The following is a 72,089-nucleotide window of genomic DNA, read 5'->3' as shown; positions in this document are numbered from 1 at the left end:
AGCTTAGAAACAATACTTTCATGTTTTAAAAAATTTAATATTGTATGAAAAGGGGAAATTTTAAACATAGAAATTATTTCTTGACATAATAAAATAGTACACTGAGGCACACTGATCAAAGACATAAAATTTGTGCCATCCCCTTTATAACTTCTGTTTGGCAAGCAACTTGTATATTTAGCTTTGTGCTGTATTCTTAGAATCCAAAATAATGCTGGGAGGATGACTAGTGCTTAACAAATATCGCGTCCTTTGGCAAATGAATGGGAGAACTTAATGTTGTAAATAAGGATAGAATAACCTCTGCAACTGATAGACCATCACTGATGCTTATTTTTCACTTGAGTACAAATACTGGGAGGAATAAAGCTTGCTCTGCACAGACAATGAGGTCCAGGCACCTGGAGGCTCTGGCACCTTTCCCTAATGCTTTGGATTAGTCCCCAGGGATTATCTCCATTTTAGGCAGCCAAAGGAGGAAACAGGATGAGAACACCTCACAGTTAACTGGGTCAAGCTTGAAATCAGTTTGTATCACTTGCGCTCACACTCCACTGGCCAGAATTCAATTTCATAGCCACACTTACTGTAAAGAAAACTAGGACATGGAGTCTAGCACTCTGCCCAGAAAGATGAGAAGAAAGTGATGTACAACAAATAGTTTGTAGTCTGTGTTACATGTGATATCCTGACTCTTTGAGAAGGCTGGGAGTGGATCCTCGCTTACCTTCTCAAACCAAAATATTTTGTAAACATTGTAAAACTCAGACTTTTTGGGTGAAAAGGGAGTCTGGTGTGGTGGCATACAATTTAATCCTCTACCTGCGAGAATTGGCATTGCATTTGTGCACTGGCTTGTATCCCGGATGCACCACTTCTGTTGCATTTGTCTACTTATATCCTGGGAAAGCAGTGGAAGATGGCCCAAAGTATTGGGCCTCCGTACCCACATTCGAGGCTGAGAAGAAGCTCCTGACTGCCAGTTTCAGACCCACTCAGCTCTGGCTTTTGCAGCCCTTGGGAGATTGAATCAACAGATGGAAGATCTCTGTCTCTCCTCTTCTCTGTAAAAATCTGCCCTTCAAATAAAAATAAATATATCTTTAAAAAGTTAGATTTAACTCTAATCTGCTTGTGTAGGCAGAAATATATAAAGGGAACTCTTCTTTTTTTTTTTTTTTAAAGATTTATTTTATTTTTATTACAAAGTCAGATATACTGAGAGGAGGAGAGATAGAGAGGAAGTGGAGCTGCCGGGATTAGAACCAGCGGCCATATGGGATCAAGGCGAGGACCTTAGCCACTAGGCCACACTGCCAAGCCCGGGAACTCTTCTATAGCAAAATATAAGGTTAGTTTTTGTGTGTTTTCCTGGTACTGCCTTCTAATTGACCTTCAAAACTAAAATCTTAGGTGCTATCATCAAATCCTCTCCCATCTCATCCCAAATCCTTTTTATCTGTTCAGTATCCAATACACCTCATCTCACAGAAGTAACACTAATTAAATTAAATATAGCTACTTCTTTCTAACCCATTGTTTTTCCTGTTCTTTGGTACCAGGAAGTTCACATTAAGATATGCCATTATTCTTGGACTGCTCTTCTGACTGTTCTTCTCCAATACCACTGCTTAAACACCATTTTTTCCTATCAGTTACATTACTAGAAACAAAACTATCAGTCCCATCCAAGGTTGATTTAAACAAAATATAATATAAGCAAAAGCCCTTCTTAGTCTTCCCAGAATTTACAGGTAATCCCCAGCTCTCCAGTTTGGCATTAAAACAGGCATCCAGCTATCTCTCTAGGAACATCCCCTGCCATCATTCCATTTTGCATCTTAAGGTCCTGCTACTGTGATCTTCTTGATAAATTTTGGTCATTTTACATAAAAAACAACAAATTAAAAAAATAAATTAACTTTGAATAATCTACTCCTCTTTGCTTCTTAAATAAGTTTTATGTAATCACCTAATTGTTCCCGCCTCTGTGAAGATTTCTCATCACTGCCACAGATAGCCTTTGCTGAGCCATTTTCTTTGACATCCTCTCCCTGTTCTGACATGGCATCCACAACACTGGTACCATCATCTATCTACACCCTTGTGACTCTTTGTAAGTCTGTAGACTCAGTCCAGGAGAACACCTTGTAAAATACCCTAGGGACCCACTTATCAAGTCAAAAAGTAAAAATTCAAAGTGGATTTTCTGTCCAGAAATTTTTTTTTTTCTTTAGAGAGAAAAAGACTTAAACTTGGAAGCAAGAGGATGGTTGCAATTTTCTAGAACCTGAATTTATTCTTTCACCTTGCAATTCTTTATATAATAACTATTACCACTACTATCACATCATCACCCAAACAGTTTTAAGCCATTCCTTCTAATATATACTGGTAGTTACCAATATGGAAAATGCATATTTTGAAGAAACTGTGGATTTCAAGGTTGTTTTTGTGTGTGTGTGTATTTTTTTTGCACCAAAACAGACTTATTTTTAATTGTATGCTTCTGAGAAATTTTTGATGCGTCATCCTACATGTCTCAGTTCTCTTTTTGTTTACTATACCCTGAAAATTGAGCATCCAGAGAGCCAAATTTTACAAAATTATCTTGTTTCTCAAAATGTTCACTGTGTGTCCTAAACTTCTTGCCAGAGCAACATACACTCCATTTCCAGGCCTGTTAGCCAACATGGTCACTGCTAAAAGTCATAACTGAGTGTTGTTGAAACTCCTCATGCCCAGACAAGGTCAAGATGCCACGGCACTCAAGAATCATTTGACGCATCATATCCCCATTGAACAACAGCACTTTTAAATGCTGAGATTCAGTGCTGACTCAGAAGCCAGAACTCTGATGCTCAGGAGGGTATGAATGAGACAATGGGGCTTGTTTGTCCTAAACATTCCCTACTCTTCATCTGTTTTGTGAGTTGCTCAGTACACAATCAGACTGTGTGGATGTGTGATTGCTGCTTTTCCTTCCAGTCCGTGTGACTTTTATCCTGAGACCCAAGACCCCCCCGCCCAATGTATAAAATCCAATTATAAACCTTCTTTAGAAACACTTACTTTAAAAGCTTATTTTTCTATTTTAGGAAGTTCTTCAGAGTTCAGCTACCTTAAATTTTACTTCCTTTCTGTACCCAGTGAATCATACTCAGGGTCTTCATATATTTCATTTTTAAATGTAACATTTTCAGTAACATTTTCAGTGTCTACACTACAGTTGGAGAGCTAAGGAGTGGGAGGCTAAAAACTTTCTCAGCCACAGAAGTAGACGGAAAGTAAGCAAATGATTGTGGAATCAAAACCCAGTTGCCAGTTGTATAGAGATGCAGCCTTGGCATTTTTCTATGGGCTTGTACTATTTCAATATTGTGTCAATGGGATGCACAGGCCAACAAGGCACAGTTTATATGCAGAATAGAGGGTATGTCAGGGAAAAAATTTCCTTTGTGAACCTTATTAAGTAATAAAAAGCAGCATTTTGATAATTTGATATGCCATTTTAATATGGCTCCATCAAAATGCATTGCTTTGTTCTGCTAATCCGCCACCATTCAAGTCATGGGGGCACATACAATACGGGAGCTGGAAGGATCCTCTGGGAAATGATTTATTTCATTCCCTTCCTGCTACTGCTGAGAAGAGCAGGAAAGAGAGCTGCCAGAGTTCACAAAGGCAGTGCTGAAAGAACTGAAGCTACAGTCTGGCTTTCTGACAGCACTCTTAGCGCTCACACATCCCTTAGTCACACACACAGCTCTGCCCAACTCAGCCCACACAGGGCTCTGCCTTCTGAGCTGGCTCACCATAACCATCTCCCATATGACTTCTGGACTCATCTACCCAAGTTCTTTTTTCCTTATTTATATGAAAGCTGATACTAAAAGTCTTACAAAGATACAAATTTTTAACCCCATTTAGTCAATTGCCTAAATTGCCTATATTAAAACAGTCAAAATCATTAAAATAGGCGACAAGGTTGAAAAAAGTGAATATCAACTCATCTCCAAAAAAAGAGAATTAAAATAGGTAAAAGAATCTAAAATGGTCAATTTGAGATGGAGGGACTTTTAATAATAAATATATTAAGGAGATGTCATAAAATGTTTAAAGGGGATGTCTTAATATGTTTAAAACACCAAAAACATTAAAGAACATAAAATCATTTTGGAAGACTACCAACTTAAAACAAATACACTAAAATTATGGGGCCAGAAGCTAAGTGGATTTTTTAAAAACATAGGAAAAATGGTAGTGGCATAATTTTTGAGCTGAAGATTCTGGAAGTTTCTGAAATCTAGTTGATGTCCAGTGTCACTGTAGCAGGCAGTTTCCTGCAGTTTGAGACTTGGTGATACTTCCGTACTATGCTGTTCCACAACTGCATCAGGAGTTGCTCGTCTGTTCCACCAAATTCAATCTGTACACTGCAGATTTCTTTAAACAAAAAAGAGGTGGAGAAGGCACAGTGCACAGCATTGCTAAAGTTGAACTTCACAAAATAGAAATTTCAGAAATGTGGAAAGAAGTGAAAGGCAAGCAACCATCGTGAGCAACAAAGCTAGAAAACAATGAAGGAGAGTTTACAAATCTATTCTTCCAAAGAAAATGATAGTGCCTCATTTATAGATATAAAAATAATGTAACAAATATTAGACAATACTACAGGATAGATAAGTTGATAGAATTTTCTAGTCTGTATCTTCCTATCAAGAGATTAAAGACTTGACTGGTTACAAAAGGTTAAAATGCTAAAGGTTAAGAATAATATTGGGGCCCGGCGGCGTGGCCTAGTGGCTAAAGTCCTCGCCTTGGAAGCCCCGGGATCCCATATGGGCGCCGGTTCTAATCCCGGCAGCTCCACTTCCCATCCAGCTCCCTGCTTGTGGCCTGGGAAAGCAGTTGAGGACGGCCCAATGCATTGGGACACTGCACCCCCGTAGGAGACCCGGAAGAGGTTCCAGGTTCCCGGCTTTGGATCGGTGCAGCATCGGCCCGTTGCGGCTCACTTGGGGAGTGAACCATTGGATGGAAGATCTTCCTCTCTGTCTCTCCTCCTCTCTGTATATCTGTCTGTAATAAAATGAATAAATCTTAAAAAAAAAAAAAAGAAAAAAAAAGAATAATATTGAATGTGCCCGGCGGCATGGCCTAGCAGCTAAAGTCCTCGCCTTGAAAGCCCCGGGATCCCATATGGACACCGGTTCTAATCCCAGCAGCTCCACTTCCCATCCAGCTCCCTGCTTGTGGCCTGGGAAAGCAGTCGAGGACGGCCCAAAGCTTTGGGACACTGCATCTGCGTGGGAGACCTGGAAGAGGTTCCTGGTTCCTGGCATTGGATCGGCGCACACCGGCCCGTTGTGGCTCAGTTGGGGAGTGAATCATCGGACGGAAGATCTTCCTCTCTGTCTCTCCTCCTCTCTGTATATCTGGCTTTCCAATAATAATAAAATCTTTAAAAAACAAGAATATTGAAGGAAAGTAAATTGTACAACTCCCAAATACGTAAAAGAAAAATAGAAACTGGGGGGGGTGGACTCTGAAATCAGTCACAACAAAGTTATAAGAGAAGAAAATCTTTGAAAAAACAAAAAGCCTGCTGAATATATGTGTAGATTAAGGTAGTAGAGATAAATTAATATTTGTCAATATTATCAATAAACACAATCAATGTAAACAACATAAACTTTTACTGATAAACATCAATCAAAAATGTCAGGAAAGAAAATAAGCTGCATGTGCTTACAACATATATGCTGTAAACATGAGGATATAAATCAACTGAAAATAAGGCAACTGGATAAATTATACCAACGAGCCATGCGTCTAGAGAAAACTCCATAGCTATTTTAGCAATAGAAAGAATAGATGTTAAGGAAGTAATAATTACAAGGGATGAAGATGAAAATGGCCCAACAAAAAGCAGTGTTAAGAGGAAGATGCAGCAATTATAAACTTGTATGCCCCTAGCAATACAGACTCATAAAGAATAAAATGAAGATCAGTAATAAAGTCTGCTGGCTTTAGAATATGAATTAATGTACATGTACCATTCACTTGAGTCTTTTTTATCTTTTATCCTTGACAGAAACTACTGGTGCAATAGCAGTTAGAATTAAGTACATGACACCCTCACTAAATAGATCTTAAAATATAGAATAAATTCATAAGTTACTCACACTGTAGGTTCAAATAATTGGCCTCACGAAGCCAGAAAAAGAACCACTAGAAAGGGAAAAAAACAAGCTCTTATTTGAGACAGCCTAGTTTTCAGCCAGTCCCTTCCTCATTTCTTGTCCCATGTGGAGCAATCACAGACCCATCGCTAACAGTACTTCCGACTTGAACAACAGTGCTAATGTGGTCAAATGACTGAGGGAGAAAGGGAAAAAAGTCAAAGAGCAGATTTATTTATTTGTGTAAGTCTGACTATGTAAGTTTAATATTTTTGTTGTACATGATTTTTAATTTTTAAAATTGATATAAAGGTAGCACATTTTAGTATTTAATACATGCAATACTTAATTTTCAAAATTTTTCATGCTTTTAAGCACAGGGATTTCCCCTTCCTTTCCCTTCTCCCCCACCCTGCCACTATTTTCCCCCAATTTATAACAATACTACAGTCCTTCAGCAATAGACACAAGTCCAACATTCTACTATTTAGTGTATCGTGGCATTGTAGGTATAGACAATAGTAGAAACTCCAGTGTCCTATTGTCGATACATATTTAACTTTTTCATTGGGAATCTTCCTTTTATTCAGGAGTAGAGAGGCACGGTGCAACGTATCTCCACTACCTGGTATGCTAGTCTTCATTATACAGCTCATCCATGAGAATATACATATATACATATTTACCCATATGTCTGTTTATCTTGTATTTTGCATGAAGGTTGCCTTATGTCAGAGAGAACATATTTAACTACTGTTCTATATTCATAGGGTGTATAAGTGAAGAAAAATTGTCTTCCTTCTGTTAGAATACCTGAGATTGGATAATCTCTAATGAACAGAATGTTGTATCTCACAATTCAGAGGCTAGAAAATACCAATACCATAGAACCAACACTGAGTGCCTCGTGAGGGCCTGGTGTCCACTCCCAAGGTGATATTTTGAATGCTAAATCTTCCAGAGACAAGAATTCTAATCACTGCATAAAAGTAAACCAGAAGAGCCAATAAAAAGGATTTACTGCCAAGAGAAGATTTCACATATTTCATAGGTACAATTGTAAAATGAGAAGCATTCTTTCTTCCCTCCCCCTATCCTGAAGGCTTTTAAAGTATTACACCTATCCATGAGCATAGAGCCCTCATGGCTTAGATATCATGTAAAGAACCTGCCTTCTAATACTTTTGAAGTATCAAGTACATTTCACCACAAATTTTGGAAGGAACGATCATTCAGTCACTGCAGCCAGTGAAAGAGTTGGTGAACAAACAGGAGGCAACATCAAAGGGTACTATTAGAAGGCACTATGAACACTAAGAGAATAGATGATGGCAAGGGCAATGGGGTCAGTTATGGCAAATGCTAACATGGAAAAGGCCAAAGGATGAATGGCACCTTCCGGGGGTTCCTGCTGTCTCCACCGCAGTGCTGGAGGCAGAAAGTGAGTTGCAATGGTCAGGGGAGAATGAATGCAAAAAGTGCATAAGTGGGGACTCAAAACTTAATGATAGAAAGAGAGCGAGCAAAAAAGAGAGGCAGAGAAGAGGGAGGGAAGGTGTAAGGAAAAGGTAGGAGGAAGAAAAGAAGAAAAAAAGAAAGAAAGGAAGGAATCAGGCCAATACCTTGAGAATAAAACACAAAAGAGGTTTTACAATTAAAAGGAACTTTTTTAAGTTTTGAGATAAAGCCAGGAAGAGATGAGGAGAGGGTAAGAATCACGTTTAGCAAAGAGAGACCAAGGACAGTGCTCAAGGGGTGAGCCAGGTCAAGAGGGGGCCTGGAATGCAGAGGGAGAGGCTGGGTGGAGAAGGACTGGAATTGAGAGAGCTGGAGTTTTCTAGCTTTGATCTCAGTAGGTTGAGGATGAAGCCATCTACTTAGAGTAAGGAGGGTCTGGGTTTTAAGAAAAATAGAGGCAATTTGAAGCAACTGCTGTGAGTTATCTGTTACAATAACAACTGCCTCAATGATGAAATATACTCCTAATTCCTCTTAATTCCTGGAACGCCCCTGGTTCTTTTTTTTTTTCTTTTTACTGGAATCATTGATTTGCTCATCAACGTGACAGTTGATAAGCAGAGGTTTGACAAACTATTCCTTCCATTACTGTAATAATATTATCAGCCCTAACTATTCAAATTTAACAATAACTATGTAATGGAATCAATCAATTCATTCTGGTCAGGATATCATTAGACAGCAACTTTCCCATTTTGTTCTCAACACCAGAGTGTGGGTGTCACTGCATGAGTCTATGCCCATGTCATCGAACAAACACAACACAGCAGATAGCAGACCAGGGTCTTCAAGACTTAGTCATTTGGTCATTTCGTAACATGTCATCAAACATCTCTGTTACCACAATATTTTTGACCTCTGTACTAGCTTCTATTGTTTTAACTCTTAGTCATTATTTAATCTGTGAAGAATTATCATATTGAAATATAGAAAATGGAAAGAAAACATAAATGATAATTCTGCATATTTGCCTAAAAATGCTCCTACTTAGATCCACAGATGGCATTCACAGCTTTCATATCACATATCAGTATACCTCTGATGCTTCAGCAATGTTTAATATGTAAAATTGTAGTAGTGGTCGTACGCAATTTGGCTTTGCCTCTATCGAGAATGAGGTCTATAAAGAGATACAGTGTATTACGTATGCAAATCAAAGCCTGGAAATCCACCTTCCAATTGTTAAAAAAACTGAAAACTATGTACATATGTATGTGAAGATCAATTGATTTTGCTGAGTTCAAAGGAGAAATTTCAAACAATATTTTATGAAAACCATCACAGATTTTGGAACTTGCAGTTAGACTCCATTGAAATCTTTAGTTCCATAGTAATATATCTTTAGTTCCATAGTAACAATATGTTATTTTAAAATCAACTTGCCCATAAGTCTATGTTATTATTTTTATTTAGAATGAGTATATAAATTGAATATATATCACTTGATAAATGAAAATATTGTTGACATTTTATTAAATAATTATTTAATGAATATGAGGGTACTTTGGGAAGTTTTCAGACAATGAATATTTTTAAAATTCTTTGCCTGGGGTTAAAATTATTTTATTTATTATATCTTTGTTAATTTGAAAAATAGAGAAATATAGAGATCTGCCATTAGCTGGTTCATTTCCCAAATGCCCACAATAGCCATGATTTGGTTAGCTGAGAGCCAGAAGCTAGAACTCAACCCAGACAGCTGAAGTATGAAGTTAAATACTTGCTCTGGATTTCTAAAAAAATTATTGCAGCAAAAAGCTCTTATCTTTTAATTCTATATTCCCACTACTTTCTTGAAGTAATCTCATATTGACATATTTTCCTTCTTATAAGAAAATATTTCAGGAATACAAAACGTACAAATGATAATATAATGAGCAGCCATATTCTTATCACCCAGCTTGAGTTCACAACACAGAAATAGAATTTCGATTTTTTACTTAAAGTTTTAATACATGCCATATAAAAATGATAAAATAAGTTTTAAAATTCCTGTGGGAGCTCACACAATTCTGCTATAAAAGCTATTATCAAGTGGGAAAACTTTGATAACTGTTGCCCTACAGTGTTCTCTGAAATTCTAAGGGACTTTTAACTAATGCTGGAATAACAGACCAAAAGTCTTTCCAGATCTGCTTACTCGTTTTTTTTTTCGCCAGGGAATTCCAGAAAAAAAGAGAGAAAAAAGGTGGCAAAGTGCACAAAAAATTCATCTCTACACAGTGAGCCAGTTGATGTGGTGGGTAAGAGAATCAGGATTTGGGAGAGATAAAGGATGAAAAGTCTTATTCAAGTACTAAACCCTAAGGCAGACACATTATATCACAGTTTAATTTTTGGAACCGTGCCTTGAAGTTGGAATTGTTTTGCATTTTGTATTTAAGGAAACCAAGGTCTAATAGGGTCATAGTGCCTGCATCAGGTCACTAGTGCTAGAACCAACACAAAATCTCCATAGGTCTAACTCTAAAACCATACAGAGCATATATTCTGTGTCCATATGCCAAGGGTTTTCAGAACTCAGAACAAACAGCAGCAATGTGATAAACCATCGCAATGAAGATAAAAATGTATTCACCTCATCATAATAAGCAAGAGTCATCTCTTTTACTTGTCCAGGGGCAGGAGTTCTTAGAGCTTTCCAAGATCTCAATCTCACTGTTTCCCTGTTATATCTGCAGGGACATTACCAGGTAGAACAAAACCTACACGTAAGCAACATGCCAAGTCCTGACTGTGACACTGATAAGGTCCTATCACTAACTGATGACTCAATCTCCAGAATGCGTTTCTGGTAATGTGTTCCCTGGTAATCTCTGTGTGTCTGAATGCACTTCCAAGTGCATTTGCCTACACTGTGCCCCAAAGTACAATTTCCAGTCTTATTCCACATTCATCCAAACACTACACAAAATTCAAGATGTGTAGGGATTTTCATTTGAAATGTGCAAAGAGGGAAGAGAAACAGTTAAAGGAAGAGGCAAAGGAGCAGAAAGAAGAAAGGAAATAAAAAGACAAGCTCTCAGGTTCCATTTTGCTGACCTGTTGAATGAGGGTATGGGACCAAGTGTGATCCTTAGATTTACTGAATATTAGACCTCTGAGATTCTGAGGAAAGCTGAAAGCCCTTTGCAATACACATAGCATACTTCGGACACTGTTTCAAGGAGTTCATGCACTTCAGACTAAACTAGATTTCCATCGTTTCTTTCAACTCCAACGGAGAAAACACCTTGCAAATTGAAATGGAGGCTCTTATTTCTATCAGATTTTGATTCTAATTAAATTGGAATACTGATGATTGGTTATTTTCTTACCAATCTGTAGGATGAAAATGCAAATGAATATCAGATAATGTTAAGGCCATCATCACAATTATATCCACAAGCAGGCTCAAGTCCTTTAGTATGAACACTCGCATGGCGGGGAAGCCTGGTAGATTGGTAAGCTGCTGCCAGTTTATGGCTCCTCCTCCTCCCTCTTCCATTCTCCCTGCACCCCCAAACCAGACTTCCAAAGAAATTCTGGGGAGGTGTTTTTTGTTCTAAAGGAAAATGCTGACTAGTGAGATGAAATGGAGTGAGGAAGTTCCCTTGGCAGTGTGGCGTTGCCATAGTGACAGAAGAGGTCAGGGTTAACAAACTGGGGTGCTGGGAACCTTGTCTTTCAGGGGAGCAGGGGATACAAGGAAGGGCTACTAAAGTGTCACCAGGAACCCACTTTCACAGCTTCCTCAGTTGAGTGAACCACAGAGCCTGACTTGTGCCTTTCTGAATGGACAAACCCAAGATATCTTGAATATAATAAGAGTTTCATCACTTCCCCCTATGCAGAACAGAGCTGTGCACTTCCTCTCAGAGGCCAGGAACTGGGGCCTCTCCCAAACAACAAGCCACACATTGTAGGAGTATGTATGTGCTCTTTGTTTTGGCACCAAAAGCTCAGGGATGCCAAGATTTAGAAACCAAATGTACTTTACAAAGCAATTTGATCTTTGGGAACAGGAGATCCTAAATAAGTTCTGACCGTGTCAAGGCAGCCAAAAAAAATGAACTAATTAAAAGTGGAGTAGGAAGCATACAACTTAAATACCAGATGACTTGAGTAATTCCTCTTAATAGCTAACAGTCATTTTGTCTGAAAGTAAATGTCCTTATTTTTTTTTCTTTTTTGGATTCTCCTCTTGTCCACTTACGAGTGTATATAATATTATGCAACTTGCATAGGTTTTTCAGACCAAACCTGAAGAGGAAGAAATTGATATAAACTCTAACCAACTAATAATGTTAAAATGAATCAATTAAAAATCTATGATTGCATTAAAAAGGGACAAAAGCCAAAGAGAATTTTCATTTTAAGCGGTAGTAACAGACGTTCAGGAGTTCTGTTAGTAAGATGTAAGCATTCTGTGCTCGCTTCGGCAGCACATATACTGAAATTGGAACGATACAGAGAAGATTAGCATGGCGCCTGCGCAAGGATGACACGCAAATTCATGAAGTGTTCCATATTTTTAAGATGCTGGACTCTATGTTTGGTATATGCTTGCAAAGAGGGAATCTCAACTGAACTTGAACTGTGGTTATGCAACAAGGTGGAGGAATCCTCCATGGGGGTAGGGTTTGGAGAGGGGATGGGGGTGTCCCAGTACCTATGAAACTGTGTCACATAATACAATGTAACTAATGAATAAATTAAAAAAAAATTAAAAAAAGATGCAAGCATTGTATACATGCTTTGTCTTCGGTGATCATCTGCTAAATACATTCAATCCCAACCCGAAGTTCCAGATCCACTTATCTAATTATCTAACAAATTCTCTGTTTCAGTGCTGAGTGACACACTAAACTCAACAGGAAGAAAATTAAAGTCATCTTCAGCTCCTCTTGGCCTCACTGCCCTACTTCAGAAAAAATAGCATCACATCACTAGCCCCACCAGAACCTAGGGGATCATTCTTATCCCCCCCATCAAAAATATCAATCACAAAATATTGCTCATATTCTCTTGCTAATCTCACTCAAACCCATTCCCCATTTCTGGCTCCATTTCCATTCCCCATTTCTGGCTCCATTTCCATTCCCCTTTTTAGGCTCTCAATACCTCCCCTGCTGATTCCTGCATCCTTCTGTGCCGAGTGTTTGGTCTCTAACTTGCCCATATTTACCAATCCATTCTCCTATGTATCATCTGAAAGACCTGTATGGGACTCAAGCATGATCAGGGCTATTCTGCTCAAACTAGCCAAGTGTTTTCTGTTGCCCTCAGGACAAATCCTGGTTATGACTTTTACAAAGACTTGACAGGCTCTGCTCTTTACATACCTCTTATTCTTTATCTGAGGTCATTCCACTAATCCACTAGCTCCATCCCATGATATCTGCCCTCTGCACGACAGCATTTACAGAAATTGCAGCTGAGGCCAACGAATGAAATCTTAATCCAGGCTCTGGGTCTGTGCCTAGAGCTCTGCTTTTCTCTCACCCTCTACCTTGGACTCTCAATTTGCCAGGCTTACTTGTAATTTCTTCAAGGATATGCTCCCAACCCTCCAAATTTAGCCTATATCACCCACAACATTCCATAATCCTTCTAACAGACTATTTTCATGTTACAATTATTGCTAGGCCATACTATTACCATTACTTATATTTTTGTATCTATCAAGTCAGATGCTAAGTTGCAAGATGGCTAGTGTTTTGCATTGCTCTCCAGTATATCAATAGTATACCTCACAGTGCTTAAATGTTAATGGAATGCCAATAAAGAGCCATCACTAATAATTATACACCTTATGTAATTTTTAGCATAGATTAACTAAGCTTTCAAGTTCTCCTGTTTTTTCATGAGATATGATTCTTTTTAACAGAAACTACAATAGTCTCAGATATTTTATAGTACATTTCTTGGAAAACAAAGATATTTGTGGGCCCCACAATAGCCCATAAGGTGAGGTTAAAGTCCTCACCTTACACTTTCCGGGATCTGATATTGGCAACATTTTGTGTACCAGCTGCTCCATTTCTCAACCAGCTCCATGCTTGTGGCCTGGGAAAGCAGTGGAGGACAGCCCCAAAGCCTTGAGAGCCTGGACATATGAGAGAGACCTAAAAGAGGTTCCTGGCTCCTGGCTTCGGATCAGCTCAGCTCCAGCCATTGTGGCCACTTGGGGAGTGAATCAGTGGAACAGAAGAGCTTTCTCTCTGCTCCCCTTCTCAGTAAATCTGACTTCCCAAAATATATATTTTTAAAAAATTAAAAATTAAATTAAAAACACATCGGTTTTATTTTTATGTGAAAGGCAGAATCATGAAGAGGAAAGACAAAGCAAAATCTACCATTCATCACTTCATTCCCTAAAGAGCAGGAACAGCCAGAGCTGAGCTGATCCAAAGCCAGGAACCAGGAGCTTCTTCCAGGTCTCCCACATGGTTGCTTTCCTAGGCAATAAGCAGGAAGCTAGACCAGAATTGGAGCAGCTGGAACACAAACCACTGCCCACATAAGATTACAGTGCTACAGGCAGAAACTTAGCCTAATATACCATGGTGTTAGCCCAATCATAACACATTTTTACTGTGGCTAATATTCTCCTTTCTTACATTCCATAACTGGAGCTTACATTCACCTTCCATAGATTCCCATCAGAATCACACTGAAAGAACATTTTGACAATACCCCTTAAGAAAATTCTCATAAATTAAAATTTGGCTCACACAGGAACTAAGAAACTAGTCCTTCCAAAAGAACCCGGTGGAGCACATTTATGGCATTTTTTCCAAGATAGGATATAATCTGGACAGAAGAGCATTGAAAATTATCTCCTTTGGAATAGCATATAGAGAAAGAGTTTGCCAGTTGTCTAAATATTTTCATCACGACACCTTGGACTACTTGGTAATCTCCATAATTTCTAACAAATGCAAGATGGTTTTGTAGAGTAACAGTATCAGAGAAGGTCTTTAGTAGTTATCTTGTCATGTCTGAAAGTTCTAGCCAGGACACCAATCTGCTGCCAGAATGCTTATGAAAAATCCAGCATCGACTGTAACACTGAAACCTTTGTTGGTGATTCCAACGACTTCAGAAATAAAATCCAACATTACTTGCTTTTACTTGAAACACTCTGTATGCAAGTATAGCTCTCCCTAGTCTTGTCGGCTATGCGACATCCTGTATGCTATGTATACCACCAACCTCCAAAATCACTTTGCTTTTATGTTTTTGTTTATTTATACTTTGCATAAGGATTTCATTTCCTTAGCCATCCTTGCATAACAATTTAACTAATCTTTCAATGCTGATTCTTCCAGAATCTTTTATACTACACAAACTAATGGGGATTTCAAGTTAATATAAGACTCTAAGTCTCAGCCTACAGCAACTAATCTTTATTTCAAAGAAATGAAACTGAAAGATTCGGTGTAGATGGTTGGGATGCAAAAAGTGGCAACTGCTGAACATGTTCAAATTAACAGTCCCAGTGGTCATTAGGTGTATATATTCATATAGCATAAAACCAACTGGAAAGAAATCAACAGTTTCCTAGAGGCAAATTCAAATATTCCCATTCTTTCCTTGTATGCTGATATCTACTACCTGGAGCACTGCACACGCACTGCTGGCCAGCTACACATGCCAATTCAGGCAAATAAACAGAAGTATCTCTTACATTGTCATGCTCTTCTTGTGTCAGCCTTGATTTCTTTTTTTTTTTTTAATTTATTTTATTGTATAGTTGTTGACAATCTTTACATAGTTAATTATGGTTAACAAAAAAAAAGGTTCAGGGGGTATAGGGAAGGGGTTAGCCTTGATTTCTTGAGTTGCTATATTCTTGGCATCTGCCAAGATTTCCCAATCAGCCATCTGAAAACTAACTCCATAATAAAAGTTAAAATCCAAAAGAACGCATGTTTACTCGATGTTTCATGATTTAAGAAAATAATAATAAAGTAATATTTCTAGTACCTTTATGCCTTCCTTACAGTTTTAGTGAATGGTAAAACAGGAGAGTTGAAAAATAAAAATGAAACCAATTGAAAGGGTTCAATTTAAAAACAATAAAATTATTTATAACAAATCAATTAAAGATCATTATGCTTAGTGAAATAAACCAGATCTCAAAACAGAAATATATGCTCTCTTTCATGGCAGCTAGTACAGAGAAAAAAAATAACTTACTATGTATTGAACTAAACTGACAACTTGTGATTTGATATAACCCTTGTCTATATTAATAGAAAACAGTGATCTATCTACAACTTACTTGTGGAGCTCTTTGTTTTTATGAACATTGATCCTGTGATAATAAATTAAATTGAAAGTATATTGTCACAAAAAATTAAAGAACAAAGGAAGGAAAAAGGGAGGGGAGAGGAAAGTGTCATCATATTTTTAGAATCATGTCTATGAAAGTCATAAAATCTGTATATGCCAATAAATTTAAAAATTAAAAAAATAAACTTGATCATCATTTGTTATTGCTGTGGTTGGCATTAGATTGTAATAGATTCCACTAACTTCCACTTGACAAGATAAGCAAAAGCTATTTAATGACAAGAACATTAAGTAGGTACATGTATAATGAATAGTTGCGCAAAGACTTGATGCCCTGTAAAAAAAAAAAAAAAAAAAACTTTTCAATTAAAATAACTACTTTCAAGAAATTCAAATCATTTCAGAGTTCAAACAATTGTCTTTTCAAAAGAGAACTTTTCCTTGAATGTATGTATTTCACTAACAACATAATGGTTTGTTATTATTCCAGAATTTCTTGTGTTCTCCTGGCTTGTCCCCATCCTCCACATACCGGTTATCTTCTATAACTTAATATAGAAGACAAGCAATCCCTTGTTTCCCATACAAAGATCTGGGAACTTTCTTCTTGTCTCTTTGCTTCAATTACCAGTGCCTACTGAAGAGATGATTTTTACTTCTTTCTAAAATTTATATGGTTGTTGGGCCCGGCGCCATGGTCTAGCAGCTAAAGTCCTCACCTTGAATGTGCTGGGATCCCATATGGGCACCGGTTCTAACCCCAGCAGATCCACTTCCCATCCAACTCCCTGCTTGTGGCTTGGGAAAGCAATCAAGGATGGCCCAATCCTTTGGGATCCTGCACCCACATGGGAGACCTGCAGGAAGTTCCTGGCTCCTGGCTCTGAATCGGCACAGCACTGGCCATTGCACTCACTTGGGGAGTGAATCATCGGACGGAAGATCTTCCTCTCTGTCTCTCCTCCTCTCTGTATACTGACTTTGTACTGAAAATAAAATAAATCTTATAAAAAATAAAATAAAGATTCATATGGCTGTTGAATGCATCATACACAACAATTCAGAAAAAGACCCAGTGCATAATCTAAATGCATCATAAGCAACAATTCAGAAAAAGACCCAGTGCTTAATCTAACAGCTCTATAATTTCTCAAATCCCACCCTTACCTTTCCTATCCAAATAAGGAATTGTTCAACTGAATCCAGTTAAGGCATCCTATAAACTTGTTTGTGCATGTGGATCCTTACAGAGAGACAAGCTGGGATTGTGATTATGAAAAATGGTTTGCAGTATAAATAAGTCTGTTGAGTAGACGTCTGCACTTTCATCACAGTATTCACAGTGGCCAAGACATACACCCAGTCTAGGTGTTCATTATCTATATGATAGAACACTATTCAACCCTAAAAAAGAATCAAATCCTATCACTTGTGGTGATATGGATGGAAATGGAGAATATTTCATTAAGTGAAATAACTCAGACTCAAAAAGACAAATATCACACATTCTCAGGCATACAGAGAAGCCAAAAATATTGACTTCATCATAGAGGTAAAAAGGAGAATATATGACTTCCAGAGGCTTTGAAGGATGGCTGTATGGGAAGCTGAAGGATGATTAATGGGTGCAGGAGCACAGCTGGATAGAAATAGCAACTTAAAATTTTTATTTATTTTTATTGGAAAGTCAGATTTACAGAGAGGAGAGACAGAAAGTCTTCCATCTGCTCCCAGTACATGCAAGGCAAGGATGTTAGCCACTAGGCCACAATGCTGGGCCTGGGAATAATAACTTGTTTTAATTTTACACAGCATACACAGTAAGGTAACTAGCATTTGCATCTATGATCATATATTTCAAAACAGATCATACAGTTTTGGATGTTTCCAGAAATGACAAGTGTTTCAAGTGAATGATACATCAACTGCCTTAACATGATCAATGTACACTTCATACCTATTGAAACATCACATTGTAGTTCATATATGTATATTACTTTGTAGATGAAAACAAATATTTTTAAATAATTCCCAATATATTAGTGCTTTACCACTCTGCTCTACTTCCCATACAGATTATTAGAGTGGTCATATGTCTATTTTTATTTGTGAAGAATTTCAGTTTTTTTTATTCTAAAATATAATTTAGTATGAGCTTTATTATTGGAAGCCTCTCCAACCATCTGTCGAAATAAGAAGGTTATGTATTATCAGAAAGTCATAGGGGCACATTGGGATCAGCAGCATCTCATTCAACACTGGGCAAGGAAATTTCCAAATGGAGCCTGTAGCTCTCTCTAGGGAAGTTTAGGTGACATCTTGAAGCATTACAGGTGGATGCCACAAGACTTTCTGCTTCTACTTGCTGGAAACCTTCCTTGGTTAAAAACCAACTTCCTGTAAGCACTCAAGGGAGCTTTCAATAGGGTGATACCACTGATGGAAGAAAGAAGAGGAGAGAGGAAGAGGTCAGGACAGAGGGAAGGCTCGTCTTTGAGAACTTGGTTTAACAGTTGGCAAGGAGCTCCCTCCTGCAGAGGGTCACAACCTGAAGCTCTGTTTCATCTTAGGGAGTCACGGCCAAGGTTTGTCAAAACAAAACCACACACAACACCCTCTTGCCAAATGGGCAGGAGTATTGGCCTGTTGCAAATGAAATCATCAGGAATTCCTTTGGAGTAGAAATTCTAGCTCTGTTGCTAAGCAAATGCAGATGTCTAATTGTGCATGTCCTTATCTCCTTCAGGCACAGCATGGAGCATGTCACTTCTCTTTTCAAAATCTTTTAAGGATGCCACCCTCCTTGAACAAAGTCCAAAACCTTCAGTATGTCTTTCAAGGCTTTCCCAATTTTGCTCTATGTGCTTTTCCTATCTTAGAACACAATATTCCGTTTGCACCAGACATCTTAGACATTAAGGACCTTTGGTCATCAATCACTTTTGCCTGGAATACATCCCCCTACTGCTCCAATATGTAATCTCCAGCCAAAAACCTACTCAGTGACAAGGGTATCTTCTCACAATTACTATTTTCTCTCACTGTAAGAGACACTCATTCTGTTATGAAACTTCTAACATTGTTTCCATGAAAGATTAGAAGTTCAAACTTTGACGTCAAACCCACCTGGATTTTCTTTCATCTCTGCAGCTTACCAAGCATGATTTTTAGCAAGACATTAACTTTCTCCAAATCTCTGTTTCCTCCTCTGACACATGAGAATGTTTTAGGGCTCGGCAGTGTGGCCTGGTGGCTAAGGTCCTCGCCTTGATCCCATATGGCCGCTGGTTCTAATCCCGGCAGCTCCACTTCCTCTCTGTCTCTCCTCCTCTCAGTATATCTGACTTTGTAATAAAAATAAAAAATAAATTTAAAAAAAGAGAATGTTTTAAAAACAGGATAGTTATTGTGATAAAATCAGGAAGTTTTAGGAAGAACAAATTTGGGTGATGCCTGAGACCAAAAGCTTGTGATTACATGTTACTAGACGAGCCAGACTAGATGGGTCATATTTTACTTGCTAAACCTTCTCAAAAGCACTAGGACTCCCATCTACTAGGTACTGAATCACTTTTAATTGAATTAATATATTGGTGGAACAGCCAAGCAATGGGAATGAATCAGGTCCCTCTTCAGTAACCCTTCCTAGAGCCACTCCAGCTCAATCACTGTGCAGGCCTTTAGAAAGGCCTATCAGATAATCCTCCCCAAGGGCTGCTTCCTCTCCCACAGCGTAGACTGATCAGCCTGCTCACTGGATTTCCTAACCATTCTCCTGGTATAAGAAAAAAAAAAAAAGAAATTACCAAAAGTCCCATTAAAATAGTATGTTTTTTGGGAGGGAGAGGAAAGTTACATAAAACTGAATATGAAAAAGTTAGAAGAGATGATCAAAGTTTGAGATTCACTGCTCAAACTTTTGGTTTCATGATCCTTTTACATTCTTAAAACACATATAACATATCTAGCTCTGTGATCCTTTCAGAAATTAAAATGGATAATTTGCTTTTTTTTTTTTTTTTTTTTTTTGCTGCAACAAAGCATTGAAAACAAGCTACATATGATACAAAGAAGTGCATGCTGGCTCATGGTCATGGGTGGTCACCACCCAAGTCCCACTGACTAGGCTGTCTGATAAAGCTGAAGGACCGTGGTGAACTATGAAGTGGACAGTGCAGCAAGGTCCAATTCTCAGACTTTTAATACCAGTTATCCCAGGGGAATTTCCTTTCGGGGACATACAGAATGACATAAGGACCTCGCATGAGATCCACTTGTGGAAAATCACCATCAGATCGGGCTTTCACTCTCTTAGCACTATATATTCATGACCCTGGGGTTGAATATCGATGTAGGCTTCTCAGCCAATTATGATTCAAACAGCAGAAAAACTTAAAGATACTTAAAATTTATTTTTAACATAAAAATGACCATATTACAATGCTATCTTACTAAATATTTTTGGAAAAATAATGCAATTTTTAAAATATTTTTATTCATTTATTTATTTAAAAGGCAGTTACGGAGAGATGCAAAGAATGAGAGAGATTTCACCTGTTAATTCAATCCCCAAATGGCCACAATGAAACCAAGAGCTAGGAGTTTCATTTGGGATTCCCAATGGTTGATAGGGACCCATGATTTTTGGTCATATATGTGGCCTTCCCAGGCATATCAGCAGGGTGCTGGATTGGAGAAGTCAAGGATACTGGCTTTTCAGACAGCCACATAACCAGATAACATCAACATCAAACTAGCTTCTAAAGCAAATTAAAGTGTTAACCAGAAGAATCACTGATTTTATAGAAGACATCTGGATTTCTATATCTAATTTTGCATTCAATGTCTGTGACATTATATGTTGCTTTGAGTAAAGTACATGAAGAAAATTGACCTCACATATACGTAATTGGAAAAGGGAGCCTTCAACAAGGTGCTAACTCCCTAAAGATTAGTAGGAATGTAAAATCTGAACCATATCAATGCAATTTGTTTTATGCCTTTGTCAAATCAATAGTTACAAATACTATACTAGTAGAGTTGTAATAACCTGTGATTACATTAAAATTATTGTGTATGGATGGAGTGCTCATTTATCTATTCAATCAATACGGATAGCCCCTCTCTAAAATCCCACTAAATTCTTATCTTTTGCCGTTAACTGTATTATTTGGTGGAGCACCAAGCCTTTTTACCACAATCTAAATTAATACATGGTATTTCAAAACCTGAACACACACACACACACACACACACACACGCAAAGAAAGAGGCAAGCAGGAGGAAGGAAAGAACACACAGAGAGGGGAGGGGAGGAAGGGAACATCATTGCACGTTTAGAACTGCCTCTATGAACTACACTGAATATGCTACAAACTTACATTTCTTAAAAATCTAAAAAAAGCTATCTACAAACAACTTTGAATCTGTTAAGTATGAACTCTTAAACATTAAAAAGTGTGTGTATGTGTGTTTTAATTGTTAACCTTCTAATCAGAAAAGTCTTTAAATATTGGGATGTTTTCAAGTCCATAATAAAAATATGTGCTTTTATTTTTGCTTCAAATCTCAAAACCTAATCATTGGCAACCAATGCTATTGTTTTTCTTGATAAAACACTTACTTCATTCATTCTGAGAAAACACCCAAATCTGAGTGACTGTAGTCATGATATTTCATGAAATAAAGAGGACATTTCTGAACAGCACGCATAAGTAGCCCTAACAGTGCTTCATCCTGAGGCACTTATTGCTCTCCAGGGTGCAGCACAAGAACATAGTTCTCGTTAACCACAGAGAATAATGAAAACACATGTAAGCAAGTGCTGAGGCTTAAAAAATTAATAAATCTGTCTCATTAAGGACATTCATAAGTCAAATTGGCATTTTCTTTTTTCACTTAAGTGCATAGCAGTGAAGAATACAATGACTCTAGCACCCTGTTCAGGGTGTTTAGTATATGTGAGAATCAGAAGCCAAGAGAAGTTGCCCTAACTGAAAGACGTGGTGGGTTACAAGGACAAATGAGGAAAAACTTGCTCGTACAACACTGAACACGCAAGTCTTTTTCATCCTTCCTCCTTGGGTTTCTTAAGAAGACACATCCTGCTCCTTTGGCATAGGTTTCTGATAAGTGGTACTGACAGAACACTGTTGCAGAAATTGTGTCATCTGATATTTCCATTTAAATTTGTTTAGTTTGGAAAGGGACATGACCTGGGAACTATAACATAAGCTTAAATCTGAAGCAATATCGTTAAACATTTGAAACCAGTTCAAGAAGAGTCTGTTGGTTTTCATGCCACTTTCCAATCAAAATATTTGAAAACAACTTTGTTTGTATATTTAATCTGCAAAACTGATGAATAAAATCCCTTCTTGCCTCCTTTTAAAAATGTGATTAGTTTGTGTTGTATCAAGTAACGTTAAGTATATCAGAGCCAGTTATAAGTCTGAAGACCCTTTGAAAGCAGAGCACAGTATGAAAAAAAGATTAAAAAAAAAACCAGCAAATTTTCCTGGGGAATCATTTACCTTCACTCTTTGATAAATCACCTTCGATATTTATGGGACTCACCACTTCCCAGAAATAGTTTACTGAACCAGATCACCTAAATTAATGCAGAATCCAACTTGTGCTCAGTAGGTTAGGATCAGATAGTCCCTAAATCTGTGTATACTTAAACCATTGCACAGACAAATGAAAACATTATATGCAACTGAAATGGAACACCGGTAGATTATAAAAACTCACCTGATTCCCATCCAGCTCCCTGCTTGTCGCCTGGAAAAGCAGTCAAGAGTGGCCCAAAGCCTTGGGACCCTGCACCCACATGGGAGATCCAGAAGAGGCTCCAGGCTCCTGGCTTCGGAATCGCACAGTTCTGGTCATTGTGGTCACTTGGGGAGTCAATCAACAGGTGGAAGATCTTCCTCTCTGTCTCTCCTCCTCTCTGTGTATCTGACTTTTCATTAAAAATAAAATAAATCTTTAAAAAAAGAAAGAGATGATACGATTTCAACAACTAAGGTTTCTAAAAAGATTTCTAGCCTCTTAAGATCCCTCTAAAAATAGAAATACCAAAAAAAGTATTAGAAGTTGTACTTCTGAAAATACAGAGTGGATTAAGTACTCACCCCCCACCAAAAAAAAAACTTCTTGGGAACTATGGATTATATAATAAGACCATTCTGAAAAATAATGAAGGCAGAATCTTTGAATGTAAAGGAAGACAGGGTACTAAGTTTCGTGTACTTTCTTTTTACGTCATACTTCTATATTGCAGATGTATAGCTAAAGAGACTGATATCTACAGACAATAATAGCTCCAATGCAAACTTGGTTTGTTGAGCCAAATGGCCGCAAAGGGATAATGATCAAGATACAAAGTCTCTAAACAGTAACGACTACATACCTCAGCTGAACATTACCTCTGTAAACGCTGGTAAAGTGAGAAGATTGACTCATGCCCTGTCATATGGTGCAAGGAACCACCTTAAACACTCCTTCTAAGGCAGTGTCAGAAAAGGCCAAGTAGAAAATTCCAACAGTGAGGTCACTCTAATCAACAGTAATGAAGAGCCACCCCTTTCTTCTATAAGAGCAATCAGAGAATGCCACCAGAATGCTTCAATAAGATCCATGTTCTCATGATATAATATGAAAGTTTCTAGGTTTCAGTGAAATAGCATTCCTGACACTAAAAATCAAAAATACAGCAAACTAATGGGAATCAGCAACTAATAAATCCCAGAATGAAGATAACAGATGTCAAGATTTTAAAGCAATTATTATAAAAATGCTTTAATACGAAACTAAGAGAACTCTTCAAAAAAAGTATCATTAGATACACAGTCTCACCAGAGAAATGAAAAATATATACACTTAGATGAAAATTTTAGAATTGAGAATAATAATTGAAGTTAAAACTTCTGTGGACGGATTCAACATCAGAATACATGAGCTATAGAAAATTATTGGTGAAACAGATCATAGAACAATAAGAATTATCTGTGCTGGTGCCATGACTAGACAAGGCTAATCCTCCATCCTTTGGCACCAGCACTTTCTATGGGCACTGGTTCATGTTCCAGCTGCTCCACTTCTGATCCAGCTCTCTGTTCATGGCCTGGGGAAGGATCATAAGATGTTCAAGTCCTCGGGCCCCTACAACCATGTGGAAAATGTGGAAGAAGTTCCTGGTTCCCAGCTTCAAACAGCTCACCTCTAGCCTTTTCAACCATTTGGGGAGTGAATCAGCAGAGGAAAGATCTTTCTTTTTGTCTTTCTCTCTGTAAATTCTGCCTTTCAAATAAAAATAATCAAATCTTAATAAAAAAAAAAGAAGAAGAAAAGGAACTACCTAATTGGAACGTAAGAGATGTGAAGCAGAGTATCACAAATCTGTGACACCATAACAAAGGACTTAACAATCATGTCACTGGAGCTCTAGAAGGAAAAGGAAGGCTGGAAAGTAAAGAACTAACACCTGAAATCTTACAAATATGGCAAGACACACAAGTTACAGATTTCAGAAACTGAGCAAACTCCAGACAGGATAAACCTAAGAGGCCTGTGTTTAGAAGTATAATTACAGTTCTGAAAAACAAACACCAAGAAAACATTTCAAAAGCATCTAGAAAAAAATTAATAGAACTTCACCTATACAAAAAGACAATTCAAATGCCAGTGGATTTCTCATTAAAAATCATAAAGTGAGATGGGAATTGCATATTTTTCATGAACTGAGAAAAACTGTCAAATATCTACTATTATCTCAAATAACGGTCATTCAAAAAATTACATTTATTTCTACTGCCTCTACTTGGCCTTTTATATCTGTTTATTTGCCTTTTTATATACCCCAGGGTATATTAATCACCTTCATAAAATATTTAACACTAAGAAAATGTTTCCAGTTGGAATTAATAATACTTTATTTTTGCTATCTATAAACTCACTAGTTGGGTTACCTTTGGCAACAGAGCAACTGACATTCAGTTTACCTATAAAATGGAGTTAAAGTACAATCCTAAAAATTATACATAGCATACCAACATTCTACTCTTTCAAAAGTCCACACAATAGGATTGGATAAAAATTCTGATTTGTCTTTAAAAGTTTCATAAATGGAACACATTTCACATACTTCATATAAATTTTGCTAAGAACATGATACTTTGCACTTATTCTCCTTTCCTTTGTTTTTCTGCTATTGTTTACAATGACATACTTTCAATTTACTTTATAAAAACAAACTTAACCCTCCTCTAAATAATGAATTCAAAAAGTAGTAAGTAGGAAAACCACTATTCCACAAGAGTACTGAAAAGGACTACAAACAATAATCAAATCTGAAAATGTTCAATTTCACTCCGATATGTTAGTTTTTTCTGTTGTTTGTATATCATTATAAACCCCAGAAAACATGATGCTTGTCTTCTTAAGACTGGCTCATTTAACTAAGTACAGTGGTGTTCATAGGCAACCATTTTGTTTTGAAAGACATGATTTCTTTTTTTAAAGATTTTGTTTTTATTGGAAATCCAAATATACAGAGAGGAGGAGGGACATAGAGGAAGATTTTCTGTCTGCTGATTCACTCCCCAAGTGGCCAACAATGGCCGGATCTAAGCCAATCTGAAGTCAGGAGCCAGGAGTCTCTTCCAGGTCTCGTGCATGGGGGCAAGGTCCCAAGGCTCTGGGCTGTCCTTGACTGCTTTCTCAGGCCACAAGCAGGCAGCTGGACGGGAAGCGGGACCCTCAGGATTAGAACCAGCGCCCATATGGGATCCTGGCACGTTCAAGGCAAGGACTTTACCACACCATGCCCAATTTCACTCATTTTTTATGATTAAGTAGTCTTGGATTAGTCCTTTCAAGCCTTAGACTCTTGTTTATTACTATAATTTTTAAATATTTTAACAAGTTTGATTTACAGCAGAGCTACAAAAATTTTGCAGACAATTCTCACATATTGTCCGCTCAACTCAATGTAATATTTACATGATATAATCATAGCACACTGACCAAACTAGAAGATTAACCTCTCAACAATAATAATGAATAAGCTGCAGTCTTATTTTCTTCTAATAATAAATTTATTTTTGATGATATTTACATGTTTGAGGACGCATGCCTATGTAGACCACTGATTAGGGTGGGAAGGGTCAAAGAATGGGGTAAAGTGGATGAGATAACTGTTTCCAATCTCCTTTTTCCTTCCTGTATCTGAGGAAAGTAGGCAAAGAAGGGGAGAGGGCTGCTCCCAGCAGTCCAGCCACATTAGTACCCAGGCATGGGGGACGGCTACCCGATGTCATTCCAGGTCCCTGATGTGGATGGAGCATGTTCCAAGGGCATTGCTGAAGTGGTTTTGATAACTCTGAGATGTTGCTGATTCCATTGTTCCAAGGCTGAAGAAATCCTGCCCAGGTCCATTGGCTGACATAGCCCACCTGAGTCTCCATTTGTCCAGATACTTGCTGTCAAAGCTTGGCCAGGAGAGCTGTCCAGTTTGCTATCAATGATAGCAGACATCCTCTATAGGCCTCAATGAACTGATTGTCATGTCCTCCATGAACATCTGGGCATTCCATCTGCTTCACATAATCCACCAACCCAGATGACCCAGTTTGGATACATGTACTCCCCACGGTTAGGCCACAGATCCTGTGATTTTCCACATGGTTGGGGCTCCAAGTTCAGTGGTCCAGCCAGGTATCTCCAAAGGAACCTCACCTGAGGTGTACCAAGACCTGACTCCTGTGTGTGCCAGCCAGTGCAAGGTCCGGCTCAATCTGTCACCCACATCAAGCTACACTCACACAGGTGGTTGCAGTCACCTGATTAGTTCTGTCCCCAAACCTATCTCATACGCAAACCAATGAATGCTGCCACCCATCTCATTCCTGTCCATTAATACCTGGTCCTTATGCACACCAGTGGCAACTGCAGCCTAGTCAGAGTAAACCCCCAAGGTCCCCACCAGACCTACCCCTAACCCCAGTTCTTGTGTACACTAGTGTGCAGCAGACTGGTCCAGTCCATTGCACATCACATTCAGTTCCCCTACACATCAATGGATGCTGGAGTCTAGCTCAACCAGACCAACCCCACTATCCAGTCCACAATCATGCTGGCAGGTGCCACTGCCTGTCCAGCCAAGCCCATCCCCAGCCCTGGTACCTCTGCTCACTGGTAGGAGCTGCAGTCCATCAGAGGCATGCCCACAATTTCCCTTATAGGCCCACTACCAGCCCCAGACCTTGCACAAGCTGTAGTCTTTATTTATGTTTTTTCCACTGAAGTTTACTTCTGAATCCATGACACAATTCCCCACTATATTTAACTGCTAGATTCTTTCTTCCTCTGCAGTTTTAGACAAGTTCTCTGTTTTTCCTATCTCTCATGACCTTGACACTTTTAAACAGTACTGCTGAGTTATTTTGACACATCTTTGGCTCTCAAATGAAGTTTTTTTTTTTTTAATTTTAAACCATTAGCACATCATTGTTTTCCATTTTTATTTTTTTTTTTTGCCCAGGGTTAACTGATGTTTGACTGATAAAAATTACATATACTTACAGTGTAGAAACTGAGCTTTAATAAGTGTATATTTCATGAAATGATTGCAACAATGCAGTTAATAAGCATATCCTTCATTTAATTACTATTGTGTGTGTGTGTATGTCTGTGTGGTACGAACATTTAACTTCAAATTTCAGCATATTAAAAGTTTATGAAGGCATTTCAAAAAGTTCATGGAAATAGAATTATACAATTTTGAAAGCTGTGCATATTTTTCATAATTCCCATGAACTTTTTAAAGGTCTCATATATAATATATAGCACACCCTTTAAAATGTACACTCTTTAAAGACCCCTCATGTAACAAGTATGTATGATTAGACACTATGCTGTATATTAGCTCTCTATAATCTGCCCACTGAATACACAATTGACTAGTAAACACATAGAGTTTAAAGCACCATTTGCTGGAGGGGATGGGTTTCAAGACTCCCAATTCTTACTAGCTGGCACTTTGGTTGTTACATGCAAAAATGAAATGCCTGTAAAAAGCCTCAATTTGTTCCTTGCATTTGTACAAAAAAGAACATGAAATCCTCCACGCCTCTCCCCCAACACAACTGGAAAGGGTTAGCTGAAAACCAAGAAAAAGTGTAACCTCCACACTTCCTTAATTTCACTTGTTATGTGCAGTGACTGTTAACACATGTGCTTCCAATAACCCCCTGTCTTAAAAACAGTGAAAATGTGGGTGCTATGAGAACTGAACCTGCCAAACATATTTGACATCCCAATGCCCTTGGAGAAGCTATCAGCTAAACCCAGATTTATACGCACATCTCAGCAGTTCTATTTTATTAAACTCACAACATTTCCACCCAATTTAAACTCACTGTGATAGCACACGTTGTGACGGATTTGGGTGGTGATTTCCTTTCCAGTTGGCTCTAAGAATATGATACGAAGCCAGACCACAATCAATGCCAAGTCCATGATTAGCTCTCCCTTTGCACTTGAGTCTCGTTTTTGAAAAGACACGGCAGTAATGGATACAACTGTGTGTGGGCTGAGGACAGGGCTTGTTAAAAGCAACGTGACAATGACTGTGAAAATACATTTTAAGTATTGTAACTCTTGTTCTTAATGATATCTATGAATTTCCAGTGAAGGACTGTATTTCTATAATAAGCAATTGCAAACTGGTGACCCATGGGCCAAGTGCAGCTTGCAGATGTGTTTTATTCAGCCAACTCAGTGTTATAAAAGCATCTGAATTCATAGCCAATATTTACATATTAAGAGCTTCTACACAAAAATCTGGATTTCTGGCTTTCCATGAAAAACTTGATGTGGCCACAGTGGGCCTACTTTCCACATGGCAACAATTGGCTGGAGCTGAAGAGCAGCTGCCTTTTTGAGACAAGCTATGTACCATCTGGTTAGCATAATCTCTATCCAGCTCATTCTCTCATTTATATAACTTGCCTCATCTGTGTGGGTGTTTGGAGCATTTTTTTTCAACACCAGTTTATAGCTAAGAGAACTACAATTACCTAAGCTTCTGCTTAAACTTAAGAAAAACTGTGAGGAGAAAGGATTACTTGTGTCTTACTCTTGGCTCCTTCAAAAATAGATCTTCATATGAGGATTCAAGCATAAATAATTTATGAATCCTTGAGAAGTGTTCCCAGTGAACACTGACTGGGAAACAAACAAGTGACTTGGGGAAGGTAAGACAACCAATGAGAGAATCATTGCTCAAAGAAGTGTCATTGCCAACGGAGGCTTAACCATCTCTGAATTCTAGGAAACAGCAAAGTGTATAAAAGTACTTCAAAAAAGTTGTGGGAAGATGGAATTAAAAGTTGTTTATTTTTTTTTAAATGTTGAAATTCATGGATAACTTTTTAGGATGCTCATTCTCTACAACCTTTTTGAGGTACCTTCATGTGAATCTTAGAGTTACTGCAAGAGAATAGAAACGTTTATTTCTTCCCATCAGTTACTGGATGATGCTCTCACAAGAAGCAAATTTCAACATTTCAACTCTAGCATGCCCATGAGAAGATAAAAGAAAACTCCTAGGCAGAAAGGCAGATGCTGAGACCTGGAAATCAGTGCCATAAAAGGCTCTGAAGTGGAAGGCCTAAGGGTCCCAGCAGTGATAGCCACACTATGTGTATATAGCTGCCTTCAGTTGGTGGGTACAGTGATGATTTTGTTTTGCAGAGGTACCTTGCATTTTCTGTGTGATAACACAAAATTTCTTTCCCTCATCAGAGCTGCTCATATCCTGAATCAACTCCAAATTGACCTTTGATTCTTGCAGCCTGGATAAAAAGGCTGGGTGAAGCACACCACCCAAAACAAGGCAGTTGTGAGGCCACTGAGAATATCTTCTGAAATTGACAGTTGGCCTTATTTCCCTTATTCTTGGTTTACATATCTTTATTCCAAAGCAAGGACATTTAATTACTTTTCATACTTATCCCAAGATCAGAAGCCAGATGTGAACAGACCACATTCATTTTTTTTACTAATAATGAGTCATATGAGAATTGGATGTGGCTCAAACATGAGCTTGGAACATGTGAACATCATTCCATGCCAATGTTTCTTCCCAACATCCAGCTTTGTAATATGTTTATAGTGATTTTAAATAGAAGAAAATTTTAAGTTGTGTAATTATTTACACTGACCCTCAATCTCTAATTGATTCAGCCCAGTTGGTATGACAGCTGGTGGCATTCAGTTACCCAATGAAAGCTGACCATAATATGTTTAAGAAAGCAATGACAACATTACCAGAACTTAGGCAGAATCTGTACATAGTAGCTGTTTGCAGAGTCCTACAGTGCATTTGCTGCTTGGCACACTCTAAGCTTTTAGGAATTTCTTGTTTATCCCTTCCTTTCTTCATTCTTTCCTCCTTCCATTTCTCACTCCATCCACTCATTTTTTTTTCCTTCTATTCTTGTTTCCTTTCTTTCCTCAACCTTTCATTTCATCATTGTTCAGTTCATCATTAGAAGATAGGAATTGGGCCCGGCGGCGTGGCCTAGCAGCTAAAGTCCTCACCTTGAATGCCCCGGGATCCCATATGGGCGCCGGTTCTAATCCCAGCAGCTCCACTTCCCATCCAGCTCCCTGCTTCTGGCCTGGGAAAGCAGTTGAGGACGGCCCAATGCTTTGGGACCCTGCACCCGCATGGGAGACCATGAAGAGGTTCCAGGTTCCCGGCTTTGGATTGGCGCGCACCGACCCGTTGCGGCTCAGTTGGGGAGTGAATCATCGGACGGAAGATCTTCCTCTCTGTCTCTCCTCCTCTCTGTATATCTGACTTTGTAATAAACTGAATAAATCTTTTTAAAAAGATGGTAATTAATAAAAGAACATCCTACATTTTAATTTGTAGAAGCAGAAAAATGTGATGAGAACTAACTAATTCCTAGTAACTTATTCCACTAATAACTTTATGTGTTCTGTATTAGGGCTCTATAGAGAAACTGAATCAATAATAGGATAAGACAGATAGGACAAGAAAAAAGAGGGGATTTGTTAGGAAATTGGCTCCCATGATCACTGAAGTTAAAAAGTCACATAATGACCATCTACAAGCTGGAGAGACACGGAAACGGGAAATGACAACTGAATTCAAGAAGTCAGAAGCCTGAGCCCCTGGAGAACTGCTGGTACATGTTGTCGAGTCCAAAGGCCAATGGCCCTGCTTTTTTTATTTACTTGTTTTTATTATTTTCATTTTATGGTACAGTTCCATAGGCACTGGGATTTCCCTTATCTTCTCCCCAGTTTCCTTCCCTCTCACTGAGTTCCCCTATATCATTACTACAGTATAGTTCTTCATACACAGTCACACGTCCATCAGTGTGGGCCTGGACAATGGTAGAGAGTCCAGCTTCCTATTGTCAATATATAGTAAACAGTTTCATTGGGAGTCCCTCTTTGTCTGGAAGTAGAGATGCCTACTGCATTGTATCTTCACATCTGGATATGATAGTCTCAATTACACAGTTACTATACATTCTCTTAAATGAAAAGACCCTGCTATTTTATGTGCAGGAGGAGAAATGCACTTTGTTCAGTGAAAATGAACCAGAGAAGAGTTTTCTCTGCCCATCTGCTTTTCCATTTACTTAGCAGTTCTCCAGCCACATTGAGAGCAGGTCTTTCTCATTCAGCTTGCTAACCCACTCTCTCATTTTTTTTCTGAAAACACACTCACAGAAACTTAAAGTATACATTGTCAATTCTCTACATATCCTCCAGTCCAATAAAAGTGACAACAAATCAGTGACTGTTTAAGATGGCATTTATTTCAGGCCCAGTATGTTTTCCTGAGACAGGAGCATACTCTTAATGCTAACAAGTAGGCTCTCTAAACATACTTCAGCTCAACTGCCTGATATCCATAATGTTCAGTATTGACTCTTGGCTTATGAAGATTTTTGCCATATTGATTTTCATTAGAGGGGATCCTTGTTAGTGTAATTTTAGTGAATTTGAACATCAACAGCATGGAAAATTATTCAATACCTCATAATGACTGTCGATTCAATTACTTACCAGGAACCATAAAAATTAAATCCACATTGATGACACTGTTGAATATTATTCTAGATAATCTTTCAGGAAGAGTGTGCATATACAACAAAGGAATAAATACAATAACCAGAACACTATTTCACAACAGAGTAAGAAAGATGTAGGTGCCAATGAAATGGTTGTAAAAGAACATACCGTGATCACCTGGACAAATGTTTTCACACTACAACTGTTTTTCTAGCCTGCTGCCTGATTAGGGAGTGATAGTTTGATATGCCACTGAGCAAGCAGTATGGGATAAGATTCTGTGCACATTTTTTAAAATGTGCTGCTTAGCCCAGGGTGTAGGAGCCCACTGATGATGCAAAGTGTTCTAAAATTTGAAAGCAGCCTTCTTAATGGGGGTATTCTTCATTGCCTCAGAAGGCACAGAGCTGGTATCCTCTATGCAGGTCAGATCCTACTCATTGATATTCAAAGAAACTTCTACCCACTCAACTCCCACTAAGAGCAAAAAAACTTCACTCTCAAAATAGTGGAAAGGGAAAGAGGTATTCATGACAGCCATGTCAGAACCATGACTTGCAATGACTGCCACTACCTGACATCATTGGGCACCCCATATCTCTCTAATCACAATGAAAATGTATTGCATTAACTCTTGCAATGAAATGCGTTCCTTGAAAGAGGTGATGAATTAAACCAAAATGATCACAGGGTCTATGTGTGTATTTCATACTCTGGTTACTGCTTATTTATTGAGTGCTACATGTTAAATTGGAAGTTTATATTCATATCGTCTTCCACAGATGATAAAACAGAAGCTTGGATAAGATTAAGGAACTTGCTGGAGATGTCACTGAGTTATTAAATCTCAGTCATCATCACTCCAATACTCTAGTTCAGATTATTTCAGAGCAGCCAACTTCAGCTACTAGGGAGGAAAGACTGTCCATACATGAGACAGGGCTAGTAACACCAGCATTCTATTTATGGGATTCTTGGGGGTGACTTTGTGGTATGAAGTAAGGTGGGGAGTTTTTTTTTAAATAAGAGATTGCTTTGCTGAAATAGTAAACTTACATTAAAAAAAAACTTTGTTATTTACTGTGACTTGAGAGGAAAGATCTTACAGTGGAGCCTAAAATTTCCAACCACACTCTAGATGCAACCACTAAGCTTATCCAAAACCACTTTAAAGCAGTCACCAAGTACACCGGGCACTAGAAGGAATATCTGTAAGTATGGGAATGAATATATTGTAGAAAATGGATAACATTTAAGTCTAGAGAAATGAATCAAAAACCACAAAGCAGCAGACAGAAACTGGCTCTTCATGATGCCATAAGGTAAATTCTTACTGTGACTGGGGTATTGAAAGGGTCTTTAATATTGCTTGCTAATTCAAAGATAGTTATAGGGGGCAAGACACCTAACACAGAGGGTAGAGAAGAAACCAGAAGATTGTGGTGTAGGAAAGTCATCTGAAGGCTGCATCTGGTTAGGACACTTTCATAAGAGACTCACACTGGTGTGGAGAGGGAACAAAGTTACAGCATAGCAGAAGAGTGAAAGAAGGAAAACCAGACACAGGGAAGTGCAAAGCGGGAACCTGACTTTGGAACTAGACAGAACTAGGTTCAAGTCCCTTAATGCCTTATGTTAAAGGGTATGTTTATTTTAGGCAAGTGACTTACTTTCTAGAGCCTTGACCTTCTCATTTATAAAATGGAAGTAGCCTCTCTATCATATGGTTACTAAGATTGCAAGATAAAAATGTATATGCAAAGCACCTTAGTATCAAGGGATATACACTGACAAATAATTTATCATTGGTTTTAAATTCTTATCATGGGCTACAATATTTCCTGAGGCTATCCTTTTCCTGACTTACCTTGGCAATATTGCTCCTAAAGAAAAAATGTTCTCATTGTGCCCAATGTTTTCTAAACTTAGGCAAATAATTTCCCTTCTGTGGAAAAGATTCCTAACTCATTTTTTGTTTTGTTTTATTTTCTACAAACAGAGGCTGTACTAAATGCTTGCAGAAATCCCATTCAACTCTCTCATTTTATGTTTCTAAGGTTTTATTTTCACTGTTAACCATTGCTCACTCTTTCTAGTCTAGTACATAGGACCCCAGCCCTCTGCTCTATACTCCACAGTACATATACATACAGGCATTCTAAGTATACACATGCACACACTCACATATACATGTTCATACATACATATATGTACTCATGTGTGTGTGCACACATTGATAGTCATACACACATGTACTCACATATACATATATGCAGTGATAGTCACACATACGTGCACACTCATGCATACATATACAATGGGCACATCTGTACACAAAAATGTGCATATATAAACTTATACCCACATATACACACATTCATATGCTGCAATATACACATAGCTGCACTCAACCATACACACACAACATACATATACTCACACACAATATATATTCACCCTAGCCCTATTTCATCTATGCCTTTCCTTATAGACAAATCCAGCATTAAATCACCTGTCTCTGGCTGAGTTGCATTATTTTATGAGATTAGTGAGGCATAAACTCCTCCATTGAATAGCAATCCTGCTTCTCCCCTTCGTCCAGAGATAATCAGTGTCTCTTTCTGAGGGAGTATTTGGCAGATCATGGCACAGAGAACCAGTCCTTCTTTCAGGTTACCCGTGGATACAGGGAAATGTTCACTGAAGTCTGGAATCATTTTCATCTAAATGATCATTATCACCTAAAGGACTGGAGACAATATTTTCCTGACAACGTTGAAAACTTGTGAGCCCTGGGTACAAACCCTAAACACACTCTGTCATGCTTTCTGCTGTGTGTGTGTGAATGTGTGTGAGAGAGCGAGGAATAACATTGGAAGGACATGTGATTTCTGGCATAAACTGACAACATTTGGGAAGTGTAGAGTTAATATTCTTGCTGTCAGCCTTCACATAGGAGATGGGCTCAATCTCAACATGCCTCATGGTTGAATGTGTCTGTGTCTGTTTTGTATTTAACTCTGCCCCACGTATATCTTGCCACAAGACCTGTCCATGGTTTTGCTGCCAGAGAATAGTTAACATCTGAAGAGGGTGGGTGCCTTTACCAAGCACACCCAGGGGAGATATTGAGCTGGAAAGATAATGATCAGTTTCATAAAGAAAACCACACAGGCACAAACATAAGAGACATATTTAAACCCAAAACTCTTAAGGCATCCCACATTTTCATGTTAGCTGGCTCTGTTTCCCCTCATAGGCAAACATATGTTCTCCATGGAACTGGCCCAGATCATCTGAACCAGTTACTATTTCTGTAAGAAGTAGGAGGGTGAGTTAGGGGTAGGGAAGAAAGAGAGAAGAAATTTTACAACCCTGTCTTTATATGTTGCTATAAATATTCACCCATATAAAGCTATGAGGCCTCATTTGCATGAATGATACCAAAGAGGCCAATCATAATTTTGAGTTAATGCATCTTTCGCTCTGTTGGCAGTGTGCCTTTGGTGTTGGAGTGGGCTCTTGGGTCAGAGAGACCTGGGTTTGCAACATAACACTGCATGACTTTGAGAAACAACTAACTTTCCAATTTCAACTATCCCATTCTCTGAGCACCATTTTTCTACCCACCTGCCAACATATCACCTCCAATATCTTTACTTTCCACCTTTAGTCCTCTGATATACAAGTATTTCTCTCTTACCATGCTTTTTTACTGGATTCTTTCACTAATTACTAAACCTCCATAATCATTTAGTTGTTTTTCCCCTGCTTATATTATCAATGTTCTTATCCTTCACTTTATCATACTTGCTCAAATAAGTGACAAACATAATTTTAACCACCTGTTTGCCTACTCCTTACCTATACAGTTGGATATGGCTGGAGAAAAATGCATAACTTTGCTATTTTCATTAGACTCATGACTATCATCTTCCACAGGGACTGTACTGCTGCCTGGCAAATATCCCATATTTCCCTAACCCATTCAGTTCTCATTTACCTGCCTGGTTATCTCACACTTTGCCTGCCGCTGAACCTGCTTTCATTCCATACCCTTCTAAGTGAACAACCTGGATTCTTTTTTTTTCCTGAGGAAACAATGTAAAAATCAGAAGAGAAAATATTCATAAACCTCCAGTCACGCATATATACCCATTAACCCACAACCCACTTCTATTTTCTGTGCGTCAAACCTTTCTACCATAAGTTAAGCAGACTTTACCACTTCAATCCCTCATGAATCATCAATTTTCTAGTTGCCCATATGGAACAACTTTCCCCATTACCATACATAATTTTCCTAAATTGCATGCTAAACACCAATATAGTGAATTTTTATTGCTTATTAATGAAACTATGGGACTTTCATTCAATGAGAAGGGTTGGACATCTGGATAAAATAGACACCAGCACATTGAATCTGCTTATTACGTGGATCATAAAATATGTGTGTAGATGTTGTGAGGTTACTGGGCCTAGATGTCATCAGATGATAGGTCCAGGTTCTTGTTCTCAACACACACACACACACACACACACACACACACACACCCCAAAGAGAAATAGATAAAACTTGGCAGTGGACTACGATTTAAATGCATGAAAGTGAAACTGCATGCTTGCAAAGGAATGTCAGCATGCTGAAAGGAGACATGGATTCAACAAGGCTTTGAATCATCTTTATATCATCTGGTAGCCAGGGCAGGGTCTGAAAATTCAGAGAGTAACGTTTCAGGTAAGATTTCAGTACAATCTATTTCCTTTCACTTTTCTTCACGTTCCATAGTATCAGGTATGTAATGGGAGTAGGAGTATCAGTCACAGTCATTTTATTATAATGATTCTCTAGCCAGTGAAAGGTCATTATCACCTGCTGTCTTGGTTAGGTTTGTCCAGCTTTGGTTCTAAGTAGTGGTTTTCCAGAAGCTTCAATACTGCTCTGTAAGGAGAACTGGAATGGAAGGACTAGACATGGGTTCAGGGAAAGGTTGGCAATCTCACCTCCCACTTTCTCCTTGCCTGCATTACAACCTTTTAGATTAATTAGAATTTGAGAGAGGTAGACAGAGAAATTCCAGGAGGGGAGGCCAACCTGTTTTGGTTGAAGGTATTGAGTGAATGATCAGGATAAATCAGTCTCACAAGCAAGTTGAGCCATGAGATGGACTCTAGACGAGTCCAGGGCTCCTAAAAGACCCCCATCATACCCTGCTGGAGAGAGTATACATTCCTGAAGCCTTTTGGGGCAATTTAGAGATGTGTATTTAAAAGGTTTAAAACAAGAACATCCTTTGATCTAGTGAAGGGAATTGTAGGAATGTACCCTAAGAAAATAATCATAGATGTGCCTAGCAAAGTGCCTAGATTTGCCAACAGGATAATTTCCTACAACTTGATTCATAATATGACAAAGAAAATTAGAAAAGCTTAAATGTACACCAAAAGTAAAATGGTTAAAAATTCTCAAAACGGCATTTAATACAATCATCTAAAATGTGGTATATACTATGTTATTTGATATTGAAACATGTTCAGAATGGGTTAGAAAGTGGGGACAAAAGTTATAAAACAATACAGATCGACATTTTTCAAAAAATCCATATTATTGAAAGTTATATGCAGATTCAATGCAATCCCAATAAATCCCCAACAGTATTATCAGAAATAGAAAAAATGATATAAAGATTCATTTGGGAACACAAGAGACCATAAATGGCCAACGCTATCCTGAAAAATAAAAATAGAGCTGGAGGAATCACAATTCCAGATCTCAAGACATGCTACAGAGCATGGTCCAAAAGTCTGACACCGGTACATAAACAGAGAAAAAATCAATGGAACAGAATAGAAACCCCAGGAGCGAGCCCACACATGTACAGCCAACTAATATTTGACAAGACAATTAAAAACAATCTAGGGGGAAAAGCTGGTTTCTTCAGAAAATCCTGTTGGAACAGTTGAATAGCAGCCTACAAAATAAAAAGCAAGACATGCACCTGTTGCCCTACACAAAAATCAGCTCTAAGTGGATCAAGGAACTACTACTGCATTCAGAAACCATTAATTTATGAGAGGAAATCATAGGAATCACTCTCCAAGGTAATGTCTTGGATAAAGACTCCTTAGAAAAGTCATCAAAAGCATAAACAGTCAAAACCAAAATAAATAAATGGGTTCACATCAAACTAAGAAGCTTCTGTACAGCAAAGCAAATGACCAACCAACAGAAAGAGAAAATCTTTGCACACTAAACAACAGTTGGGGAATAATCACCAGGATTTACAAAGAGTTTCAGAAACTCAATGAAAGCAAAACAAACAACTCTATGAGGAAACGGGCAAAGGAAATGAGGAGGGATTTTTCAAAAGAACAAATGCAAAGAGCTAACAGACATGAAAAAATGATCAAGTTCCATAACCATTAGGGAAATACAAATAAAAACTGCAATGAGGTTTGCCTAATTCTGGTGAGACTGGCCTATATTCAGAACTCTGCCAACAATACATGCTGGCATATATGTGGAGAGAAAGGTACCCTACTCCACTGTTAACGTGAGTGTAGGCTAGTTCAACCACTTTGGAAGTCAGTATGGAGATTATTAAGATTACAAGTGATTTCATGTTTTCTTTACAATCATCCTTTTTTTTCTTTTCTTTTTTTTTTTTACTTCTCATGGTCCATAAAAAGCACACAGAAGCCAGAGCTTAAAGATATGTAAAATTCAACAAAAATAACCCAAAGGTGAGTAATTAGTAATATTTCAGAAGACCATGCATCTGTTTACTAACCAAACATTTGTATCATCCAGAAAATAGTGCAATGTATGTGGACCACACCCTTACAGTTTTGCATTTGTTGGATAAAGACATTAAATGAAATAATTAAGCAAACATCAGGGTTGTCGTAGGGGAAGAAACCAATATCCCTTCCCTCCCTTTTTCTCCCTGCCTTAAAAAAAATGAAAATAAAAGTAAAATCTTTCTAAGGATATCTATGTTGGTCCCTTAATGAAGTAAATCTGAGAAAGAAAGCAGGAATATCTATCATGTAAATGTGCAGAAGACATAAATTTGTTACAAACCAAGTTTAAAATTTTAATACTTGTTCCAATGAGCTAACAAAGAACTCAAAATTCTCCAAGTACCCCAACACTTTCTAGGGTTGTGCTCTGGTTGTAGGATTTTATAATCACTATGCTTATGGGAGTTCCTTGACTCACAGATATGGGCCAATGGAATTACTCTGTCAGAGAAATTTACATCCCATATATATTGCAGAACTATGTAATAGCCTGGCCATTGAAACAACATAAGTGCTCATCAACCAGTGAGAATACAAAGAAATGTGGTTCATATACACAATGGAATAATGTTCAACAATAAAAAATCATGAAATCTTATCATTTGCAGCAATGGAAATGGAGGTTATTATGTTCAGTAAAACAAGCCACACACAGAAATACAAATATTGCATGATCTCACTCATATGTATAGTATAAAAAAAGGCAATCTCTTAAAAATTAAAGGTGCAATTGAGATTACTAGAGGTTGGGGAGAATTGGGAGGAGAGAAGGAAGGGGAAGGTTGATGAGTAATTATTAAAGTCAGCAAGCAGTTGGGCCCGGCGGCGTGGCCTAGCAGCTAAAGTCCTCACCTTGAAAGCCCCGGGATCCCATATGGGCGCCGGTTCTAATCCCGGCAGCTCCACTTCCCATCCAGCTCCCTGCTTGTGGCCTGGCAAAGCAGTCGAGGACGGCCCAATGCATTGGGACCCTGCACCCACGTGGGAGACCTGGAAGAGGTTCCTGGTTCCTGGCTTCGGATCGGCGCGCACCGACCCGTTGCGGCTCAGTTGGGGAGTGAATCATCGGACGGAAGATCTTCTTCTCTGTCTCTCCTCCTCTCTCTGTATATCTGACTTTGTAATAAAAAAATAAATCTTAAAAAAAAAGTCAGGAAGCAGTAAAAGTTTGGGTGTTCTACTGTACAGTTGGGTGACTATAGAGCATTTTCAGATAATGTATAATTCTCTGAAAACAAAAACCAAGAAACATGGGATTTTGAATGTTTTCACCATAATCAGGTGGGATATTCATAGGCCTGTGAAATTTTTAAAAATCAATAAAATATAATGTTACTTCACATTCAATTTTCATGTGACACTACAAACATTTATTTGAAGAAATTATAATTAACACCACCCAGGAGAACATAATGCAAGGAATTGGGACACCTGTTTCGGTCCTCAGTCCTGCCCCTTCTCATGTGTGATCTAATACAAATCTTTTCTTCTTTTATTTTCTTCTTAAATGCTTACAGAATGAGCTGGTTGGATAAAAATGAGTCAACAATGAACTTCTTGGATTATATAGCTTCACAGAGATAGAAATAACATTAGAGACTTGAGAGTTACAGCCATGGAAATGGGTCTATGTAGTAATTAAGCAATCTTGATGAAGGTGTAATACGAGAAACCAAGGAAGATTCCCAGAGCAGCATAACTTCAACCTTGAAGGAGGAGTTGCAATTTGCCAGCAAGTGAGTTTGTGGGTGTTCCAGGCAGCAGGAAGAGCCTGAACAACAATAAAGATGGAGCCAGAGTTTGAGCACACAGGTACATGGCAGGAGCCTGACAAGCATGTGGGAAGAGGGCTGCAGAGAGTGAGTTGGAGAGCAAGAACAGGACGCTGAGAGAGCTGTGTGTGACTATGAGTCAGGACTGCATTCTGAGAGAGCAGAACCATTGGGGGAAAAGGGGAAAGGCACGCAGTTAAGTGGAGAACTGATGGAATCAGATGTGCAGTTGAGAAAATTTTTTGTACCTACCATAGAGGATGTTTGAGGGGCCAGACTGAAGAAAACGAAACTAGTGAGAAGACTGTTGCAATGAGACAAGGGAGCACAAGATGGCCAGAGGTGCCCACCCTGTGGCTCCTCCTCTCAACCAAACAGCAAAGAAATAAGTTATTACATGAGTTTTCAGTGGTAAACTCCAGACATTACCATGAAAGTTACGGGAACCATATTGGGCACAAAAACATGGTACGGCAATATAGAGAAGAACAAAGCATGCCAGTAACCAAGAGTCCAGCTCAACAGCTTCAGGCAAGCCCCATAAGAGGGGAAGGTGTGAACAGGACCTAGCAGACCCCATCTTGGGGGACACTGCTTATCAGTAATCTTAGATACAGAAGGGGTCCACTATTATCGTGTGCTTGAATCCTAGTAATCCTGGCAATTATTACACAGTCATGTATAACTGTCCAAGTTGTACAGCTCCTTTCCTGGAAGACGATGGCTAAGGAAGCACCCATGTCCCCTGACTACAGCTGAAGTCTGCCTCAGCTTTGGTGGACATGGTTGGTCATAAACACCAGCTGAGATTCCATTTTTCAGCCTAACCCATCCCTGGTGAGCACGCTAGACCTCAATGTCAGCTAAGTTTCAGACCATCCCTGCCTTGGTGGGTGAAGTTGGCTAGCCAAACTCACCTGAACTGCATGACCCCTATCTCCAAGGGTTCTCAGCTTTGGAGAACGCTTCACGTCCTAACCCCACTATAGCCTATGCCCATGCCAGGTATGCTGTTGTCCTTCTCTAGTAGGCCCTGTCTTTGATGAGTGCCCATGATGCTAGTCCTAGTGGAGACTGAGTCTGCCTGAAGTTTGGGGGAAGCATTTGGTATGCACTCATCTGGCCTGTGATGCTACATTCTCTAGTGGGTTAGTTGCCCGTGCAACTCTGGCTTGGTGCATATGGCTGGTCGCATCCACTTGTACAGGTTGACCAGCCTCTTTCTACAGCTTGTCAATACCAGCTGCCTCCACCAGCTCTGCTGCCTCTATCACCATTAATGGAAGAACATGATACACAGAGAATACACTTCAGCATCCAACTCAAATTCAAGCCAAAATAGCTTACCAGCTGACACTCAGAGATGTATCTTCAGGAAAAGTAAAGAATTCAGTCCATGAAAGCCATGCCTTAAAAGTAACAGACAACTGATGTACCAGAAGTGCAAATGTCAACACAGAAATACATGAAATATGAAAAAGGCAATATTATACCTAGACAGAAACATCGTAACACTTTAATATTATATCTCACAAAAATAGTGACTAATATGTTTTTGATAAATAATTCAAAAGAATGATAAGCACATACAAGGAAATCCAAGAAAATACAGATAATACAGTTAAATAAAAATAAGTGCATAATATGAAATAGAAATTACGCAGAAACAAAGATCTTGAAAATGAACTAAAGGGAAATCTTACAGATAAAGAGCTCAGTATGTCAAATAAGCAAAAAAATCAAAAGTCTCATCAACAGAGATAACTTTGAAAAAGTATATGATCTTGAAAAAATTACGTCCTTGAAATATTCCAGCCAGATCAAAAGAAAACATCCATGGCCTTTGTCACATCATTACATGAACTAGTATTCATATAATGGAATTTCTGAGGGAAAGAAAAAAAAAAAACTAAGGGCACAGAAAACTTATTAGGTGGAATAATAGCTGAAAATTTTCAAAATACAGAGAAATAAAAGGATATCCAAGTTCACAACATATGTAGAACTCCAAAATAGACATAACCAAAGACACTCACTAAGACACATCAAGTCAAACTCCCAAAAGTGCAATACAAAAACAAACATTTTCAAAACATTTATTTTATTCTGTTTTTTTTTTTTTTCTTGCAAAGTCAGATATACAGAGAGAAAGAGAGACAGAAAGGAAGATCATCTGTCTGATGATTCATTCCCCAAGTGGCCACAATGGCTGGAGCTGAGCCAATCTGAAGCCAGGAGCCAGGAGCTCTTCCAGGTCTCCAATGTGAGTGCATGGTACCAAGGCATTGGGCTGTCCTCAACTGCTTTCCCAGGCCGCAAGCAGGGAGCTGGATGGGAAGCAGGACTGCTGGGATTAGAACCAGCACCCATATGGGATCCAAGCACGTTCAAGGCAAGAACTTCAGCTGCTAGGCCACTGCACCATGCACCAAAAGCAAATTCTTAAGTTTGCGAGAGAAACATACCAGGTTACATTTAAGAAAATCGCCATTAGGTGAAGAGCAGATATTTTTCATCAGGAACACTTTAGTGCAGGAGGAAATATAATGAGATGTTTTCAGTTCTGAAAAAAAAGAATTGTCACCCAATAATACTTTATCCAGGAAATTCATCTTCCATAAACTAACAGAAATAAAGATGTGTTAAGACAAATATAAACTGAAGTAATTCATCACCACCAGACCAGATTTGCAAAAGATACATCAGTGCTTCTGATGCACAAAAACATAAAAGGCAATTATGAACAATGAAAACAAAAAATTCACTATGAAAAGAATGAGTTAATCAAATAGAATACCAAAGAAATGATAAGTAGACCAATTCATCATTAACTCTTTTTCATTAATAACTATTTTCAATTATTAGATTAATATATATATATAAAATGTGGCCCGACCCAGTAGCCTAGAGGCTAAAGTCCTTGCCTTGCACACACTGTGATCCTATATAGGCGCTGGTTCGTGCCCCGGCAGCCACATTTCCCATCCAGCTCCCTGCTTCTGGCCTGGAAAAGCAGTCAAGAACAGCCCAGAGCCTTGGGACCCTGCACTTGTGTAGGAGACCCGGAAGAAGCTCCTGGCTTCGGATCAGCTTAGCTCCTGCCATTGTGGCCAGTTGGGGAGTGAATCAGCAGATAGAAAATCTTTCTCTCTGTCTCTCCTCTCTGTATATCTTGCCTAATGCTATGTTGCTTGGGAGAAACTTGTTTTCCCAACATAGATCCAGGTAGACTAAAAGGGAAAGCACATAAAATGACAATCCACAGAAAGAAAACCAAAAATGAAGAGGAATAGCTATACAGATATCATACGTAACAGACTGTAAAACAAAAACTGTAAGAAGACGGTCGTTACATAGCAATCAAGAGAACAATTCAATACAAGGCTATGTTAGTTATAAACCTATTTGTATCTAATTCTGGAGGATCCAATTTTATAAAGCAAGTATTGTTAGATCTAAAGTGAATTATAAGAGGACAGTGTCAGGTTGTAGTGGGTTAAGCTTTTAGCTGTGATGCTGGCATCCCAGAGAGTCAATTCTAGTCCAGCTACTCTGCTTCTAATCTAGCTCTCTGCTAAGAGTGTGGGGAAGCAACCAAGGATGGCCCAAGTATTTGGGCCCCTGCTACCCACATGAGAGACCGAGACAGAGTTCTGTGCTCCTGGCTTCAGGCTAGCCCAGCCTTAGCCATTGTGACCAGTTGGGGAGTGAATCAGTGGGTGGAAAATGTTTCTTCACTCCTTTCCTCTCCCTCTTAAACTCAGTATCTGATTTATGAATAACTAAGTTAAAAGGAGGGGCAGAGGGGAAAGGGCCAGCATGATGAAATAGCAAGCTAATCATCTGTCTGCAGTGCCCACATACCATATGTGTGCCAGTTCATGACCCAAGTCCTTTGGTCCCTGCACCCATGTGGAAAATCTGGAAGAAGTTTCTGGATAGGTCCTCAGATCAGTTCAACTATGGTCACTGTGATTATTCGGGGAATGAACTAGCAGACAGAAGTTTTTTCACTATGTCTCTCCTGCTCTCTATAAAATCTGTCTTTAAATAAAGATAATATTTTTAAATGGAAAGATCTAAGATAATATCTGTAGACTTTAACATCCTACTCTTAAACATGAGAATTAACTGACACCATAAACCAAATGGATCTAACAGAATGCACAGAACATTACAATCAACAAATGCAGAGTATAGAAAAACAAGAAGAAACCAAGTTTAAGTTGGTAGAAGGTAAAAAACAACAAGGAACAGTAATAAATGAAATAAAAACAAAGAAAACAAACAATAAAACAGATAAATGAAATAGAGCTGACTTTTTAAAAAAGAAACAAAAACTGAGAAATCTTTAACCAGATGAGGAAAAAAAAGAAGACACAAACTCATCATATTATACATGACTATGTCTAAGAAGACATTACAACTGATACTATAGAAATACAAAGGATAACTAGAAAATAACAAGTATGTGTGTGCCTGCAAAAGTGAAGTGTAGAGACAGAGAAACTGAACAGACCGATTATGAGTTGTGACATTAAATCAGCAAAGACTGTCAACAAAGAAACACACAGGACCAGATGGTATCACTGCCGAATACTTCCAGAGTTCTAAGTAAGAAACACCAGCAATCCTATTACAAAATTTCAAAGCAACAAATTCTAGACCCATACTATAAGGATAGTTTTACCCTGATAACAAAGTCAGGCAATTCACAAAAACAAAAAAGAAAACTATAGATTAATCTCCTGACAAACATGGTTACAAAAATTCACAAAGAAGTGGTAGAAAATCAAACCCAACAACAACCACCACCACCACACACACACACACACACACACACACACACACACATTCATGTTCCATGATCGAGTAGAATTTATCCTGGGGATACAGGAATGGTTCAATCAATACAAATCTATGAACATAACGCATCACATTGAAAGAATGTTGGATAAAAATCTTATTATCATCTTAAGAAAGGCATAAAAGGTGCTCAACAAAATTCATTGTGTGGGCCAGCAAAACGGCCCATTGCTTAGGTCCTCATCTTGCATGTGCCAGGATCCCATGTGCGTGCTAGTTCATGTCCTGGGTGTTCCACTTCCCATCGAGCTCCCTGCTTGTGGCCTGGAAAGGCACTGGAGGATGGCCCAGCACCTTGGGACTTTGTACCTATGTGAAAGGCCCAGGGCAGGCTCCTGGCTCCTGTTTTCAGATTGTCTCAGCTACTTGGGGAGTAAACCAGCAGATATAAGATCTTTCTCTCTGTCTTTCCTTCTCTTTGTAAATCTGCCTTTCCAATAAATACAACAAATATTTTTTAAAGAAAAATCATCATGCATTCATGATTAAAAAAAAAACTTAGGTCCAAAGAAACACACCACAACATAATAAGTTGTATGTGACAAACCCCTTGACAATATCATATTGAATAGAGAAAAGCTGGAAATAGTTCCTCTGAGATCTGAACCAGACAAGGATGCCTGGTCTGTCCAGAATAATTAAATACTAGGGTTTCAGCCAAAGCAATTGTGCAAAAGAAAGCAATAAAAGGCACACAATATGAAACAAAGATGTGTAAATATAAATATTGGCAGATGAAATGATTCTATACAGAAAAAGCAAAAGACTATAAAGACACTATTACAACTGATTAACTAATTTAGTATAGTTATGGCATACAAATCAACATACAAATCAGTAGTGTTTTTAGACATCAATAACAAACTTGCTGAAAAAGAAATTCTAAAAGCATTTTCATTTATGATAGCTAAAAGATAAAATCTTTGTAGTAACTAACAAAATGTGAACATCTTTACCATTAAAATCATAAAACATTAATGAAAAAATCAAAATAACATAAAAATGGAAAATTCACATTATACAATAGAGAAATTGCTATTATTAAAATTTCCATATTATTCAAAGTAAATTAAAGATATAACTCAAGCTCTGTCAAATTATCAATGATATCCCTAAAAGAACTATAAAAACAATCTTAAAATGTATATGCAAGCATAAAAGATACCAAATAGTTAATGTAACCTTAAACAATACCAGATTGTAAAGACATACTACAGAGGTGTTTTAATCTAGACAGCATTTCACTGGCCTAAAACACACACAGCACAAGGGGACAGAAAAGAAACTCCACAAATGAATCCATAAACTATAGCTAATTAATCTTTGCCTATTGAATTGTACCATAAAGTAAAAAAAAAAAAAAAATAGAAGAAAATAATTTAAACATAAAACACACCCTAAAAAGAGAGCCTCTTCAATAAATGTTGCTAAGAAAATGGGATATCCACAAGCAAAACACTGAACATTTCAGGACACAGGCACAGCTATGACTTTTTGCATATGATCCAAAAGAGCAGAGGCAACAATTATCATGAATTAAGAGTCTTCTCAGCATAGAAAACAATCAACACAATGAAGAGGCAAGCAACAGAATGGGAAAAACTTTTGCAAACTGTATCATCTGCCAAGGGATTAACATTAAGACTATATAAAAGACCCAAAAAACTCAACTACAAATTAATAGCCAATCTTATTAAGAAATAAAGGAAATGAATAGATGTATCTCCAGGAAAAAATATACAATGGCCATAAGTCATGAAGACATTGTCAGTATCACATATATATGGAAATGTAAATCAAAACCATTCCAGTTATAAAAGCTATTAGCAAAAGACAATAAAATGACAATAATAAATTCTGAAAAGCATATGGAGAAAAGGAAACTTTTGCACATTGTTGATAGGAATACAAATTAAGGTATCCATCATGAATCTATAATACCAAAGACATGGAAACAAGCCAGATGCTCGTGGAAAGAGAAATGTATAAAGAAACTGTGATACATCTACTCTATGAAATACTACTCAGCCACTAAAAAGAATGGAATTCTGCCATTTGCAACAAAATTATCCCAAGCAGAGAACATAATGCTTAGTGAAATAAGCCAATCCCCAACAGACAAGAATTATATTTTCTGTCTGATATAAGGGGACATTCGCACAAAATACAAGATCAATTGGTATATATAGGTAAACATGTATGTACATATATTCATCTAAAGGCACTGTATAATAGAGACTATCATATTGAGAAGTGAAGATACATTTCAGTATGCATCTCTATTCCAGAATAAGATATGTACTCCTATGAAAGTTAAATATATCTCAACCATAGAATGCTGAACTTTATACCACTTTCTAGACAGACAAGGTCATGATACACTTAAATAGCAGAACGGTGGGTATGTAACTGTTTTTGAAGAACTATACTGTCATAATAGTATATGAAGAAAGGGAGAGAGGAAGATAGAAGGCAAAATCCCCAAACTTACAGAACCATATCATGAAAAATAAAAATCAAAAAAATTATGGAGAACAGCATGGAAGGTCCAAAGAAAACAAAAATAGATCTACATATGATTTAGCTATCCTACTTCTGGGTACATATCTAATGAGGAAAAATCAGCAGATGTAGAAATTATAGCATTCCCTGTATTGATGGCCTGAGAGGTGAGTCAGACTGACTCCTCAGCAGACTCCTTCCTTTTCTTCCAACCTGGCTGGTGCTTCCTTTGAGCTATGTTGTCCTCTCAACTCCATTCCCTTAGTTCCTTGACACTTGAACTCTCTCCTCTAAGACACCATTTGCCTCCACAACTTCTTAGCGTGTCTGTTCAACTGTCATCTTACCTTCAGATGATGTGAAATGCATATTCAAATCTGAAATTCCAATTCTCTAAACTGACTCAATTTCAAGATTATCTCATCATTGTATACATGGGAACCCCAAAACACATCACAGTGGCAGGGGCTGGACCAAGACGACATGGAGTTGTGTCAATTTTTCATTTCATTGCTTGTACTTAGAGGGTCTTTTCCAAAAAGTCTTTGCCTATGTCCATGCCTTGCAGCTTTCACATTCTTCTTCTAATGATTTCGTGCCACCAAGTCATAGATTTAGAGCCTTGATGATCCATTTTGAGTTGATTTTTGTATAAAGTAAGGGTCTTTCATGCATAGATAAAATTTTTGCAGCATTATTTGTTAAAGAGACTGCCCTTTCTCCCGGGGTTGATTTTAGTTCATTAATCCAAAAATGGTTGGCTATAGGTGAATGTATTAATTTCTGGGGTTTTTAGGTTGTTTCATTATATGAATGTCTATTTTTTGCTAGTACCAGGCTATTTTGTTTTTAATTAGTCAGTAGTAGGCCTTCAAATCTTGCATGTGATGTTTCTGGCTTTGTGTTCTTATTTAAAATGGATTTAGGTGGGGATAATGGTCTCTGTCTGCCTTACAAGCATCCCATGTGGAAACAAGTTCAGACCCAAGCTGCTCCAATTCTATTATTATTATTACTATTATTTTATAATCTTTACATAGTTGATTAGGGTGCATATGGTAAAGGGTTACAGGAAAGTGGGCAAGACCATTGTTTCCACATTCTCTCTTTTTTTTTCTGTATCTGGGGTGAGGGGGTAAAAAAAGGGAGAAGCCCCACCCAACCTCACACTCATTCCAGGGTACCCAACATGGGGCATGCTCCAAGGGCACTTCTCAAGTGGTTTTGATAGTTCAGCAGTTCTGAACTGCTGCCAATTTCGCCATTCCAAGCATCATTTGACTTCTTCCTTTCCAATCTGTATTCTTTTGGTTTATTTTTCTTACATGATGGTTCTGGCTAAAACTTTCAAAAGTATATTGAATATTAATGGTGACAATGGGCATCCTTATCTGGTTCCAGTTCTGAATAGAAATGCTTCAATGTTTTCCCATTCAATATGATGCTGGCTTTGGGTTTGTCATATGTTACCTTCACTGTGCTGAGGAATGTTCCTTCTATACCCAATTTGCTTAAGGTTTTTATCATGAAAGGATTTTTTCATCAAATGCTTTCTCAAAATATATGAAGATAATCCTACAGTTTTTATTCAATTTGTTAATGTGATGCATAATATTTTTTTTATTTGTGTAAATTGAACCAACCCTGCCTACCAGGGATAAATCCCACCTTGATCTGAACAAGTAATATTTTCCGTGTCTTGGGTTCAAACAGCTAGCATTTTGTTGAGGATTTCAGCATTTATGTTCATAGGGATATTGCTCCCTAGTTCTCTGTCTTTGTTGTATAATTTTTCTAGTTTTGGGATTAAGGTGATGCTGACTTCAAAGAAGAGGTTTGGGAGGATTCTCCCCCTCCTTCAAAGGTTTTGAATAGATTGAGAAGAATTTGAATTATTTCTTCTTTATTTGATAGAATTCAGCAAGTAATTTTGGACAATCCCTGCTACCTGGTGGGTGTGGCTCAGAGCTTTCCTCCCCATGGCCTGAGGCACAGGTCCCAGGTCTACACATGCAGTGTGACCTTCAACATGGTTAGAAGGTCATGGGAAATACACGTGGAACATGACCAGAAGATCAAGGGAAATAGGTGTGTCATATAGCCAATTATGGTGTCTTTAGTGGGCGGAGGGGGGAGGGAGGAGAGAAGGGGAGGGGTTCTGCCAGAAGATGCCATCTTGCCCTCACCTTTCTTTCCCTTTAAAAGCTGTAACCCGTACATAATAAAGCAGACGTTCCTCACCAGCTTGTCTCCACGTGGAAGGACACCATCTGCCTTCCCCTTGGTGCCTGGTGGCAGGTATAAATGCAGAGAGGTAAGCCATCTGCTCCTGGGCTTTTTGTCGCGAAGGTCTTTATTAATGATTCTGACATTTACCACAGTACTTACATATTATTCGCTGCCTGCAGTCTACAAACATTGCTCTATGTTGTGAGCATATAATGACCACCTTATTGTAGTGAAGTAGGCAGCTAGTTCAGGGTCATGAGCTTGGAAGCCACTCCCCCCACCACCACCTAGGTGTTCCCTCCTGCCCACCTGTGACTCTCACCTATCAACTGAGAGGGAGCGGTATTGCACTGTTGTGTAACCACTCCCCTCACAGGCCCCTATACAGGTTCACTATAAGAAAGGGCTCACTCTGTGCTCCCATCTAGCACTCTGACTCTGGCCTCCCCAGTACCTCTGCGAACAGATTTCCCCTGAGCATGTCCCCTGTCTGTCTTTATTCCTCATCCTCTGTTTACTGCTTGGGTGGGACAATACAGATAGAAATGCTAAGATGCTTTGTATTTCTGGTTTGTGTGCTGTTGGGAGTTACAGGAGAGGTGAGGCCTAGCAGTGGTGGAGTGAGGGCAGGGCGGCCAGGGAGGGGTGACTACAGCTTTGTGTGTCCAGGTTATTCGTTGCATGTCTCTTAGGATAACTTACATTGTTGGGAAAGCTGGGATATAGGTCTTTAGCTTAATGTACCTTCTTGAGGGTAATGACCATTTGTTCCTCCTGGGGTTACGATTGATTGGATTGCCATACAGACTTACGATTTGCTATTTGTAGTGGGCCCTGTTATCACCAAGTTTGGTTACTAAAGACTCCTTAATAAACCTTAGACATGTCTGGCATGATCTTGCTCATACCCCGTAACATTATCAAGAGGAAATGAAGGTCTACTGAGATGAGTCTGCTTTACAGTCTATCATCCAGTGATTGGCTAGAACCAGGTTCTGTCACTAGAAAGGTACTGTTCTGTGTCTACGCCAAGCTCCCAGGCATGACAACCAGGCATCCCTTGAGAAAAAGCAGCAGTGGGTGAGAATAAGAAATGAAAGCAGAGACAGCCTTTCCAGTGTTGTCTTAGGACCAGCTCTGTGTGGAGCTGCCAATGCTACATATTGGATAAGACCAAATCTGTCAAGAGTAAAAATTCACCCTACTGAGGAGTTTAAAAAATAATTTCAAGAAATTTCATTTTATCTTTTTCATTCCTTTAACTTCAAGATTCAACTCCCTGTAGTTACCTTGATTTTAAAAAACAAGTCCAGCATCTCAATTCAGCAAGAGTTGAATCAAAAGTTCCTTTGCATTGTGTATAGAAAATGGATAAATGACTTGGCATTTCTAGCAACAGAAGAGAGGAAACTGAGCATTTATCCAACATTAAAGCTCATTTCCACTACACATTACAAATGAAGAGGAAAGATTCCTGTGCTCATGTATACACCATGAGTAATAATGATCACAGTGAGAGGATATCCCGAGTTAGCAGCATGCTGACTGTATCACTGAACTATTGGGAAATAGTGAAGGGCCAGGAAAACGACGACATTGGCTACTTGATTTTCTCTATTACAGCTTACACCCAGAGGGCCACAGACATGGAGATAATACATGACAGATAGCATTGGTTGTGGAGTCAGTCAAACCAATGCCTAACTCCTCCCTCCCATTCAGAAACTGCATGACTTGGGTACTGATTTCTCTTCTTGGAGCAGTGGTTTGCGTACTTCATAGGTTTTCATATGAGAATAAAACAAAACAACCTATATAATCAAGAGTAGCTTGAATTTATTATGTACCTGACTATATTTCTGTTACTCAAAGTCAATACAATCCAGTAAGGAAAAAAAGTGGCCTTAACACAAACAGTTCCAGTTCTCCAACTAAGAGACATGATGAACAAGCTAAAACAGAAGCTGGTGAATGTCATACACTAGAGTGGTAGGAATTAGCCTGGCACCTTAGTATGTTTGTTTTCCTCACTGTACTAACCCCGGAGCCTACAGTCTGGGAAACTAGGGTGAGGTAGGGTCGAATAAGGGGTGCAGGCAAGGCAGGGCGGATTCTCTGATTCACAGCTGACCATTTGCCAACTCCTGCCAAGAATGTTGACAGAGTAAACTAATCAAGGAGACAGGCCTGGAGGTACCAACCCACTCCTGCTGCTTGCCAGACATGTGTCTTAACATAATCCAGCTAAGAGCTAAGAATACCTAACAGGATTCTGAGCCAAAGAGGTGAAACTAGAACCAAGACAAAGGGTCATCCTGGGGATGGACTTCTGTAAAGAAAATGCTTCTCTGTAGTTCATTCATTGAAGAGATCAGGAAGAAAGTTTTCCTGAGGACTGGGGCAAAGCATCTGAGTTGTTGCCATGATCGGACCCACAAAGCTAACACTGGCACTACCTAGCACCCTATGTGATGCAGCAGGGTACGGTACACTGCAGTAGGAGGAGCAGGAGTCCCTTCACTACCTATACACAGATAACACCCTGGACCCCTCAACTTCTGCCATAATTTGACCTCTTACAGAAAACATCTTCCCTGAGATACAGGCTAAGGTAAACTTCAAGTCTGACATTAAAAGTCTAAGGGACAGTCACAAGAAAATTTACTTCAGAGTTGAGCATTTGGCACAGTGGTCAAGAGACCATGAGGGATGAGTCCATTCCACAGTACAGGGCCTGTGTTTGAGTTTCAGCTGTGCTCCCAATCCCGATTTCCTATTAATGCACCCACTATGAGGCAGATCATGATGGCTCAAGTAGCTGAGTCTCTGACATCCACATAGGAGACCACAACCAAGCTCTGGAATTCTGGATTTGACTGAGCCCAACCTTGACTATTGAGGGCATCTGAGGAGTACACCAGAGGGAGGAGGCCTCCTAAATACCTCTCCCTCTCTTTCAAGTAAGCTAAAAAAATAAACAAAATTTATTTAAGACTTACTTATTAATTTTAAAGGCAGAATGACAGAGAGAGGCAAGAAGAACAGAAAAAGGAAGATCAGGTAAGTCTTCCGTTATCTGTTTCACTTCCTAAATGACCACAGTAGCCCAGCCTGGGCCAGGTCAAAGCAGGAGAAGGAACTTTCTGTGAGTGTTTTATTGGGGTGGCTGGAATCCAAGTACTTGTGCCATCTTCCACTGCCTTCCCAGGTGAAATAGCAGGGAAATGGACCCAGACTGATGCTCCAATGTAGACTCTTATGATAAAAGAGTGGCTAGTAACATGGCTTAAGGTGTTGTTCCATAATTCTAGTCCCAAAGAAGTAAATTTTCACAAGGTATCAAAGTTTAATCAGGTAGGACATTCATCAGAAATAGACACCTCTCCAGACAGAATCTGGTAGAGTGTATCCAATTACTCAGACTGGGGAAAGCAAGGTTATGTCTGTAAGGGAGATAATTAACTGAAGGTACATTTTAAAAAGAAATTTTTCTATACTGGTTACTATATTTTTAAATATTTAAAAGCACTCCATTTTGCATATTCCTTTAGAGCTAATATATACAGTAAAATAATAAAATAATAACAACAACAAAAATGAGTTTGTGATCATAGACCTCAACTGCAGTCTTAGCTCTCCAAATACTAGAGCCACTCGTTTCTCACACAGAGAACGTGGCCACTTCTTGGAATGATGTTATAGAGGTCATAGGCACTATTTACGGGGCCATAGCGATACATAAGACACCTTGGTTAAAACTTCATAAACAGCTCACTGAATTTTTTGCAGCAAATGTAGGAGTCAGGGACTGTTATCCTCTGCAGTTCACAAATAAGACATTGTCTGCTCTGAGGATGCAAGTCAGTTGCCTGACATCTTCCAGCTAGTGGGTGAGCAAAGGTGATCATCATAAGAGTTTCTGGCAGTTCATGAGTGGATGCCAAATGAACATCATCTTCTCTGGCCTTCTTAAAGATCTGATAGATTGCCTTTCAGTGACACAAAAATTGAGTTCTAATATTTCTTGTCTGCCTCGTAAGCAATCCAATCTTATATTCAGTAGCTGTTTCATGATTATTTTCTACCTTCAACTTGTGGATTGCTTTTAATTTCTTGATTGAGCAGATCTGTTATAGAAGAACTTATTGTAATCCATTTAACATCCTTTTGAAAGCAGACAGGCTACAAATCCAGGGACTCAAGAAGGGCTATTATTATAGCATGGACACAGCCCTGGTCATCAAATAAAGGTCACACATGTTAGAATGTCTGAATGCAAATAAGAACTGCCCTTTAAAAGCAAAACCTCTAGAAACTAACACAATCTTTGAAGTAAGTAATTCAGAAAAATCTTGAATGGCTCCTCCATAGGAACTGCCCAGCATATCTGAGACATAATTTTCTCGGCATTGAAACGTTGGCAACTTCAGAGTTTGTGTCCGAGCTTTCATTTCTTGAAGCAGATAGAAATCACGTAACTAAAACTTCTGAATAAATGATTAAATTTGGAAAAGCTGGCTTGGATACAAAGCCAGATCACTTTGTAAACTATGAGAGTAATTAGCTTTCTTGTGGGCCTTAAGAATTGCCTGGAATGACTTTGTCAAATACTAAACATGAGAGACAGCTCTGAGGAATTTTTCCAAAAATCCACTGAAAAGAGTTGGTTCCTTTTGAAGAATGGAACCTGCAGCTCAGGCAGAGATAATCACGCAAGAATGAAGCTGTGCCAGCCATGGGAAGACAGGCCCGGATACAACCAAAGAGCATTTGAATTAGGCACCTAAGAATCAAGGAGGAATGGAGAGGTTGATGTTAAACATCGGAGCACTTCTATTTCCTTGTTTAGTACAGACCAGATTCCTAGAAAATGAATGCCAGAAAGTCTCATTTCAAGGGCCAAGTTTGGGTGAAAAGGGTGAAACAGAAAGCAAATTGTGAAAAGGGTGAAAGAGAAAGAAAGTTTTCAAGCTATAACATGCAAAAAAAATAAAATAAAATAAAAAATAGGCAGAAAGAAGTTTAAGCCAACCCATGACAGTCCTGGTGCCTGGGCTAATTCTGCCATGTATAATGGTTCTAAAATAGTTCCTTTACAAGGTCCAGGCCTATTTAAGCAGTATTTTGCATTGTTCATGGCATTTTTACATTTCTGTTTCTATGAATCTCTGCCCCTTCTAATGGCAGGCTAGTTAGGTTATGTTATGAAACCCATTGATGATAAGAAGGCCAAGAGTCAGATATATCTGTTCACTGATAGCTCAAGGTAACTCAACTTATTAGCAGTTAAACTATCACTGCTAGAAATTTGATTTTTGCATTAACTTCTAAAGTTAACTATTGGTTATTTTCCATTCTTTATCAGCAATAGCATAAAACCCTGAGCTTTTTTATGCACATAAGTGATCACAGTGATTCTAGTCATCTGTACTAACAATTCATATATAAGATGGCTTTGATAATTAGAGAAGGTTCACCAGACACCTTCTGCTTGAAAACCAGAGAAAGCATACACACCTGTTGCCTGTCACTCTCTTCCTTCTGAATGGACAGAAAGAGCAGACAGACTTCTTGGCAATGTAAACTGAGCCTTTCACAATCATAGTTTTCACTGAGCAGTTATTCTTCCTAAAATGGGAGGCATACTGTATGCCCTACCTAGCTAATCGGGAGCAACCAGCCACATCCAAGCTGTCTTGATTCAGTTACTGCTCACCTCTCAGATATCCAAGTAGGAGCCCAATAATGTGTGAACTTGGTCATCCCTACAAGTTACCTTTTACTCCTATGCCTGAGTATGATCCAAACCCACCAAAAATTCAAAGAAAGGTTAAAATAACTCTGTGAGATCTCTCACCGATTTCTTTCTTTTTAATACTAGTGTGATAAAAGCTACATATTTGGGAAATCCCTGAAGTATATGAAGAAAGATGGAAGTAGTTTGGAGGGAGAAAAGTAGGGAGGAAGAGAAAAAAGCAGGAAATAGAAGAAGTGGCAGCATCCTTAATTCTGACCAAGACTCACTGAGCCTGCTCCTCAGTATCCAATGGAGAGTGCTGGCAAAGCAAAGAAGTGATTTCCCTCGATGGTCGTGTTAGCTTAATCACTCTCCTGTTGATTTTAATGAAGTCCTTGATGAGTTTAATGGAGAACAGTTACAAAAATATTTGGTTTCTGTTCATGAAACCTGCCAAGGAACAGAGAAAAAATGAATATCCGCAGTTGACTCTACCCAGAAGCATTTTTACCAGTATTTCTTGGCTTCATTTCTCTCCATCAGGCATACACACCTCAGGAGATTTCATTTGCTTTAAGCAGGTATATGTGTATCTATGAAGTCTCAGATTAGACTTTGTGGAGTCTGTGAATTGAACACTTTCTGCAGGGGCACAGATTCCTAAGGAGATTTTGGGGGTCATCATTCTGTCTTCCAAACACACGCACATGTTCTCTGTGGCTTCTTACGCTAATTTGTCTTCCAGAGTATTCTGACATAGTAACTGACAATAAACTAGCTCCCATTAGAGATCTCTGATGTAGCATATGCAGGTTTAGGCCTCATACATTCATTTTACAAGTATCTCTTGATGGTTTCCCAAATATGTGGTTCTATGAGATCTCTTCCATCTCTTTCTCCCAACAGTACAATGGAAGACAGAGGCTCAGAGTCTATGGAGAATAGAATCTTTCCATCTATTAGGAAGCAGGATTTTCAATGACTAATAATTTATGAATGACTCCCTCCCTGATCGTCCAATTGTACCAGAGAAGTCCCTCCACCGAAACAAACAGGGCAGTGTCTCAAAAGAATACACAACCTGTGGAAGGCAGAAAATATTTGGAAAACATTTATGTGAAAAAGAGGAAAACAAGGAATTCCTACAACTGAATTGCAAATACCTACATAATCCATATGCCCATATGATAGAATATTACTTCATTTTTAACAATCAGCAACACATGACAACATAGGGGAATCAGAGAGTTTTCTCAGTGCAATAAACCAGACTCAGAAAATCAATCTGTATATTTATTCATATAGTTATATATACATTTTTCTCCTCTCTCCCTTTCATTCCCAATCACTTTACCTTTCAAAATGGAATATTATTCAGCCATATAGCAGAATGAAATATTACCACTGGCAGCAAAATAGTCCCAACTAGAGAACATTATGCTCAGTAAAATAAACCAATCCAAAAAAGACAAGTCATATGTTCTCTCTGATATAAGACAACCTTTATGCAAAACATAAGACTACTAGATATATAGGTAAACATATACATAAATATACATATATACACATACACATATATAGTCATCTTGAAGAACTGTATATTAGAAACTAGCATATTTAGAAGTGACGATATAGTGCAGTATACATCTCTATTCCCAAATAAAAGATAAACTCCCAATGCAATTAGTAAATATAACTTGACATTAGGATGCTGGAATTTCTACTATAGTCTATACCAACCATGTCATGATACACTTAAATAGCAAGATGATGGACTTGTGACTGTTGCTGAAGGCCTATATTATTGTAGTAATATAAGGGAAATCAGTGGAGAGGGAGGTGAGATGGAGAGGGCAGAAGGGGAACTCCCTGAGCCTATGGAATAATTATATTAAAAAAATTATAATAAAAAAATTTTAAAGGTGAACAGACTGATTTCCCCCAGGGCTATACAAAAAAAAAAAAAAAACCATGTAAGTAATTCGTTTAACATTTACTAACAGCAGATGGTTTAATTCTTGATCTGGGTGCTAGTTTTGTGGCTGTGTGAAAATTTTCTTAAGTCATAAGGTTATCATTTCAAGCCTATAAGCTGATTTGGCTATGTTGAAGATACCATCTTGCATAAAGATTCCAGTTAGCACTTCTGGCACAACATAAATAGGAATCACAGACCTTCAGAGTGCTGGAGCCTGCCTATCCTTCTGTGTCTGAGAACTAGAATATCATAGTAGGCTATAAGTTTCTCCTGCAGTTTGAGCTACTCAACTTTACTTATATTTCATCAGATCCATCTGTTCAAAGTTGAATAAGCACAGTAGGAATGCATCAGCCAATGGAATTGACAGATTCAGGTTTGGTCTGAGCCCTTTAAGAAGCATGAGAATTTTAAACAAGTAGGTTCTTACTCCTGTGTCATTTTTCCTTTAAATCATACCTGTATCTTCTCAGGGGTTCTCCATGATGAAATGATAGGGGACTGATTTGTACATGGGTAAGCTTAATATGGTGCTGTTAGCCAAGAGTGAACTGCTCTCCTCAATACCACATCACAATCATTCTCCATAACACTGACAAAAATGTACATATATGTACAAATATGAACATATTTGTATGCATGTACAAATATATGTATGTATGTACAAATACATGTATGTACGAATATATATATGTGTGTGTGTATATCTACTCAAACACACATACTATATAAATGAGAGTACATCAAAAAGTTTGTGAAAAAATACCAAATTATAAGTTTTATTTTGGTGCAAAAAATGCTTTGGAATCATTAAATCTTTATTTCACACATTTTCCTAAACTTTCTGAAGACCCCATATATATATATATATATATATATATATATATATATATATATATATGCAATAAACTGTTTCCACAATAAATTGTACAAATACTTTACATCTCCTCTATTTCATAAAAGACTATTTCTCATTTTTACTACTCTTTTCAAGCCTCCTTCTGATTCTCCCTTTAGTTACAGTAGGGAATTGCCTGAGAGCTCACCAACCAAATCAAAATCATCTTTATTTTTCTAATCCTTCTACTTCTAAGGGTTATCAGCAACTAGTAAATATCATCTTTTTTCTCTTGGTCTAAAATCAGGGACAAAAAAGGTAATGTATATGAGTCAAACTGACATTCTGAAATTTGACTATTGTTTTATAACCTTTGTCTATACACTTGAGAAATCTTTTTTCTACCTATTTGTTGAGTTTCTTACCTAATGGAGTATTGAACAATGACTGTGAAGTGAAACATCAATATGTTATTGTAAAAATCAGGGAAAGGGTCAGGTGTGGTAGCCTAGTGGCTGAAGTCCTTGCCTTGCACACAGGATCCCACATGGGTGCCAGTTCGTGTCCTGGTGGTCCCACTTCCCAACCAGCTCCCTACTTGTGGCTTGGGAAGGCAGTTGAGAATGGCACAAAGCCCTGGGACCCTGCACCCATGTGGGAGACCTGGAAGAGGCTTTGGGGTCCTGGCTTCATATCAGCTTAGCTCCAGCTGTTGCAGCTGCTTGGGGTGTGAATCAGATAGAGATCTTCCTCTCTGTCTTTCCTCCTCTATGTACATCTGACTTTCCAATAAGAATAAAATAAATCTTCAAAAAATAGTTTTAAAAAAAGTAATAAGGAAAAGGAGGATTGGTGGGAAATACAGGCAGGAAAGTAGGGGAAGCATCAATATATTTCCAAATCTGCATTGTAAAAACACAAGAAATTTTCTCACTTTATATAAATAATTTAAAATTTTTAAAAAATTAAAAGTTGGGGCAAGCAAGGTGTCTCAATAGTTTAAACTTCTGCCCTGTGACACTGGTATCCTATATGGGTGCCAACTCAGGTCCTGGCTGTTCCACTTCCAGTCCAGCTCCCTGTTCTGGCCTGTGAAAGCAGAGGAGGATGGCCCAAGGCATTGGGGTCCTGTACCCTTATAGTAGACCTGGAAGAAATTCCAGAATCCTGACTTTGTATCCATCATGGCCATTTTGAGAGTCAAGGGAGATTTTTCTCTGTCTTCCCTTCTCTCTGTAAATCCACCTTTCAAATAAATTATTAAAAATGGTTTTTAAAATTACATTGGCTTTATACATATTATTAAAAGGAGATTCTCCTTTTTCATTGTATCTTAGAAACCTTCAGCTATCATTATAACCCAAAATCTCATACACTATCTAGTATTTTGTATTCATTAAATATATATTGAATGAATGAATGATTTCTACATAAATGCAATTCACTTACTAAAGACTTATACTAACATGTGTATACGTATCTCATAAACATATTTCCATCTGAAAAAATCCCTAAACCATATACAAGGAACTTCAGAAATTTCATGGAAAATGGAATTAAAAGACAAGCTTGTTTTGATGCAAAGAAAATTTTTGGAAAGACATGCATAGTTCTTTCATAATGAAAATTATAATAATCTTTTAGAAGGCCTCTCATATATATATATTTATTTTCTGGTTAATTATTTCAAACTCTTTCATACACAGGTAAGGAATATACATGAAATTATTTCACTCTTTCTTCACCTCCTTAGTACATACACTCTTGACTGAAGCATTAAGGGAGGGTTCTTCCTAGCAGAACATCCCTATCCACTGTCTCCCAAGCCCCAATGAGACTGCTTCCTAAATGACAGCCACATTTCAGAACCAACAGTTCAAACGCATAGATGCTCTTCATTTTGGAAAACAACAAGAAACATAATGGTCACTTAGAGCTGTACAGAATCTTGAACCTATGACTGCAACCAAAGTGGCAGATGAAAACACTGATACTAGAGAAAATTTGGTGACATTGTCAAAGTCAAGTATTATAGTTGGCACTGGAGCTCCCAGTTCATCATGAATCCCTTCATACTGGACAAAATACCCTGTACGATTCGTATAGGTATGATCAAATTCCAAACCCTGTTTACCATTTGACCACTTGGGTCACAAGCAAGGATGTGGAAAAAAATCAGAAATAGAAGTTTTCTACAATTCTGCCAATACAAGTCTTGGTGTGGTTTAATTCACACATTTATAGCTGTTAGGCTATTTAAGTTTGAAACCAGGGTCACAAATATTTGAGAAAGTGGCCAGGGACTTAGACAACCAGTGAAGTGCATTTCTTCTGTCCTATCATACATTCTGATAAACACCACAAACTCCCAAGTCTGATTTAGGCATAAAAAGGATTGCTTTTTTTTTTCATTGGCCCAGTCTATGTACTGAAATCTAAACGGTCTGAAAGACTTACTTATTTAGGAAGCTGAACCTCCTCAGGCTTACATTTTAAAGATAAAATAAATGTAGAGAATGCAAAATATTTTTCTGTTCACAAAATACACTTCAGATTAGAAGTACATTTTTTAAAAACTGACTCTAGAAAAGGAGGGAGAACTAACAACATGAAAACACTATTTGGTAACACTGTTTTCAATTCTACAGTCTTAGAAAACATTTTCAAATGAGTTCAAGTATCTACTTGTGCTAGGAATGAAAAAAAAAAACATAGCATGGGACCTCTGCTCTTGGTAACTTTCTACACTGATTCCACCACTTCTCCCTAAACTCTGGCCTCATTAAAGCCAACAGACATTTTGTTTCTCTACTCCCCAGATTTAATGCTTCTTATGCCACATTCACAATCATTTCTTACTTGAATGATTGTCTGCAGTTTTGAATATTACATTAAGGATCTCTTTTCTCCTGATCCACATTTAGGAAGGCCATGTATTCTTTTGCCCAGTGTATTATGTTGTCATTCTATTTACTCCCCAAACCTTTCCTTGCCTCTCTGTATGACTTGGCTCCCATGATAACTCTTTCCTCTTTAGTCCAGCTGCTCTCCTCCATCAGTTTGCAGGCTCCTCCTGCCTTTCCTGTTAACTCTGTGACATAAAAAGTTGCTGCGCTGCTAATGACTTGGTTATATATTTGCATTCCCAACTCCAAATTTTTCCTTCTGTACTACTAAAGTTAGGAATTAATTTATATTCCCACATCTCCCAAGTTTCTTTGTCCTTGTTTCCAAATCTCCTTTCTTTACAAAAAAGGGAGAATTGCTTACCACATGATTCCAAGAAGGTTACCTGAACCTTCCCTTTACAAAGCTACAACTAAACTGACAAAACAAATATCTCCAAACACAACCAGACAACTTTAGGGTCAATACTGATCAATAGGAACTCATCCTGAGGACTAAAATTAGTCTTGTAACTCAGGGGACACAGGCTAGCAGTTTTTCATTGTTGTCTCCTCTGTGTACCTCCAGCCCACAATTCTCTGTGACTAAAAAAGGTGGGAGGAACATTACCATGACACAACAGAATTGCCTTGGACCTGCCTATACCCAATCTTCACAAAAGCTGAGGCCCTTGAAATTCTTCTGAAATGGTTCTAGGATGGCACAAACCTATGATCTTAATGGCAACTCCCTGCCCCAGCTGACCCCCACTTCTCTTTTCTGCCCCAAATCACAGTTCTGGCAGCTTCCATTGCTGCCAATGACAAAAGAACAGCTGTGCCCATGGTTCCCACCAGCCCCTCTGCCAAGGCTGCCAACCCTGTGAGCTGATGTGGATCTGTGCTGCCCTGTCCTGGACCATGGAAGACACTGCTGCTGATGCCTGCAGAGCTCTGATTCTCATTCATGTCATTCATGTCTGTTGAAAATACTCTCCTCCTAACCACCTCACACTACTGCAAGGATGCTGATGTCAGAAACAAGATCCTATAACCCATTGGTGCTGGCAACAATTCTGTTGAGGTCTTGGGCTTTTGGGATTTTTAGCAGACCTGTTACTTATTAAATTTTCTTGGAGTACCTTATATTCAAATTTAGATACGGATCCAGAGATTCTTCATTACAAGACAACTGATAAACCTGAAATCCTCTTCGGCACGCACTCAGCATGTCCTTTTAGGTAAACCATGTTGTGCTGATCTTCAGAGTCTGTTCTCATACAAACCAGACCTCTGGCAGGCTTAAGCTGTCAGTTCTAAGTGGGACACAATAATCCCACCAAAGAGTGTAGGGCAAAACCTAGGTGAGAATGAACGATCACAAATCAATATATCCACCTTAAAAAAAAAAGGAAATATCTTGATAACATATTTTAGATGCATGAGGCTTAGCACAGTGATTCTTCAATAAAGAGCACCATAGAAAAAATTAGAAAATGCGCAAATGAGAATTGTGTTTATTCAGCCAGTCATTTGTTTCTACTGAATGAGAACTTTATCCTTTAATTACAGCTTTGTAACTGTCAGTGTTGGACAACTTATTTATTGCACAATTTCTGAGAACTCACTCTCTCAGTATTGTAAACAACCAATATTTTCACAGAATCAAAGTTCTCATGATTTCTTAAGGGACAATTTAAAGCTCTTATGTAACTGGATTCACAGCAGCACCACAAGTTCATGCGCACCAACCTGCTTCCTCTGCCCACTCTCTCAGGAAGACATCTGCAGGAGAGACAAACCTCTACCTGATAAACAAATCTTTAAAAGCTCTTTGATTCTGCCAAGGTGCATACCTGCTGTGTTTGATCAAACATTCAATTTTTTTCCCTAAGAAAATTGAATTTCCCCTCAACATCTTCTTATAAACTACATGTCTTTCTTCCAAGGATTCCTGTTGCTTATGTAAACCATCTACTACTTTTCTTTGGACAGACTCTGGCAAAGCAGGAGATGTCTGTTTCTAATTGTTTTCTTACTCTTGGCTTTGAACTTCACACACTTTTAGCTGATGCACTTCCTGGAATTACTTTTTTCCCTGAGAATGTAGCATTGTTAATGCAAACCATTGCCAGCCCCTTCAGCAGAGTTTTTATCAGGGAATTCTTGATCACAAACTGAACTTCATATATGTTGCTTGTGTAAATGTTGATATTATTTGGGTTGACTCCATTAGCTCAAGTGCACAGCACATAGTTTTGTCGGCCTATGCCACACTCATTCTATCATGCTCATTATATGATGGTGTTGCTCAGCATCACCACACTGAACCAGTTCTCAGAGAACATCCTTTGGTGATTTATCAAACAAGTGCACACTAAATTGAGTTTGGCTCTCCTTGGACCAAGCTGCTTCCCCAGTCTGCAGATGTTCAAATCAAAAAGACACAGAGGAAAGGGGAAAAGCACAAAACTAGGTGTTAGGAGTCTTGCATGAATATTGCTTATGAAGAAGATTTTAGCATAAGGTCTATACCCCTAAACAAATGAATCTGACTCTACTATGTTTGAGAAAGTATAAATACTTAACTGAATTATAATGTCTGCCATATAATCTCATAGAGGCTAGATTAATATATGCTGATCACATGAGATGATTCTACAATATATAAAATGTCACTCACTTGTTACTTGATAATATTTTCATAAGGAGAGCAAAAGTGGCATCTCCAGAAAAAGAAATCATTGCCTCTTTTAATCATTTTCCCTCTATCATAAAGGCTTCCTGATAAACAAAACATACAATTCTGGTGTCACGAAATTCTAAGTCTTGGAAAGCAAGTTCGAGTCCAAAAGATGTGATAGCAAATCCTCATTGATATCTAAAAGAACCCATCATCAGGGGCACACTTAATGGTTACAGATGAGGCTGGCCAAGAAAAACTCCTGAAGGAGGGATACACTGGCTTGGGTTCAAATCCATGATGTAAATTAAAAACTGTTTCTGCACCCTGTTCTAGGAGAGAATTTGGAGCTAAGGGAAAGAAATGATCTTTAGTCACTATGCCTATCTCCTACAGCTTACACATTCTGTCTCTGTTCAGGCAGTTTTTCACACTTGATTCATCAGTTCATTAGTAATAAAGGCATAAAAACCCAATAAGATTACAACTACTTCCCATGATCACAGTTAATTGTTGGCTGCACTGAGTGTCTCCACCCCCATAGAGAGGATTGCTGGTTGAGTCTGTAACTTCACAGATTGGGCTGAAATATTCAAAACCCTCTCATCAAGTCCATTCCAAATCACAGAACTTCAGAAACAAAAAGGCATCTTAGAAATGAGACAAAGACTTGATCACTTAACTATCTACACAGGCCTGGTTGGTCATAAGAATGTGTAATAGGAATAATATGAAAAAATAGGCAGTGGTAGAGTCTGTGGAAAACTGACATAAGACTAATTGAAAGTTAATTGATAAAGCCATGTAGGTTAATGGAGTGAGCACCTTTGGCTGCCAAGCTTCCAGTCCATGACTTCTGGTCCTTATTAGTAAGGTGAGTCAAGGGTACCATATGCATTTATATGATGAGCCTTTAAGAAACAAGTTACAATGCCTCAGCTTAACTGATATAAAACTTCCAAATCTACCCCTCTCCCTGCCAAGTGAACTCCAGCTGTTCCTGAAGGCATCACATTTTATTTTTCAGTCATCCTGTGCTTCCTGCTCTGGTCTTTCCCTTTCATCCTGCTCTGTATTCTTCTAAGCTGCTGATCTGAATGCTGTCAAATTCACTTCACCACAGGTAATACTGAAGGTGTTTTTGGGAAATCGATGCTTACCTCAGTGCTCTCACCACCACCACCCACAGCCTGCAGAAAGACGGAATCAACCTGTATAAAATCCAGTGCCACCATGGCTGCCTGTGGTAACTCCACTGCCCAGTTTGAAAGATGCCTCCATGACTTCTCTTTGTGCTTATCTCCCACACATAACTAAGAAAACACACAAACACTTTCTATCTGTGTTGCAGTGCAGCACAGTGCAGATACAAAGCAAACAGTGCCAGGAGACATTTTTTTAAAAGATTTATTTATTTTTATTGCAAAGTCAGATATACAGAGAGGAGGAGAGACAGGGAGGAAGATCTTCCGTCGATGATTCACTCCCCAAGTGAGCCGCAACGGCCGGTGCTGCACCGATCCGAAGCCGGGAACCAGGAACCTCTTCCAGGTCTCCCACGTGGGTGCAGGGTCCCAAAGCATTGGGCCGTCCTCAACTGCTTTCCCAGGCCAGAAGCAGGGAGCTGGATGGGAAGTGGAGCTGCCGGGATTAGAACCGGCACCCACATGGTATCCTGTTGCGTTCAAGGGGAGGACTTTAGCCGCTAGGCCACGGCGCCGGGCCCTGCCAGGAGACATTTTTACCCACTCTCCTCACCACCAAATAAACAAAAACAAATCTGCAAATACATTGCTTTTCCTGAAAAATATCCAGGAGTTTATACTAACCAAAAGAGCACAGCTACTCTGTTTAAAGCCTCAGCATGAAGCAAACTGTCAACTCACTGTAGTGAGTCAGAACTCTAATTTACAATTGTGCTTATGAGGAGCCTTTTCAGCTGATTTTTCTGGGGCAATAGAATAGGCTTCTCAAGAAATATTATATCTAACTTTCAGTAAGATAGACAATTTCTAGAAACTTCGAACTAAATGTCTTTTTCTCCCCACAGTAGAAATTGGGAGGTAGAAACTAGTCCCTACCCACAGGACTTTCAAAATATCTTGGCTAAGCTTCAGGACTTCAAAAGGAGATGTCAATGCAAACAATATCATCAAGACAGGGAAAGACAGTACACAGGGAAAATATTTGCAAAGTATGTATCTGATAAGTGACTTTGATATAAAGTATACAAAATCTGTTTAACTTAATCATTAAAAGCCCAATTTAAAGAGCCAGCATAGGGGCACAGCATGCTAATCTTCCACCTGCAGCATTGGCATCCCATATGGGCACTGGTTTGTGTTCTGTTTGCTCCACTTCCAATCTAGCCCCCTGCTTATGGTTGGGAAAAGCAGTGGATGTTGGCTCAAGTCCTTGGGCCTCTCTGCCCATGTGGGGGATCTGGAGGAATCTTTGGGCTCCTGGCTTCAGATCAGCTTAGCTTCATCCATTTACAGCCATTTGGGGAGTAAACCAGAGAATGAAAGATCTCTCTCTCTTTTTCCATCTCTCCCGTCATCTCTCTCTCCCTCCCCACTCATATTTCCTTCTTTCTGTAAAAACTACCTTCAAATAAATAAATGTTTGAAAATATATATATATATATATATATTTGAATTTCTACAAGTGGCCAATTGGCAAGTGAAAAGATGTTCAATGATATTAATCATCAGTGAAAATGTAAATAAAAACAACAGTGATATCACTTTGAATCCACTAGGGTCACTATAAGGCTACCAGTATTGTTGAGGGTGTAGAAAAAGTAGGACCTCCACACACTACTGGCAGAAATGTCAAATGGTATAATAGCCACTTTCAGGCAATTCCTTAAAACACTAAACAAAGAGGTACCATACAATCTAGCAACTCCACTCCACAATGCACACCCAACAAATGAATACGATGTTCATAAAATCATTATTCATGTTAGCCAAAAAGTGGAAAAAAATCCAAATATCTATCAAGGAAAAATGGATAAATAAAATGCTATCTACATACACAATAAAGTACAGTTTGACAACAAAGGGAAATGTAGTGCTGATACATGATATATTATGGATAAACTTTGAAAGCCCTGGAATATGTACAATATGAGCCAGTCATAAAAAACCACATGTTGTATTAGTCTACTTGTAGTAATCCCCCTTATCTTTGGGGATACATTCCAAGATCCCAGCAGAGGCCTCAAATGGCAGGCTATATTGAACTCTATGGACACTACATTTTTTTAATACTATACACACTTACTTATCATAAGTTTACAAATTTGGCACCATGAGAGAATAAAATTAACAAAATAGAACAATTATAACGATGTGGATTTACAACAATATACTATAAAGGTCTGTAAATGTGGTCTCTATCTCTCAGTCCCCTATTGTAATGTACAGCTTAACAACCTCAACATATAATTATTTTTCTTCCCTAAGAAGTAAAAACACTGCTTTTTCACTTAAAAGAAGTGCATTATGGCTTTTTTGGCAAACCTCCCAAATGCTAGCATACATACTCTGGCGCTTGGGACCATTAAGTAAAATGAGATTACTTGAATAGCAAATACTCTAACACTTGCCAAGATGGCTTCTAACTTACTAACCAGGTGGTATGTGCCACGTGCATATCTGGATGAAGAAATGATGCAGTCATAAGATATGCAATTTAGAACTTTTTATTTCTTGAATTTCCCATTTAATATTTTGAAACTATGAAAAAAAGCATTGATAAAGGGTGATGACTATATAAGAAATGTATGTAGAATTGACAAATCCATGGAGATAGAGATTAATAATTGCCCAGGAATTGGGGGAAGCAATAGATACTGACAGCTAATGGTTATAGATTTCTTTGTGCAGCCATGGCTAAACAACCCTGCAAGTTGCTAAAAGCCACTGAAATGCATTTTAAATGAGTAAATTAAGCAGCATGTGAATTCTATCTCTAGGTGTTTTGAAATATATTTTAAGAAAGAGCACGGCATGAGAGCTGTTCAAAGCTACAATGTTCTCAGAAGCGTTATTAGGTCAGTTCATCTCAATTCTCAATTCCAAACCTATAGTTAAGTTGGTTTAGATATGGAGAGAGATACAAACCTGGGCACGGGCTTTGAAACACTTAAGATTATGATTATAATCATTATAATTTCTATATTGCAATATTGACTTACAAGGTATCACGTATGGAGCCTTCCCATCCACCCTTTCCTGGGCTGCCTCCATGGTTACACATTAGACATCTATGCTGCCCCACAGAGCTGGGTTTTTGACTTCCTTCTGAGTGTTCCTCCCCGTCTTTGTGAGACATTTCTCTGTGGTTGTGCCTGCCTTCATATTTGCCAAAACAGGACAAAAACTTCTCTGTCGCCAATACCACAAAGTGAACACTACTTGGCATTCTGAGCTTGCTTCTGATGTCCATAAATGGTAAGTTTTGCAATGTCCTTTCAAGTGACCCTCAGGAAGGCACACCCCTATGGCTTGATGCACCACAGGCTGTAGAACATTACCTCAGGCTAAGGAGCCCAGGCAGAAAAGGATCCCCTGAACCCACAAATGACATTAAAACAATGGTGTGATCACTGGCTTTCATAAGGGGAAGAGAGAGCAAATGTGAATATAATGTGAAAAGCTACACTTGGCTATTCATCCCACAGGTGGGAAGCAAGAAGCAAAGCTACTGAAACTTCAGGTAAGATGATATAAGTCATCCACAATGGATGGGCCACTGCAGGAAAATCAGGTTTCCACAACAAACAAGTCAGAATATAACATTCACATGGCTGAATGCAAATATAAAGAAAATGAAAGTGTTGGCTCACTACAGGGAATGCCATTCAGCTGATTCTAATTGCAAAGCAAAATATGTAAAGTGCAAGGAAACACTGAAAGGGCATTATCAGAATTCCCTTGCCAAAGTTTCCTGGAGCTATGGCCCATCAATCTCCCCACACAGGCTTTAAAGTTCAGCTCTGACTCAGGCAACATGGTGTACTGACAAGTCCAGGCTTCAGAGTCAAACTAATATGTTCCCATCTCTTTCAGCTGCACTATTTTGAAGTAGATCCTTACTTGTGATTCTTAGTTTCTTCATCTGTAAAATGGGAATATTACTACTAACAGAATCCATTCCACTAAGTCATTCTGGAATCATGTGGGAATAAGCATAGAGGACACATGACATAGTACTAGCCAAGAAGAACCAAGTGCTCAGGACAGCAAGCTGCAACCAATATTCTAGAACTGCTTTCTAGTGAAAAACCAAGCCTTGCACAGCCTGGCAACATCCCCACAGCCTCTTCTGAGCAAATATATCGACTCAGGTGTCAAGCTGTTCTTGGGAAGATGAACTGTGGTGGATCAAACTGAAAGACACCACTAATGTATCAGTTACTCACAGGGGTGGTCCTGGCAGTGCTGGGCTCCATGAGGGATGACAACAAGTTTCTAGAGGAGGACTACTGCCCAGCTGGCCTGATGCCCTAGACACCTGTGCCACTCCTCAACACCAGACAGGTTTGTGCTGCTGGTGGCTGGGCTAGTCCTGGCTGGAAGCATTGGAGACTGCCTCCTGGCTGTTGGTGGATGTAGTTACCAGGCAGCTTGGGGACAAGGGTGACCATGGCAGTATGGTCAGTTTCATAGAATGAGTAACAATCTAGGGTGTCAAGGGCTGTGTGGGCTTATGTGACAGATCCACACAGGGTCCATTCCAGGATCTCTAAGTGGTCGTCCATGCTGCCGTACTGGAAAAAATGTCATATACATCCTATTTAATGTCCGTGAGAGTCTGACTCAGTCGATGGTGGCCTAGTAGGAGTCATCCTGGCTAGCAACCGCCTCAGCTACAGCATGCAGAGCACAGATGTCATCAACAAGGCCACGAACCTCACCAACAAAAGGAAGGCAGCCAGCACTGAGGGCATCAAGATGCTGGATGAGGGTCTCCTGCAGCCAGGCACCTCTGTGCCCATGGATGTTATGCCAGCAAGTTTGATCTGGCCAGCTACAGACTCCCTTAGCAGCCCTTGTACTCCTGGATATTCTCCCTGGCGATGGCCTATTTTACGCTGTAGATGGTCACCAACCCCTACCAGGCATGAGTGGCATGATCCAGTTCAACAGCATGGAGCAGCACGTAGAGATCCTGGAGTGGACTCCACAAGGCTGTCACATCAGACCATACAGCCCCTGACACCCTAGGTTGTGACCTGTCCTACAAAACTGACCCATTCATCTTCCTGGAGTGCTCTCCTGCCTACCTCTGAGGCAATACTCCAAATTTTGCTTCTCAAATCATCCAAGGTCCTGAGGAACATATGATACTACTGGTGGCCCTGCTTTACTTCAATGCTATTCAGACCATGTACCTACAGGCATCAGTTCACCAGTAAGAAATACCTGGCATCACCTGTGACCCAAACCCCTGCTCTCTTCTGGTATTAACAGAAGTAAGCAAGGCTTAGCAGTTTTCACCTCTGTACTAGTTTGTACCCACCCACTTCTGGACTCCAAAGCCACAACAACATTATATTCAAGGGAACCCAAAAAACAATTTCAATACACACAGATGAAGACTGTTGGGAAACAGAGAAAACAGCAACTTCTTCCCCTCACCCATATCTCCTCCACCCTTCACTCTCAGAGTAGACACTAACGGAAAAAAAAAGAGAAATCTGGGAAAACACGACCATAGCAAAAAAAAAAAAAAAAAAAAAAAAACCCTACAAACCACTCTGAAAATGGAAAAAGCATAGATTTCACCTGTAGCTGTGTGGTTCTATGTCCCTCCGTGCCATTTCCCTCACTTCTCTGTATATGCTATGAACTAGCAGACAGATGCCTCAACGCAGTGCACATGACACACACAGGATACATGATACAGAAGCTGAATGATGGTTTCCTGGCATCTACACAGAGTAGGGAGTGGGGGAAAGTTTTACTTTAGAGAAATATTTGAGAACTTCACTACAGATGTTGTTTATACAATGTTATGATTATGCTATGTGACACAGAATTATTCACTCTAAAATGGTTATTTTTCTATTATGTGAACTCATTCTTAAATTTTTTTAAGCAGTTATCTGTGCCTTCTACTTGAATGGCTCACCTTTTACTTTCTCTGGATCTTATGCAAATGAAGCTGTCACATCTATCACTCCATTAAGAGGGCTATTGTTATTTTAAGGTCCTCAGGAATTCCATGAAGCTAAATCACTGGAATAATCAAAGCCTTATGCAGGGAAATTATTTGAGGATATAATATTTAAGAGGGAGTAAGAGAAATCCAAGAGTGTATCGAACTGTATCATAAGATAAAAAATAAAAAAATACGCAAACAAAAAAGATTGCAGCCCAGGGCAGGCGAATTCTCCACCTGCAGCACGAGCATCCAATATGGGCACCAGTTCATGACCTGGCTACTCCACTTCTGATCCAGCTGCCTGTTTATGCTTTAGAGAGCAGCAGAGGATTACACAAAACACTGGGTTGCTGCATGCACCACATGGAGAAGCTCCCGACTCCTGGCTTCTGATAGGCCCAGCTCCTGCCATCACAACTATTTGGAGAGTGAATCAGTAGATGGAAGATCTCTGTATCTGTTTCCTTCCCCTTCTGAATCTCAAATAAAATTGAATAAACCTTTAATAAAACAAAGA

The 72,089-nt window shown here is 38.7% G+C and overlaps 1 non-coding gene and 1 pseudogene across 1 annotated transcript; both read left to right on the top strand.

Moving 5' to 3' along the window:
* The first annotated feature begins 12,111 nt into the window (after positions 1-12,111).
* On the top strand, positions 12,112-12,218 carry LOC118759554 (U6 spliceosomal RNA). The gene has a single exon (XR_004996257.2). It is a non-coding gene; the product is annotated as a U6 spliceosomal RNA (small nuclear RNA).
* A 28,925-nt stretch (positions 12,219-41,143) lies between these two features.
* Positions 41,144-70,823, top strand: LOC118758562 (DNA polymerase delta subunit 2-like; annotated as a pseudogene).
* Positions 70,824-72,089: the final 1,266 nt, after the last annotated feature.

This window comes from Ochotona princeps, chromosome 4, assembly GCF_030435755.1.
Source record: "Ochotona princeps isolate mOchPri1 chromosome 4, mOchPri1.hap1, whole genome shotgun sequence".
In the NCBI taxonomy this organism is placed as follows: domain Eukaryota; kingdom Metazoa; phylum Chordata; class Mammalia; order Lagomorpha; family Ochotonidae; genus Ochotona; species Ochotona princeps.
Note: the sequence above shows the minus strand (reverse complement) of the source record. Positions and strands in the feature narration are given on the sequence as shown.